Source organism: Prenolepis imparis, unplaced genomic scaffold (genome assembly GCF_030444845.1).
Source record: "Prenolepis imparis isolate NDT839.2.m4 unplaced genomic scaffold, iyPreImpa1.0 SCAF_5, whole genome shotgun sequence".
NCBI classification, from domain to species: Eukaryota; Metazoa; Arthropoda; class Insecta; order Hymenoptera; family Formicidae; genus Prenolepis; species Prenolepis imparis.
The window spans coordinates 18,971,300-19,043,388 of record NW_028141163.1 but is presented as its reverse complement, the minus strand read 5'-3'; the positions used below and the strand labels follow the sequence as shown (position 1 = coordinate 19,043,388).

General features: G+C 46.7%; 3 protein-coding genes across 3 annotated transcripts; 1 reads left to right on the top strand and 2 right to left on the bottom strand.

The window, feature by feature from the left end:
- Positions 1-36,707: 36,707 nt before the first annotated feature.
- Positions 36,708-37,109, bottom strand: LOC145936121 (uncharacterized). The gene has a single exon (XM_083038016.1). It carries the CDS (start codon positions 37,107-37,109, stop codon positions 36,708-36,710), a length of 402 nt encoding a protein of 133 aa, XP_082894142.1.
- A 687-nt stretch (positions 37,110-37,796) lies between these two features.
- Positions 37,797-38,528, bottom strand: LOC145936120 (uncharacterized). Its single transcript, XM_083038015.1, has one exon. It carries the CDS (start codon positions 38,526-38,528, stop codon positions 37,797-37,799), a length of 732 nt encoding a protein of 243 aa, XP_082894141.1.
- Positions 38,529-45,524: 6,996 nt separating this feature from the next.
- Positions 45,525-47,078, top strand: LOC145936118 (uncharacterized). Its single transcript, XM_083038012.1, has one exon. It carries the CDS (start codon positions 45,525-45,527, stop codon positions 47,076-47,078), a length of 1,554 nt encoding a protein of 517 aa, XP_082894138.1.
- The last annotated feature ends 25,011 nt before the right edge of the window (positions 47,079-72,089 follow it).

Sequence of the window (72,089 nt, the reverse complement as noted above, 5' to 3'; positions counted from 1 at the left end):
ACAATTACCCCCATCATTTTTGCCTCACTAACTACCAGTTTCCATTCGTCAATGACTGTTTGAATCGCTGTTTCACACGAATACTGTTTTCTAAAACCTGACTAATGTTCTGTTATAATACAGTTATCTTCTAAATAAGCCTCAATTTGCTTTTTAACTACTAATTCTAATACTTTCTCGAATATTGGTAACATATTAATAGGCCTAAATTCACTTGCTTTTCTGGCATTTTCTATTTTTGGAATCGGTATTATCGTAGACGTTTTCCAACCTTTTGGACAGCAACCCTCCCTCAAAGAGTTATTTATTATATCAATAAATTCCTCTTTTATTACATAAAATACTGCTTTAAGTATATCACTAGTTAATCCCTCCTCCGTACCTTTCTTTTTTGGTAGTTCCATAACAATTTTTTGTAAATGCTCTATTCTAATCATCTCAAAATTTTCCATTATTCCCTCGCTTTCAATAACAAAAATAATTCTTTTACCTGGACTTCCTAACTTATCTCTACTTATAGATTTTATTATGTTCTCAATACTCTGTATATAATATAAATTAAATTTATTAGCTATATTGCACCCTTCAGTATTATCTAATATTTCAAAATCTATATTCTCTATTTTTTTTGTACCCGTTGGTTCGCCCCTTATTATTTCTTTTAAGGTTTTCCACATAGATGTCGGATTTCCCTTGTTATGATCTATCATATTTTCATAGTATTCTTTTTTCTTTGTCCTGATTATAATAGTTTAACCACTGCATTTCTTTCGATTTTAAACTGTGACCAATTTTCATCCGTGTCATCATACAACGCTTTACTGTACGCCTCATCCCTTTTAGCTGCTGCTTCCCTTATTTCATCCGAAAACCACTTTTTCCCTTCCCATATTTTCGGAATTCTAAATTTTTTTCTAGGTGCTGTAGCATCCAACGCATCTACTATATTATCGACAAGTTTCTTCGCTCTCACACTGACATTCATATCTTGGCTTTTTCCTAATTTATTTTCCACTAATTTAATAAATTCATCTACATTAAACTCTTTAAAATTCCTAGCACTAAATTCTCTGTATTTATTATCAATTTTATTCGCATTAAGATCAACTTTTAACCACGCATGGTCCGTTATTTTAGGTTCATGAATTACTTGCACTTCTATTTTATTATTAGCGTAAATTAAATCTATAATTGTCTTACTATCTTTCGTAATTCTCATCGGTTTATTTACATATTGTTTCATGCCTAAGCTCAACATTGTCGTTTGTAACTTCTTTGTATAAAACGAGTCCAACATAATATCTATATTAAAGTCTCCTATTACTATACATTCTCCCCGTATTATTAATTCTTCTATTATATCCTCCAGAAATCTCACGAACTCACCATGCGATGAACTCGGTGAGTGATATATTACTGTTATCACTCCTTTATACAATTTATCTTTCACCTCAATCGCAGCACACCAACAATTCGCTTCTAACTTTTTTACTAATACTATCTCATATTTAATATCGTCCCTTACATATAAAAGAACCCCTCCTGTATTTCTGTTTTCAGCATCACATCTAATTATACTATACCCCGGTACGTTCACTTCACAGTCTTCAATTTCAGCAGTCACTCTGGTTTCTGATAACGCTATGAACGCAGGATTCATTTTCTTCATAATCTGATGCTGTATCTCGTCTTTATGCGCCATCAAACTTTGCGCATTTGTATATAGTATTAATTCCGTTTCTTTCTGTAATTGCTATTTATCTTCCTCCCATCCGGCCCTCCTCTTCTCCTCCTGTATCGCCCTCTTGAAAGTCGGACATTCCGGATCAAGTGAGCCATGCTCATCATTTATTTTCAAATTGTATGTTTGAATCTTAAACAATTTATACATCTTTTCTTTGTCGCTGTACATTCACTCACCTTGTGATTTGCTGCACATTTGTGACATGTTTCATTACGCGTACAATTCTTTGCAATATGATAATAACCCCAGCATTTAAAACATCTTTTAATGTTAATGTGATTGAATGCAGGACACTTTCTCCATCCTACATTCAGTTTCCCTTTTCTCAACATTACTTCATGAGTCTCTTCATCTGCTTCAATTATTACGATACCATCTTTTCCTCTACTTCCTCTACTGATCTTTCTCATTTATTTTCTCTTTAACTATTCTCTTCACTATTCGCATATGAATTCCTTCATTTTTCGCGTCAATTTTGTTCTGCTTCTTAATTGTACCTATTAAATCATCATCATTCAACTCCATTTCTTCCTCGCCAATATTGACAATTTTTATCTTAGGTTTCATCCGCGGTGACTCAGTAACGTTAAAATTCTCGCCCAGCTTGGCTTGTACTGTCGCCTTTAGCTTTTCCATTTCTTCTCCAGTCTCACAGCCAAGAATCACTGTTCCCTTACTTCCTTTTTTTAACTTCGTTATTCCCATAGCCATATTCTTGATATCTACCTTTTCTTTTATCAGTTTTTTAGTTGCTTCACTCTCCTGTTGCACCTTGGGTTTGACAATTATAATATTTTCTTTTCTCTTCTCTTTAACTGCTTCACTATAACATCTTTGAGCTCCTCCTGCCAGTCCACCCGTTCCTCCTTGTATAATTCTTCTCAAGTCTTCCAGTTCTTGTTTAATACTTCCAAATTCTTCTCGAACTATTTCCTTAACCATCATTTTAATTTCCTTCTTACATGCTGTTTCGTCTTTTATTTCTTTCACAGTTTTTACAAGCCAATCTATTTTTACGTCAATACTCGATGATCCACTCGCTCCTGATATTCTATTTCCACTGCTTGATGTCGTAAACGAACCCGTAGATCCTGTAGATCCTTGTCTTTCCCTGCTGCTCCCCGCTGCTGTCGGTGCCTTCTTCATATCTGCTTCACTTTCAATTGTAAATTTCTCAAATGGGCCAGGACACGACACCAGTTCGCGATTTCTATCATAAATTTTATGTTTACTTGCACATCCTGGATGTGCAAGTAAACATAAAATTTATGATAGAAATCGCGAACGATAAAACAGCTTAACACAAGACTTGCATGCAACAACCTGATTTTTTATTGCCTTCTTACATGCCGAGCATCGATACTCATCATATTCATCGTTCATATCGATAATTACCGGCCGAAGCTGTTAATACCAGCATAGGCGGTCAATTACCTTTGTCCAAATTCACACGTCAGCGCTTTGTGTCCACCTTTAATGTCTACCTGTCGCGTGAAATCTCGATGCCTCATACAAGAAATATAACTCTCACGCTCACAAATCAGCATATTCCTGTTAGATAACACTCATGTCTATTCCCGGTCTATGCAACTATTACTTCAATACTTTTTCGCCACTCTCCCTCACTATATAATCACTTAAAAGTTATCACTTTTGCAGAGCGATGTTTGACACGTCTTCTCTCAAAGAAAAAGAGAGGGGGGGAAGAGTGGGTGTGGGAGAGGAAGAGGGAGAAGGAGTGGGAGAGAGGGAGTAGGAGAGGGAGAGGGGAGGGAGTGGGAGAGTGTAAGGAAGAATGGGAGGGAGAGGGTGAAGGAGAGGGATGGTGGGAGGAGGGGGAGGGAGAGAGGGAGTGGGCGGGGGAGGGCGGGGGAGAGGGAGAGGGAGAGAGAGGGGGGAGAGGGAGAGGGGGAGAGAGAGGAAAGAAATCACGGATTGCTCCGCTATCGCGGGAAATCCAGAGTGATTTCAAAAGAGAGAGAGGGGATGGAAGAAATCACGGATTGCTCCGCTATCGCGGGAAATCCAGAGTGATTTCAAGAGAGAGGAGATGAAAGAAATCACGGATTGCTCCGCTATCGCGGGAAATCCAGAGTGATTTCAAAAGAGAGAGAGGGGATGGAAGAAATCACGGATTGCTCCGCTATCACGGGAAATCCAGAGTGATTTCAAGAGAGAGGAGATGAAAGAAATCACGGATTGCTCCGCTATCGCGGGAAATCCAGAGTGATTTCAAAAGAGAGAGAGGAGATAGAAGATATCACGGATTGCTCCGCTATCGCGGGAAATCCAGAGTGATTTCGAGAGAGTGATTCCAGAGTGATTCCAGAGTGCTTCTTTAGTAAAACTTTTCTCTCTTTTTCTTTACCATTTTCTTTTCTCCTTCCCCTTACATTAAAATAATTAGAAGAAAAATAATTATAGAAAAGTTTTACTAAAGAAGTTCACATACACACATACAAAGTCTGCCCTTTTTAGGACCACTTGATGTACAAATTTGATTGAACAACCTCCCCGCGGTGCACATCAGATAATGCGAGTGCCGATAATATGTCAACTTTGAAGCTTCGTATCTTGGGAACGGCTTGTGCAAAAAACCCACATAGGTAGTGTTTTGAAAACGCCTCGAAAAGGGCTACAAGAATATGTAATAGAAAATAGGGGGTTCCATTTAAGAAAACATCAATGACCTTCACCTGACCTTCAATAGGTCACTCAAGGTCAAGTACATATTTTCATCATCTGTCCCCCTTCAAGTCTTACAACTTTTGTCTGAAACATTTTTCCGTATCTTCCATATTTTTCGAGATGTTTGCTTGGGGAGATTAAAATGGGACACCCTGTATATATGTATACACGTTTATTCTAAAATAAATTTGAAGAATATTATTCGGAATAATTCTTAAATAAAAAAAGTAAACAAATTATTAATATGCATGTGGAGTATGCGAGTATGTAATATTTTTTAATATAAGAATATATAATTCGACTATTCTTCTTTATTTTAATTTTTACATTATTTCTATTTAATATCTCTAACACTTCGTGTGGTCCTGTATAATGATCTCCGAATTTTCCTGGTTTCGGGTCTTTTAAGAGAAATACGTGATCTCCTGGTTTAAAAACTTGTGGATTAATCTTCTTGTCGTAGTATTTTTTCGATCTATGTTTTGCTTCGATAACGTTTTCGCGAGCGTTCCCTTGAATTGCGTGAAGTTGCGTCACGAGGTTTATCAGATAATCGCTATAGTTCGCTAATTGATCGTTCTGAGGTAAAAGTTCGTTCGAAGGAATTCTGGCTATTTTTCCGAATACTAAGTCATACGGTGTATGTGTGGTTGCTTCATATACGCTGGTGTTGTAATTAAACATTGCGAGATTTATCCATCTATCCCATGTTTTTGTTCGTTCGCATATTGTTTTAAATACTCTCCTAATGCATGATGCGATCTTTCCAGAGAGCCGTTAGATTGTGGGAAGGCAGTTGTGCGAAATTTACGAATTTTAAATAATTTTGCGATTTTCTTCATTAAGTCGCTGATAAAGTTTCTTCCTTGATCTGTTAATATTGCTTTTGGTGCTCCGAATACACAGATAAAACGGTATACACAAATGCTTCGGCGATAGTTTCGGAAGTTTGATTTTGTAAGGGTATGCCCATGCAGAATTTAGTCAGCTGGTCTTGTAAGGTCAGAATGTATTCGTTGTCTCTTTCTGTCTTGGGTAAAGGCCCGACAATATCCATGGCCACTTTGTCGAAAGAAGATCCGGGCGTGTCTGTGATTATCAAAGGCTGATTTGTTTTGACTGGAACCAATTTTTCAGTTGACATTGCAAGCATTGTTGTATATATCTTTGAACGTCTAATTTTAAATTTTCTCAATAATAATTATGTTTTATTCTGTTGTATGTTTTCGTAACGCCGCGATGTCCTCCTGTCGTTGAACAGTGCATTTCACCGATTATAACGGACCGTAAATCTTTCGGTGGATATTTAATTTGTCCGTTGCAAATAATTACTTTAGTTGTGGATGCGATGAAAATTAGTTGCAATTGCGATTTAATATTATTCTGCGGAACATTATTAACAATTTCGGTTTTTGCGATACTTAGCGTTTCTAAATTCATGTTTTTGATCAAATCTCGCAATTCACGCAATACCGACGTAATGTGGTTGAGAGTCACCGTGGGCCCTTCCTTTTGTGTCTCACTAACAGGTAGTGCTATGTGGTAGTAGTTTTTGTGTTTTATTGCTTTGGGCTGGCCTAAAATTAAAGGTCCGAGGTTCGGCAGTTCGTTTCGTTCAAAGAGTTTTTTAGATCCAGAGTCTATCAGTTTTCCATGAATACCAACGAAATACGCTAAGTTATCTTTTCGCAAAAATAATAATTCGCGTGATTCTATAATGTTATTTTTAATTATTTTATTTTCAATGATAGTAGGTTTTATTTTTATTTTTCTCGATTTTAAATTTTTATTGATAATTTCTTCTTCGTCGTCTTCGCTTTCTTCCTCTTCCTTTCCATCTGTTTTCTTGTTATCCTGATCTTTGTCTGGCGGATCGTTTCTTTCTTCTATCTTTTCAGTACTGTTTTCGTTGTTTTTTTTTGTTTTTATTATTTTTCTTAATATTTCGTTTTGTTGCCTGACTTCTTGTTTGCATTCTGTTTTGTTTTGGAAGATCATGTATTAGCGCTTTTTAGATAATTTGCGACGCAGGAGGTTCGTTTAGTTCTTCGATGGTAAAAGGTATAGAATCGGCGTTATTATCAGGGGGGTCTCCTTTGGATATAGGCGCTTCGACTTCTTCGGTATCTGATAGATATAATTGAAAATCGTCGTCTTCTTCTTCGTCATCGGTTTCTTCTAACATTCTGGAAATTATTTCTGCATCTTCTGGATTATTTGGATTTAAAGTTTTTCGTTCTTTTATTATTTTGCAATCAATCTCTTCAAGGTCTACTGGGTTTCTTGATAATGCGTCCGCATTTACATTAGTTTTTTCTGCCTTATAAACAACATCGTAGTCGTATTCTGCTAATTAATCTCCAGTGAAGTATTCTCATATTTGCGTCTTGCGCGTTTTTAAACCACATTAAATGTTTATGATCCGTAACTAGGGTGAATTTTCTTCCATATAAGTATGGTCTGAAGTGTTTAACGCATTATATTATGGCTAGTGCTTCCTTTTCGTAAGTGTCATTTCGTTTCGTCGTCTGTGAGCGTTCTGGGAGCGTATGCGATAGGTCTGTCCTTGTTTATTTCCCCTTGTGAGAGTATTCCTCCTATGGCTATTCCTGACGCATCCGTAGTTAAAATAAATGGTCGCGAGAAGTCAGGATATTGCAATACTTCCGGTGGCATGGCACCGTTAGGGAAGGACTTGCACGGCGCTGCTGCGTCAGTCCGGCCACCATGCACCGAGGTGTTCCCCATTCCTGGGGACAAGTCTTTGGGGACTCAGATCCTGGGAGGTGTGTGCTGGCCGGGGTGCGGTCCTTGTGGGTTCATCTCGGCCGGTAAGTCATCTTTTCGGTTGGGTCCTCAGGGGCCTATTGGGGGGATGTGGGTGCCGGTCGCGCGTGTGTCTGGGGCCGGGGTGGCGGGAAGTCTCCCGTCACTCGCGGTCTGGCATATGCGCGAAGCGGCGTCCCACAGTGGGGATGATCCTTCCTGGCGGGGCGAGTGGTGGAGAGACGTGGTCTCTCCCACCGGCGCCTCCTCCCAGGGGGATGACGGACGGCGAGGTCATATGCCCAGAGATATCTGGGCATCCGGAAGTTTCCGGACTCGCCGCTCCGGGCCCTTCTTAAGCCACCCGGAAGTATTCCGGGCTCGGGTCGAGAGGGCGAGGATTTTTACGACCGGAGCGTATGGACCGAGGGAGTCTTCGGACTCCGGAGGTCCCTTTCTCCGGTCGGTCGCCGGGGCCGCTCGGACGTATTCCGAGGCAGGGTCCGGCAACGAGCCGACTGCCTCAAGTCGGGAGAGTTCCCTCCAGTCTGGGGTAATGCCAACTTGGTCCTTATCCCAAAAGGGGGCAGAATAGACGGAGCGCCTTCCGCGTATAGGCCCATCTGCCTGCTCGACGAGGTCGGCAAAATATTCGAACGAATCATAGCCGACCGACTCGTCAGGCAGATGAAGGAAGTGGGGCCGGACCTCCACGAGGACCGGTTCGGATTCCGCGAACACAGATCGACGACGGACGCAATTTTGCGCGTTCGTCGGTTCGCGGAATCCGAAGCTGAAGAGGGCAGGGTGGTTGCCGGCGTCCCCCCCCGTGGACCACCACCTTGGCGTGGTGGGGGGGCTCACCTTTCGCAAGGGGATAGCCTTGCGAGGGGTGCCACGAGTGGTCCGTACCCCGTGTCAAGAGGTACACACGTCCCTCCGTTTTCGGGGGACTCCTCTCGGACTGAGAGAGCCTCTCTCAGTCCGGGGGGACGGGGCCCACTTCCCCGTTAGAGCCTCGGCTCGTATGCGGTAAGGGATGGCGACCCGGAATACAAACGCCCGGTGGCATGGCATCGTTAGGAGAGGACATTGCACGGCGCTTCGGCGCTTGTCCTCCCGCCACGCAGTTTGCGGCTTCGGCCGCCGGGGTATTCTGTCTCCTGTCTCTGGGGGGGGGGTATTTTCGGGGTTTATTCCCGGGGGTGTTCCCCCAGGGTCTCGGAGTGGGGTTTTGTGCGGCGGGGGCCGCGGGGTGGGGTGACCTGCCGTGACTACCCGAGGGGCTTTGCCCGGAGGATTTACCCAAGGGGCATTGCCCGGAGGGTGCCACGCGGGTCTGCCGCTGGGGCCGCTCGGACGTTTCCGAGGCGGGGCCCGGCGGCGAGAGTTCGTACTCCTGGCCGGTCGGGACCGTTTCCCCTTCTGAACCAGCCGGTCAGGAGAGGCGTGGTCCCTTCCACCGGATGTGATTACCGGTGGAGGGACGGCTGGTCGCCACGGCGTGTAGGGCAGGGCCGGGGAGCGGCGACCCTGTCCGAAACGTCCGTGGGGCCCCCCGGGTGGCGCCACCCGCTGCGGTACCCACACAGTCGGAGGTGTGTGACCCCTGAAACCCAATGGGGGAGTCAAACCTCTCATGGGGAAGTAAGGGACTCGGGGCCTGGCCGGAGTGTGGTATCCCCCCGGCCTATGGCGTATGTCCCCTCCCCGGGGGAACTTGGGGCCCGGCCTTGGGGTGAGGTCGGTCATGTTTCGGGGCACCCTTTGGTCGGTGGGGGTATACCCTGGGGGACGGAGCCGCAGCGGGACAGTGGGATAAGCGAAGATGAAGACCATAAGAAATAACACAAAGACGAAGGTGGGAGGGAAGGCGCAGGGGCCCAAACCGGGTCCTCTGTCGAGCAAGCCCCGGATCACTGAGATCCGGGACGTTTCGATATACTTGAGGCGCAAGGACGCTGAAAGGAATGCAGGCCCTTCCGGAACACCGGAAGTGAACCTGGCACCACCGCCCAGGCATACAGCCAATCTTTACGACGACTACGTCTTGCCGAAGACGGCAGTGATGACGAGCCACGAGGAGACCGATGCTATGAACGTTCTCATTGAGCTAAATCGCAAAAAGAGGAAGCAAGGAAGCCCTGCCACAACGGACGACTATTACGTTCTCCAGGCAAGAAAAGCCGAGGAAGCGAAAAGGAGGGAGGACGAACAGGAAGCCGAGATACTCGACCTTGAAAGGCCTCTCCGCAGCACGTCTGCGGAGGCGAAGTTGGCGGAGATAACCGAGGAGAAAATGGAGCAATTGAGAGACGCTCCAACTCCCGACATCTCGGCCGTGGGAATGAAACAAGTTCTCGCGGTCAAGAAGGCGGCCCTGATGACTAGGAGTTTAAAGGGCACGGTACAGAAGCAATTGAAAGAGGCGGCCAGCTTCCTTGGGGCCGCCGCCACGACGCTAGCTGTTAGGGCGCAGCCCGTAGAACGAGATAGTGAAGAAGGGGAAGTGGAAACCCTCCGCAGAAAAGTTAAGGCCCTGCTGGCAGAGAATGCCAGGCTGTTTAAAGAGGCGGCCCATGCCAGGGCAAAACTGAAAGCAGGGGCTACTAAGGATTGTGGCTGTACAGGGCGGGGCAATGAGGCCCCAACCAGAGAGGAAGGCACGAACACCGGCAGGAGTGAGCCACAGCCCTCGAAGGGACCGACCCCCATGGAGGTCGATCTCTCTGACGCACTGGCCCAACCGCTCCCACAGCGACCCCCGATTAAGGGGTTCAAAAAGGTCCTGGGGAAGGAATATCCCCGGGGTGTCGAGAAGGACGAGGACAGGGATGCCTATGACGAAATGTCAGAAGGCATTCAGAACCTATTACAAATAAGGGAGGAGTTCGTCCAAGGGCTGAGGGCCAGGAACGGAGCTCCTCTCCCACAGGCAGGACAGACAAGGGCGGGCAACACCCCGAAAACCCCGAAAGGGGTAAAAGAGAAGAAGCCCGTCGCCGAACAACAGGGAAAGGAAGGGGGAGACAACAAGCGTGTCGCTCTACCCAGGGCGGCGAAAGTCGCCACAGGACAGGGTCCAAAAGGACCAAGCCCCGGCGCTAACGCCGCGCAAGGCAGGAGCGCGAAATCCTCCCAGAAACAGGGGGGGCCAGCAAGGGGAAGTCCCCGAGCAACCCCTCTCCATTCAGGAGGGACACCACACATGCCCCCAGACGCCCTCAGCCTGCGGACACAGTTGTCCACACCGGCTCCCCACCCCCACCTCAGGCCGCTGGCCGGGAGGAAGCCTGGACAGTGATGGTGGGAAGAAGGGAGAGGAAGGAGACGCAAAGGGCAGCCCGAACACCTGGCACCAAAGGCCCCCCGTAAGGCGGGGAAAAAAGCCGCCAAAGACTCCCCCCTCCAGCAATGCAGGGCAGATGGGGAGCGCCGATAAGGCGGCTAATAAAAAGAAGGGGAAGATGAGAGTGCAGAGGACGGCGGCCGTCGTCCTCACCTGCCCCGAGGGGCAGTCCCCCGATAAGGAAGTCGTGGATCTTGCGAGGTCCAAGATAAATGTTTCTGAGCTTGGGATCTCAGGAATGAGGGCCACCAGGGCGGTTACTGGTGGCCTGAAGTATGAGGTCGCAGGAGAGGGAAGGGTGGAGAAGGCTGACGAGTTCGCGCGCCGGCTGAGAGACGTCCTTTCCCAGGTCAAGGGTGTGAGCAGCCAGTGGCTGCTCCAGTAATGATGGAGGTGGAGGAGGACCCCAAGAACATAAACTAAGATGTCCTATGAGGTCCTCCAGGCAAACCTCAACCACGCTCGCGGGGCACAAGACTTATTTGTCCAAGCCCTTAGCGAGCGTGGTTGTGGTATGGGGATCGCGGCCGAGCCATATGCCTCGGGGATGCCCAGTGGCCACCCCTGCTGGGCGATCAATGTAACTGGCTCGGTCGCGATCCATTGGAGGTACGAGGAGGGCCGTCCCCCCTGCAGCAAGGCAGGAGAGGGCGACGGATACGTGGCGGCAGATTGGGGGCCTATCACTGTGGTGGAGGTGTACTTCCCCCCCAGCTGGGACCCTGCCAGGTACGAGGGAGCGCTGGACGAGTTGACAGATTACGTCCGCGAGAGGCTCCCTCGTCCAGTGATCCTGGCCGGGGACTTCAACGCGAAGTCAACGCGTTGGGGTTCCCGTGCCACGGATCGAAGAGGCAGGGTTCTAGAGATATGGGCCGCGGCACTCGACCTGTGTCTTTTTAACACAGGATCGAGGAGCACCTGTGTACGGCCGCAGGGGGAATCAATCGTGGACCTAACGTGGTCCACGCCCTCTGCGGCTGACAAAATAAAAAACTGGCGGGTGTCGGACCAAGAAACCTTGTCCGAACACCTCTACATCGAATTTGATGTAGAGGTAACCCGCCAGCGGATGCTCAGCCGCGGCAATGGGGGCGATAACTCCCGCCCTAAGAGATGGGTCCTAAAAAAGCTGGACCCAGACAGACTGATGGCGACTGTCTCCTCAGCCATCTGGCCTGGCATACAGGTACCAGAAGAAGAGGATGTGCCAGGGCAGGTTGGCTGGCTCCGGGGCATAATGGCGGATGCGTGTGACTTCGCCATGCCCCGGGCCAAACCGTTGTCGCGCCGTGCGGCGTATTGGTGGACGGAGGAGATAGCGGAACTCCGCAGGACCTCCGTCCATGCAAGGCGCCACTTTACGAGAGAAAGGAGGAGGCGGGACAACGAGGAGGAGACGGCAGACGCGCTGAAGGGATATCGAGAAGCAAGGAAATTATTCAGCGCGGCCATCAGAAGGTCTAAGGCCAAAGCGTGGGGCGAGCAGCTGCTCGCCCTTAACGCGGACCCCTGGGGGCGCCCATACATGCTTGTTATGAACAAGCTAAAACCATGGGCGCCCCCCGCTACGGAAGCCATGGATTCCCAGCTCCTGGAGGAAACAATAAATAAATTGTTCCCCGCGACCCGGGCTCCTCCAATTCCGGAGGAGTCCATCGGATGGGACCAGGAGCTGGAGATCACGCAGCGTGAGATGGCCGGAGTATTCAAAAGATTAAGGGCCAGGGGTAATAAAGCCCCTGGCCCCGATGGAATACCCGGCCGGATCTGGGGATTGGTCGAGGGTCCACTGTCTGGGTTCATGAGGCAGCTGTTCAACAGCTGCCTCAAGGAAGGAAAGTTTCCCGAAGAATGGGGATCAGCACAGTTGGTGCTGATCCCCAAGGGAGGAAGACCGGAGGGCTCCCCTCCTGCGTACAGGCCAATATGTCTACTAGACGAGGTGGGTAAACTATTTGAGAGGACTATAGTGGACCGCCTCGTCGGGCATCTGTCCCGGGACGGAATGGGCCTTCATGAGGAACAATATGGGTTCCGTGAGGGAAGATCCACCATCGACGCAATACGTCGGGTGAGGTCCCTCGCGGAGTCCGAGTTAAAAGAGGGCAGGGTGGTGGTCGCTATATCGTTAGATATTGTAAACGCGTTTAACACCCTGCCCTGGGACAAGATCGGGGACGCGATGGTCCATCACCGCGTCCCCGGATACCTCATGGGGGTCATCAGAAATTATTTCGCCAACAGGCAAATAATGTTCCGGGACAGGAACGGCACAACACGCAGGAGGGAAATGTTTTGCGGGGTCCCACAGGGGTCGGTACTTGGCCCCATGTTGTGGAACCTCGCATATGACAGAGTCCTCCGGTCGGCACTTCCCCCCGGCTGTAGTGTCGTCTGCTATGCAGACGACACACTAGTACTAGCCGGGGGGAAGGATTGAGACGAAGCGATCAGGATTGCAAACGTGGCAGTAGCTTGCGCCGTGCGCGCGATAAGCGATGGGCTTACGAGTAGCGCCTCAGAAAACGGAGGCGCTATTCATCCACGACGGCACTCGAAAAACAAAAAAAGGAGTCCCGCCAAGAGCCCATGTCGCAGTAAACGACGTCTCCGTCCAGGTAGGAAAGCATCTTAAGTATCTGGGTCTATACCTGGACAGCACCTGGAGATTCACCGGGCACTTCGACCGTCTGGCGAAAAAAGTAGAAGGGGTAGCAGGCGCACTGTGTCGCCTGCTGCCCAACCTGGGAGAGCCGGACGGTCAGGTGCGCCGCCTGTATGCGGGCATCGTAAACTCGGTGGCCCTGTACGGGGCCCCGGTTTGGGCGGATGGGGTGATGGCCACACAGAAAATCAGGGATTCGCTAAGACGAACCCAAAGGAAAGTGGCCATTCGCTGCATCCGCGGATATCGGACGGTGTCCCATGAGGCGGCGATTACCCTGGCTGGGATCCCTCCCATGGAGCTCACGGCGAAGATGCACGAGGAGTCGTACTCGCGAGGAAGGGAGCTCCGTGGGAGGGGAATCAGACTCTCGGCTGGGGTGAGAGACAAGGTGAAACTCTGGGCCCGGCGACGCATGATGGAGAGGTAAAAGAACTACCTCTCCAATGTGCCCCCAACGCACTCGGGGACACGCGTCGTCGGGGCCGTGGGCCCGTTCCTAGAAGAATGGGTGGAGAGGGCTCACGGCGAGACGTCGTTCAGATCTACACAGGTGCTCACGGGACATGGATGTTTCCAGGAGTACCTGTGTAGAATAGGAAGGGCGCGCACGGCGGGCTGCTACCATTGCGAAGAGGAGGAGGACACGGCGCAACACACCCTCGAACATTGTAGCGCGTTCGAGGGTGAGCGCCGTGTCCTAATTGAGGAGGTCGGCAGCGACTTGTCGCTCTTCAGCATCGTGAAAGCGATGCTGGAGAGCAAAGACAAGTGGGACTCCGTCACCTCCTTTTGCAACACTGTTATGTTGACAAAGGAGGTGGCGGAGAGGGAGAGAGAGAGGGAGGAAAGAATCCTGAGAGGAGATGGCGGAGGAGTGGGCGGACGCCCCCCAATACCAAACAGAAGAAGGAGGAGGCGTCCGCCCAGGTAAAGGCCCAATCCCCCCATAGAGAGGGGGGATGGACTCGGCGGGAAGATGGGTGGGGGCGCCTTGCCCCCCGCCATAATATAAGAAGAGGAGATGCCCGTACGGGAGAAAGAGATGGGCGAGGGGCGCGGTGCCCCCCTCGCCCATTGTTATGGAAGCCCGTAGGGGCGGAGTGCTATAGGAGGAGGGCGGGGTCGGGTGTCGCGGCGAAAGCCCTGCGACCGGGAGTCGGGCGGCATCCGCCCCCGCCCCTGCCGAGTTCCTCCCCTAGGGGAGGGACTCGGCGATCCCCCCGGACCGATGGTCGAATCCCGCCAAGGGAGGGAACCGTGGCTCGGGGGCACGGGGGGGTCACAGGGACTCAGTCACACGAGTCCCATTGCACGTGGCTCCCCCGGGAAGGGACGCGGCAGTGGCGGCCCTTTCACCGGTGCCCTAGGGCGCCAGTGGGAGGGCAACACTGCCTGCGGCGAGGGTTTCTCCCCCTTCTGGGGGGAGCCCTCGGGAGAAGAGCTCCCGGAGCGTCGGCCGAATCTCCTGTCCCTTTAGGGAGGGAGAGGGAGCCCCGTTCCGGGAGCGGGGGGTGGCGGCTCGAGCGGGAATACTTGAGCCGTGATCCGCTCCCCAAACTTTTTGGGAGGGCGCGGCGTGGGGGCGGTGCCCCCCTGCGCCGCAACCGGGATAGTCCGCAAAAACAATTCGCGGGGAAGAGTATCTTCCTTTCGGGGAAGATGCTCTCCCTAGAAGGTAGGGCCAGGGGATGGCAAGAGGTATTACTTCGGCAGTTCCTTGCCATCCCCATAAGCGCCAGCGAAGGTTTTAGTGCGGTAGGTCTTGGACCCCACCGCCAATCCATACGGACCAATGGATCGGCGATGGGGGACAAGGAGTCCCACATAACCCTCATCCCCTATCCGGGGGGTGAGTGGTACCATGAGGTTTTCACAGCGCAAAAAAAAGGGTCCGGCGACGAGAGGAGTACTTTCGGCCGCTCGGGACCGTATCCCCTTCCGAACCGGCCGGTCGGAAGAGGCGCCTGCCCATACGCTGGCCTTCGTACTCCAGCGATGGGCGTGCTGTTCGCCACGGCGGGCAAGACTGGGTCGGGGAGCGGCGGCCCAGTCCCAACCGTCCGTGGGGTCCCCCGGGTGGCGCCGCCTGGCAGGGTACCCACGTTGTCGGAGGCGTGGGACCCCTGAACAGGTCGCGGGGGCGTCAAAACCCCCGCACCGGAGTAAGGGGCTGGGACCCTGGAGGGGGGACTCTTGGTCCTCACTCCATGGGTGTATGCTGTCTCCCGGGAGTTACCCCGGGCCCCGACTGGGGATGTGGCCGGTCATGTTTCGGGGCATCCCTGGTCGGGTGGGAGATACGCCGGACAGCAGAGCCCTGCCAGGATAGCGGGATTAATTACAATGACGGACTTAAATAATCAAAACACGGCTATAACAAAAAACAAGGCTCCAAAAAGGAGCAACGGGAGCGGAGCGGAAGACGGCAGAATAACAAGGTCGTCAAGCAGAGCATTGGTAATCTCCGTTGCATCTACGGTAAACATGGACGATGCATGCTTGGAAAGATCGAGCACGCCCACTTATAAGGAGTGGCAAGCGGCCACTAGGAAATTCCCAGCCGTCAGACTGGAACGAGTCAGTCCAGCGGGAAGCCTCGCTTCGCTAAACGCGGAGGAATGCGAGAAGGGAGAGTCTCGCCCGGGAAGCGCCTATAGCACACGGCAAGCAAACAACGACTGCCAAGGAAGAGGCTCGACCAATAAGGCCTATAACAAAAATACGGCCTACATGAACCTAACGGCAGAAGGGGAAGGAAACGGAAAGGGGATCCCAGAGATCCCTATCAAGAGGAAACAGGAAAGACCCGAATCCACGGGCGAGTACCACAAGCTACTCGAGAGAAAGGAGAGGGCAGAGATAGAGGTGAGGGAGAGAAGGGAGAGAGACATCCTCGACCCGAATGTCAAGCCGGACCTGACCAAGTCCTACAGGGAGTTCCTGAAGGACATTAGGGACAGGGAAGCGGAGTATAGGAATCGGCCAATACCAGACCTGGAGGCATTGGCGGCTGAGCAGGCTACGGCCTTATACAAGATTGCCGTGAGATCCGGTCAAATGAAAGGGACGCTTTTAAAAGGGACGAAGGATGCTGTAGCCAGTATGTGCGCGGCGACCACCGCTCTGGCGATCCGGACGCAGAACCCATTGGACATCCCGGTTGATAGGCAACTGGAGGATGTCAGGCGTCTGGTGGACAAGCTCAGGCACGAGAACCAGAACCTAAGGATCCTCCTCGAGAAGATGAAGAAGAAACAGAAAGCTTCCATCACAGGACGGGGAGAAGAACAATGGGAGAACTCAGGAACCTCGCAACCATCCGTGGACGGGGAAACTCCTGAGCACAGGGACGACGAGACATCGTTTCTACAACGACCAAGGAAGGAGGGAACCCAAACTAGGAGGGCCAGGGGAAGATGCGAGGAAGCCCCTCTTCTATCTGTGGACAGGGAGGCTTCCCCACACCGAGAGGAACCAGGGATCTCGCTTCCGCACTTAAGCGGGGAGACCCCGGGCCCCTCATGGAGGGAAGAGAAGGATATAGTTATGGAGACGAAGGAGATTATCGAACCCTCCACTGAGGCGAACTTCCCGCTCGCGAACAATACGTTCCAGGCAACGAGCGGACCCGCAGAAGACGGAGGGGATAAACAGGAAAGAATCGTAACGATGCTGGAGGGGGTCATAGAACGTCTACTGGACAAGCGTCTAGGAACCCCGGCAACGAGCCACGATGCATGGAAGAGGGAGAAGTTGCGAGGAATCACCGTACCGCAACCTAACGCCAAGGATGTCCCCTTAACGAAGAGGAAGGGGGACAACAGTAAGGCGAAAGAAGGAGGCAAGGGCAAAGCGGCGACCACGCTAAACCCCCCGGCAAACCCGGGGAAAAGCGCGACCGCCAAGGCCCCTAAGAAGAAAGAGAAGGGGAAGGAAGTAACTGCAAACACAAAGCAGCAGCAACAGCAGACCCCCAAGGCGAAACAGCAGCCGCAGGCTGCAAAGGCAAAGCCGCAGGAGGACCAACAGGGATCGTGGGCCACCGTTGTAAGCAGGAAAACGACCAGGACGGAAAAGCAGGCAGCGCAAAACACCGCTCCGGCTGCCAAGAATGCGGGGAAGAGACAGGCTCCTCCAAAAGCTAGCACGGAGGCAAAAACCAGGAGGGAACCCAAAACGGCGGTAGTAACCGTTACGTGCCCTCCTGGTCACTACGAGGAGACAATGCGGGAGGCCCGCATGAAAGTAAACATCAGCGCCCTGGGTATTACCTCTGGGGTAAAGGTGAAGAGAGCCGTTACCGGGGCCCTCATATTTGAGGTCCCCGGCAAGGACAGTAGCACATTGGCGGACAAGCTGGCCGTCAACCTCAAGAGAGCCTTCGCTGGAAGGAAAGACGTGATGGTTGACAGGCCAACGAAGATGGCGGAGCTCCGCCTCAGAAGATTGGAGGAGTCGATCACCCCCCTGGAGATAGCCACTGCTGCGACACAAACCGGGGGGTGCGAAACTGAGGAGGTGAAAGTGGGGGACGTAAGAATGTCCCCCAATGGAGTCAGCACCGCATGGGTTAGGTGCCCTCTTTCTGCGGCGAACAAAATAGTCGCCGCAGAAAAAATACAAATAGGTTGGACTCTAGTCGGGGCACAACTGCTGGAAAACGGGCCCTTCCCCAGTGCTTCAAGTGCCTGGAGGGAGGCCACGTCCGGCAGAGGTGCCCGAACACGGTGGATAGGAGCCGACAATGCTATCGTTGCGGCTCCGACGGACACGAGGCGAAGAACTGCAGGGAGAAGGTTCAGTGCCCGGTCTGCCGGGACAAAAATCTCCCTGCAAACCACCGCTTCGGCGGGAAAGCCTGCACATCAGTGAAGGGGACGAGGGGGCTGGCCCTAAACCAATTAGGTAGGAGGATCCAGCCCACCCCCTAGAGACAGCGAGGGAAGAAGCGAAGAGACCAACCCCCTTGACCAGCAGATCCTCGACCCCTCTCCCCACAGAGAGGAGGAAGGCGAGTAGGGAGGACAACCCGTCAGCAGGCGGGAGCAAGAGACGCAGATTACAGGAATTCCGCCTCCGAAATGGAAGCGGAACGAGAGGCGGACAACGAAGTGGAAGAGGATGACCTGTAAAGTTATGCAGGTCAACCTTAACCACTCGGGAAGGGCACAGGATCTCCTGTTGCAGATGATGGCACAGGAGAACTGCGGACTGGGGATCCTCTCGGAGCCGTACAAAGCTCGAGAGGGCCCCAGATGGCCCGTTAGCTTGGACGGCCAGGCGGCCATCCATTGGAGGAACGCCACGAACTCCCCACCCATGGAACCACACTGTCTACCTTCCACCCAGCCTGCAGCGCGAAGAATACGTACTAGTCAGGAGGCTCTCTCCATGTCCAGCAATTGTCGCGGGTGATTTCAACGCCAAATCTGGCGTCTGTGGATCCCCGCGACAGGACTGGAGGGGAAGCATAGTCCTAGACTGGGCGGTAGACTTTGGACTCGGCATTGTAAATAGAGGGGCGCAGAATACATGCGTCAGGATGCGAGGAGGTTCCATAGTTGATCTAACTTGGGCAAACCCCCTCGCGGAAAGACTAATAAGGGTGTTTATTGGAGGGTAGCGGCGGAGAGGGAAAAGCTCTCGGACCACGAATACGTGGAATTCTTCGTCGCTGCCATCCCAAGGGAGACCAGAGTCCGCCGCAAGGAGAAGGAGCTGCAGCAGAAGCGATGGGCCCTCAGGAAATTGGACGGTGACGCCTATATGACGTCAATCCACTGTGCCCTCATGGTCAAGGAGGACACAGTGGAAACGGGATTGGAGGAGAAGCTAAACTGGATCCTGGGCACTATGGAGGATGCGTGCGACGCCTCCATGCCCAGGTCCAAATTCCGGCCACCAAGGAGAGCCTATTGGTGGTCGGAGGAAATAGCGGAGACAAGGAGAATGTTGGTCCGAGCAAAAAGGCGGGCCAACAGGAACCGAAATAGGGAAGGGCACGAGGAAAGGTGGGCAGAGTACAGGTCCCTAAGGGACGAACTCCGGAAGCTAATCCGTGCAGCCAAGGCGAGGTCATGGGGAGTGCTGCTCTCCTCTCTGGACAAGGATTCATGGGGACGCCCCTACGAGATGGTGCTTGGGAAGTTGAAGCAGGTGGCGTCTCCGATGACGGAGACAATGGATCCCCTCTTCGTCCAACAGGTGATAGACATCTTGTTTCCCTCGATGGAAGATGGGCTAAACAACCCCATTCCTGAGAGGGAGACAGACTGGGACGAAGAGGACATGCACGTCACGAGAGGGGAGCTGAGGGACGTCGTCAGAAAGATCAAAAGTGCCAAGGCACCGGGTCCTGACGGCGTCCCTGGAAGAACGTGGCGCCTCGCCCATAAGGAGCTGCACGAGGAACTAAGGGGCCTGTACAATACGTGCCTAAGTGAGGGAAAGTTCCCCCCAGTTTGGAAGAAGGCTAATATAGTCCTTCCAAAAGAGGGAAAGCCGCGGGACCAGCCGTACCGGCCGATATGCCTCCTGGACGAGGCGGGCAAAATGTTGGAGAGGATCGTGTGTGACCGCCTCGTCCGGCATTTGACCCGGGAGGGCCCGAATGACGATCAGTACGGGTTTCGGGTCGGGCGCTCCAGGATTGACGCGATCAAGAGGGTGCGCTCGATTTCGGAATCCGTCATAGAGGAGGGCGGGTTATTGGCTGCATCCTTGGATATATCTAATGCCTTTAACACCCTGCTCTGGCGACGGGTGGGAGTGGCGCTGGAGTATCACCAGGTGCCCTCTTACCTGATCGCCGTGATTCGGGATTACTTCCGGGACAGGAGGCTTATCTACTACGACCGGGACGCGGTAAGGACTGAAAGAGTAATGTCGGGTGATGTTCCACAGGGATCTGTATTAGGTCCGCTCCTGTGGAACATCATCTATGACGTGGTCTTGCGGACAGCCCTCCCCTCCGGCTGCCAAGTCATCTGTTACGCAGATGACACATTGATTCTGGCCGGAGGGAGAAACTGGGGGAGGCAATTGCGAGGGCGAATCTCGCGACGGCGAGAGTCATAAGTACGATAAGGGCGGTAGTGCTCAAGGTGGTGCCCCATAAGACGGAAGCCACGTTCTTCCACAACGGAAGACATGAGGCGCCACCGAAAGTCAGTATTAGGTTTAATACTTGTTGTGGAAGAACGTGGCAGGCACCCCGATCCAGGTGGGGACCCACCTCAAATACTTGGGTCTCCACCTCGACAGCCGCTGGACGTTCGGCGAGCATTTTAAGCAGATCTCTCCCAGAGTGGAGAGAGCGGCCATGGCTCTAGTCCGCCTTCTGCCAAACCTAGGAGGGGGCCTGTGGAGAGTGCTCGCCGACTATACGCCGGTACCGTCCACGCCATGTACGTACACGCTGCTGTACGGTGCCCCCATATGGGCGGAGAGGGTGGTGACTACTCGGCGCCTAAGGGACGCCCTAAGGTAACTACAGCGCCGAGTGGCCAACCGTATTTGTAGGGGTTACCGTACGGTAAGCTGGACGGCAGTGGAGGTTCTCTCCGGAGTACCTCCTATAGAACTCCTCGCCCACATGTACGCTGAGGTGTATAACCGGCTAAAAGAGCTGCAGCGGGCGAGGATTCTTCTAACGGACGGTATGCGGCGTACTGTGAGGGGGCAAGCTCGACGAGTCCTTATAGAAAGATGGAAGGGCTTGCTGGAAGACCCCAGCTTGCCCGGCCAAAGGACCGTCGAGGCGGTAAGAGCCCACTTGGACCAGTGGCTGGATCGAGCAAGGGGCGGGGAGACCTATCGGATGACCCAAATATTCACCGGCCATGGTTGCTTCGGTGAATACCTGGGTCGAATAGGGAAGAAGCGTACAACCCGGTGCCATCACTGCGGCCACGAGCGTGACACAGCGGAGCACACATTAATGGAGTGCCCCGCTTGGGTCGAGGAAAGGGTGGCTCTCGTGGCCGCAATAGGGATGGACATCTTCCTGCCAGCGGTTGTGGCAGCAGTAGTCGGTGGGGAGGCAGAAGAGAAATGGAGGACTTTATCCTCCTTCTGTGAGAGAGTCATCTCGCAGAAGAAGGCCGAGAGAGAGAGAGAGAGAGAGAGAGGGAGACTCGCCCTTTCCCCTGAATCCCGGGAGGAAAGGGACGACCCCTCCTGGCTGCCCGGACGAAGAAATCGCCGTGGCAGGGGCCGAGGGAGCTCCCCCGTGGAGCACGACCTTGTCGTGGTGGGGAAGCTCACCCAGTCCGCTGGAGGACTGGGTGAGCTTCCCCACCACGGCAAGGTGCTAACTGTGCTCCGTACCGATTAAATCGGTACAAACAACTTCTCCAGCCCGGTTGGTTGGCGATGAGCTCGGTGGGCCATGCCGGCGGGACTTGGTCCCGGTAGGGCCACCCTTGCCGGACGGGCCGTCGTGGGAGTCGACGTCCCGGGTCGGAGGAGTCCATGGGTTGGACGGGCCCTATAAGGACCTAGGTCCACCGTCCTAGGGGTAGAGCCCCCCGAAAGAAAAGCGGACATGGAGGACAACACAAGGAGGATAACCGTACTGGCCCAGGGGAGTTCGGATCCCTCAGGGCCCGGCGAGAGGGGTGGCGTCTCGGGCGCCCCCTTGTCGTCATGTGACGAGGCTGTTATGAAGACGGGGACGGGTCTTATAACAGGGCGAAGTATCGAACGTCAAGAAGCAAAGAAGCAGAGGAGGGATAGCTCTGGCAGTCGGAGCGTCCTCGAGCTTCCCTGTCAAGTCATGGACAACACAGCCATGGAAGTGGAGACAGAAAAGGAAAAGAAATGGATGTTCGGACAGCTTGAGACCTGGGACACAGGGGCACTAACAACTAAGCCCCTCCATTCGGTCTTCACAAAAGCCGAAAGGAATTTCGACGAGTGTTTCGAGCTGCTTAGAGTGATCATCCTCGGAAAAAGGGATAGGAAAGGAAAGGTTCATGTGCATCCAGAACGTGCAGTGGAATGTGAAAAAGGTGTTTTCGGCGTAATGGACGCTGTCGTGGAAATCACCCGGAGATACTTTAAGGTTTGCGGGAAGAAAAGCTCCAAAAAAGATGCAGGCACAAGCACGGAGAGGGCCCAATATGACAACAGGAGCGTGGAGACGGAGAAAACATTACTGGTGGACAGGGGGACTGATCCCCCCAAAACGAGTAATCGGAAGGACCAGAAGGACCTCCTTCTGAAAAAGCTGGTCTCCGGCATGAACGAGTTCGCGCTCAGGTTGGAGGCCAGCGATAGAAGGATCCTGAAACAGGAGAGCACGGAGGGGTATGATGCCTCGCAGAGAGAAGGAAGCTCCTAGGATTGGAAAGAGCAAGCGAAGGAGGGCCGGAGAGGAGGAGGCCGTGTCATCCTCGAGTGACCCCCCCCTTACCAACAACGAATCGAATTCCGGATCTGGACAAGAATCCGAGACGAAATGGACGGAAGTCATCGGGCGGAGGTCAACGAAGCGTCGCGGAACGAGGAAGACGCCAGTTACACCGAGGCCTAAGGAGGGGTTGAGCAACCTTAGACTTGGTCTTAGTGGAGGAATATCTGTGGTGCCTAGGGGGAAAGAGGAGAAAGGGGGAATAGGGCTGAGGTGTTACCGGTGCCTGTGTCTTGGACACACGTGGCGCCGGTGCACCTCGGCCGTGGACCGGAGCTCCCGCTGCTACCGCTGCGGGGCTCCGGGACACATGGCAAGGGGGTACTCTGCCGAACCGCGTTGTCCGCTTTGTGCGGATGTGGGGCGACCGGCGTGACACCCCCTCGGGGGTGAGGGGTGTGCGCGCACACTCCTCCCTGGGAAAAGGGAGCCGGGACGTGGGTTCGGCGGGATTCCCTCGGACAAGAGGCCGAGGTGGAGACCGCCGAACGGTCTGGACCGGACTCTCACCCCGGGGTCGTGGCAGGAGGTAGGGGGGAGTCGGCGTCGGGCCAAGGCCTGATGTCGACTCCCCCCAGTACCGGCGTAGTGGAAAGAAGCCACTGCACCGGATGAAGTCGACGGGGGGGAACTGGGGCGTTAAATAGTCCCAAACTCCTCCATCGGCGACCTCACAAGAGGGAGGCCCGTCCGACCGGTGTCGAATCCTAACTCCCTTTAGGGAGCGGAGAGAACTCGGTCGGGCGGACGGTCGAGGAGGAGAGGAGCGCAGAGGCTCGCCTCATTACACGCGTCTCCTCTCCTCGCCGACGCGGGACGGAGATGCGGCGGAATGTCCCACCAAGACATAGTGCGCCGGCTTATAGCGAACGGCCGTCGTAGGGAGGGCTCTTCCTCTTCAAGGGAGAGTCCTCCGGAGGAGACCCCCGTGCCCGAATGCCGAATTCCAACTCCCAAGGGAGTTCCTCTCCAAGGGCGCAAGGACGGGGGGCTGCGGCTCGAGCGGGTTTCTCGAGCCGCAACCCCGCCACCCGAACTCTTCGGGAGGGCGCGACGTGAAGGTGGTATCCCTCTTGCGTCGCAACCGCGGTTCCGCACGATGGCGGAGGAGAAAGTCATCCCTTCAGGGTGGCTCTCTCCCGGGAGGTGGCGCGGGGGGGCACGGAGTCGGCATGGGTGACCAGCATCCTTCGTGCCCCCTGAAAACGCACGCGATAAGATATCCGCTGAGATTTTAGTGAGGTATACTACTCCCCATCACGGGAAGGACTTCACATAACCCTCGCCTCCTTACCCGAGGAGCGAGGGTACCTATAAAAGGTTTCCTCAGCGTAACAAAAAAAAGGGGGGGCCGAGGGAGGGTCGGACCCCGTCCCACTCCAAACAATAATGGGATCGGATGAGGTCTCCGGGGGGGACACTGGACGCTCAGTCCGACATCCCTCCCCCGGAGACCTCGCGTGAGGGATAAGGGTGGTTCACGCCGACGCAAGTCGAGGTGAACTGTCCGAACCTCGAGGAGAGCCCCTCGGCCGCTGGTCGATTCCGCTTCCCCTTTGGGGAGCGGAGGGATACCACGGACGGGGGGCAGAGGGGCCTGGGCTTGAGCGGGAACACTCGAGCCCTGACCCCGCCCCCCGAAAAACACGGGAGGACGTGATGTGGAGTCGGTATCCACTCTGCATCACAACCGGGAAGGGCACAATGGCGGAAGGGGAGAGGTCTCCGCCACAAGGCTGAGGCAACCCCCCGGAGAAGGCAAGGCGGGGGGGCGTCCGGACGGCATGGAACACCAGCATCCCGGGCGCCCCCTACCAACGCCCGAGACGAACACTCGCTGGGGTTTTAGTGCGGTAGGCTCGGGCCCCCTAGCCGAGCCATTCGTGGCTCGGTTAAGGGGAACAAGCAATCCCACATAACCCATGGCCTCATCCCGGAGGCATGGGTACCTATAAAAGGTTTCCCCAGCGCATCAAAAAAAAAAAAAAAAGGATATTGCAATACTGGTTCTTCACATAATTTTTGTTTTAATATCTCATAGGATTCTTCTTGAATTGATGTCCATTCGAAACGAGTGTCGTCTTTTAATGAATTTGTTAATGGTTTTGCTAGTTTAGAGAAATTTGGAATAAAGCGCTGATAATATCCGGCAAGTCCCAAAAATTGTTTAATGTTCCTTGGGGTTTTCGGTCGGGGAAATTTATATACTGCTTCTAGTTTTTTCGGATCTGGTTTTACTCCATCTTTGCCAGTTACGTGTCTCAAATAAGTTACTTCTGTTTTTAAAAATTCACATTTATCAGGTTGTAATTTTAAATTAGCTTCACGAAGTCGTTCTATTAATGCGTTGTATTTTCGTTCGTGTTCTTCTAAGGAAGCAGCATAAATAACAATGTCGTCCATATAAACAAATAATTCTTCGCTCTGTAATCCTGTTAATACTAAATCCTTTAGGCGCTGAAATGTTGCAGGAGCGTTTTTTAATCCAAAAGGCATTCGATCGAATTCGTAGTGACCGAAGGGAGTAGTGAATGCAGTTTTATAACTGTCAGCAGGATCCATTTTTATCTGATGAAATCCAGATGCTAAATTGCACACAGAGAAATATTGCGCGCCCCCTAATTGCTCTAATATATCTACGATGTTAGGTAATGGATATGCGTCTTCGATGGTCTTGTCGTTTAAAGCCCGAAAGTCGAGGACCATTCTCCAGCGCTTGTTTTCTTTGGAGACCTCTTTGTTCGGCACGATCCATATGGGCGTATTGTATGGCGATTGTGAGGGTTTTACGATGCCTCCTTCTAACAGTTCCTCTACTTGCTTGTTTATTTCTTCTTTATGTAGTTGCGGGAATCTGTATTGACGAGTGTTAATTGGTGGATCGTCTGTAGTTGATATTTGATGTTGGAGTACATGAGTTGCAGTTAATTTTTCTGCGGGAATATGAAATTGGTTTTGGCTGTTTGTTATTAATTTCTTCACACTTTTTTGCTCTTCTTTGTTCAAATGTTCTAATCGTAATAATTCTGTAATTTGTATACAGCGGTCTTCCTCTTTTTCTTCGGAAACCACTAGGCAATTATGCAAATCATTGCTTATATCGTTAGTTTGTTGTTGTTTTCCTTTATATTTAGATTTTCGTTTTCGCATAAATTTATCTATAATTTCTTGCGATTTATTTAATAAAGACGTCGAAACCTTTAAAGACGGTTTAGTTTTGTTTTTCATACGTTTAGAATTCTTAATGTTTGGTTTTTCAATATTTAAATTATATTTTTGTGCCTTTTCAAGAAGGTCTTTTATAGTGACATGAGATGACTTTACTTTGTCATTGTTGTCTTCTGTGAATAATCCAACTTTCGGAAATTTGATGTCTAGAAAGGGTAAAGAATTTTTCTCTCTTAAATTAGAACAAGATTGTGTCGAATCGCGTAGTGAGGTTGTGATCGGACGATACACGGACGAGAACTACAGATTGAGATAATATTGATATCTCTTACCTTACATACACGGTCGCCAGATCATTTCACCTCTAATGATCAAGGATGCTTTGTTTATTCCGGACACTGCGCATCAATCCTTTGTCGGCTGTCGACGGTGTCCAAGATGGTCGCCGTAACTACGCAGTTCTTTTGTGTCGACCAACTGTTTCCAAGATGGCTGCCTCGACACGTCGTGACGCGTCGTAATGACGCAATACTTAATCCCAGCTAAGTATGCTATATGCGCGCTCACTTTTCCCTTATTACCTTTATTAAACGCCCTTTTCCTTTTGTTCCAGGTCTTCGCGGGATTCCAGGATCACCGCAGACGCAGGATTTCACGGACTTCCAGGATTTCACCAGGGTAAGTAACTTCACTTTTAGTTTAGTTTAAAATATAGAATAAAATATATTTAACAAATATATATCTATGTGTTCACAGGTTTTGTCTTTGGATTTAATTATCACAATATCAAACGCTGACGCACGTCGCACGCGTCATTCGGTCGTATCAGGATTACGCCCGGATTTATTCGCGATTGTGATTCGCCCGAACGTTTCTCCTATCACAGCGTACTTTCGCTCGCGAGAATTATCTATCCCCTTGTTATTCGAACAAAAGCCCTTCTACTGTACGCGCACGCTATTCGACTTCCGATCACGAGATGTTATTCTCATTGGTGTTCAACCGAAAGTCTCGTTCTCGACTTCCGATCACGAGATGTATACTCGATGTTACTCAACCGGAAAGCCTTGTTCCTCTCCTGGTTCTTCCTTATATACCTTTCCCCCACTAAGCTCGCTTCATCGGCGGCTCGACGCATGCGCACTCCTCGCCGCCGCCTCGCGCTTGCGCTCAGGGTAACCAGGTTGATTAAATAAAAGTTCTACGCTAATATCGGGTTTTTTTCCCTTGTCGCGTGTGAAATAAATAAAATAAATGGATACATTTCCAATGGTAACGAAATAAATCAATAATAACTAAATGTGTAGGAAAGTGCAAGTCCTACAAGTATAGAAAGTGCAGTGAAGCTACACTTTCTTGCACTTCTTGTGTTTTCGAGCTCTCTCGCTCACGCTTTCGCGATTAACCGTAAATTAAACATAATATACTAAATAAAAGAAAAGAAAGAATGCTCGCAGCATTCCATAGGCCTCTCGCCTTTAAGTGCACTTTTGTGCTACCTATAACTAAATATAACTAATACATAATTATTTATTTACAGGTGTTGCAGTAGGCTCCAGCCCGCTGTCCTCGTCCTGCTGGCATCGTCCCAGGATTGCCACCTTTGACTGGCTTCCGCTGTCGTCCACTTTCAGCTCGGTCCTCAGGATCTTAAGACGCTTTATCACCTTGGGTGTAGGTGGCAAGGATTTGTCGTCAGCTGTCGTGTCCTTGCTGCCTCCTCGCTCTGTGTCGCATTTTGGCGTTGCGGGTGTTTCTTCCTCCGGCTTCAAGGTTTGGTAACTTCCCTCCTCGCAATCGACGGAGCTAGAATTTTCTGTCGAGGTTTGGAAATTTCCCTCCGAAATTCTAGAAATATCCCCTCCAGGAGAGGTTTGGTAACTTCCCTCTCCAAGGAATTTTGAATCATTTAAATTTTCGAGAGAGATTTGATAACTTTTCCCCCTTTACTAGAATTATTCAATTTTTCAGAAGAGGTTTGGTAACTTCCCCCTCCGTTAATTGTTGGATTATATGAAATTTCAGGAGAGGTTTGGTAACTTCTCTCTCCAAGGATTTTTAAATTATTAAAATTTTCAGGAGAGGTTTGGTAACTTCCCTCTCCAAAGATTTTTGAATTATTAGAATTTACAGGAGAATTTTTATTCCTCTTGTCAACATTAATTTTGTTTGCCTTTCGAGTTATTCTTGTAAATAATTTTTCTTTGTCCTCGAAGTTTTCTTCTTCGTCTTCGATATCAATACAAGTTTCGTTGGTGTTCGTATGTTCTTCGTTTATAGATGAAACTTTATCGTAATTGCTGATCGTCGGACTGTCGGATTTATGGTCGTCAAATAGTTGATCCAACGGTTTTAAACGCAAAGTAGGTACGCGGACTTCCACTTCTTCGTCTAAGGTACTTATAACATTGAGATACGCCTTTCCGGAGATATTCTCTACGATAGTGTCTCCTAAATAAATTCCCTGTTCTATTTTTAATTTCGGTATATATCCACTTTTATTTCGGGGTTTTCTATCCTTACATAAAATAATGATTCGGATCTCGGAGACACTATTATAGATTCCGGTGAGAAAAACGGTATGTTAACTCCGGATACGGTCAGATATCCTTGAGCGTAATCTATTTTCGATGATGTTTGTTTAAAGAAATCATTTCCCAATATTTCGGATTGTGGGATCGGAAAGTCTAGGAAAGATATTAAGTGGAAAGATATCGGTATTCCAAGAAGATTTAAAACGACTTTTCCGAGCGTATACACGGGGTGATTATTTATACCATTTAATTTTAATATATTTGTATAGTTAATTTTTAGAGTCTTCGGTATAAAATTTTCTTTGATTATAATCGGTCCGGATCCTGTGTCTAATAGAAAGGTTATTTGCGAGAGTATTTCGTTAATTTTGACCTGAACAGTAGGCACGCGACTATGTTTATCGAGGTTTACTGTTACGGGTCGTATGTCGATGGTTTGACGGCCTACTTGGTTTCTTGAGATGTCGATGGGTGTGAAGTCTGTCCGGCCCCCCGTTGTGCACCCGACCCCGAGGAACCTGTGTAGTTTCCCTGGTTATTTTCTTTTCGACGATTATTACTTGCGATGCGTAACTGACAATTTTCAAGGAGATGGCCTTGTTCTTTACAATATCTGCAGAATGTATCGTTCTTCGTCGTCAGTTGTTGATTTATTTTAACACGACAATCCTTAGCGGCGTATCCGAATTTATCGCAAAGTTGACATGAAACTTTCGGTCTATTTTCCGAACTTCATTCCTCGTTCTGTTTTTTCCAACAATTACTAGCTGAATGGCCAGGCCTATCACACCATTGACAAGTAATCGACAATTTATTAGTTTGTTGTTGGAAAGTATTTTGTTGGCATGATTTGGCGTCGTGACCGGTTTTTGAACATAATTGACATATAGTAGTTTTTTCTTGGATTACATTAATGACTGACGAGCGCGAGGATCGCGTTGGCGACATTTATCCGCACTGTGGCCGCGTTTTTTGCATGTTTGGCAAATTAAAATCTCCGTTCCGTTATTCGTTTGAAAATCGTGCCCTTGTAAGGAAAATTGAACGAACTTCCTGCAGCTACTTGCGGCATGTCCTTCTTTGAAACAAATCTGACAGATTTCCCGCACTTGATCAGTGTACGGCAATTGGCCTGTTTTAACGCCTTGGCCCTGGCGTAAACCTGTCATCTCTCGAAGCTCTCTTTCTATCCTTAGGGCGTCGGCGACAGTTTCTTGTACGTCTAAGTCCCTAGCGATTCTCTGCTCTATTTCGGGCTTTAGCCCTCTAATGAAACACTTACACATGTCTTTTTCTACCGTTGTTTTTATATTTTGATTGGGTAAAATGTGACCGTAACTTCGATATGCTTCCAATATTCGTTTTCCAAGTAATTTAACTCTATTTGCGTAAGTGACGACATCCTCTTCATTCCTTTAATAAATAGATCCTAGTTCTCCTTGTAACTGATATACATTTTTAGTAGGTCCATAAATTTTCTTTAAATAAGTAGTTAATTGTGATACAGTATCAAAATCTTCATCCCGAATTGTTCGACGCGCTTCTCCCACTATTCTAGTTCTTATAATTTTAGTAAATTGAGCTTCTGCTTCCTTAGGAAGCAGAAGCATAGCTTTCGCTTCCTCGCAACCCTCGATAAAATAATTTAGCGGAATGTTACTACCGTCAAAAAAGGGGACGGCGTTTACCGCGTATTTTAAAGTAGCAAAAGGATTAGGTTGCGCCATGTTAAAAGATTGTAAGTTTTCGGGATCGCTTTCGATATTATCTATATCGATCTTCTCGATTTGATTTTGTACTGTTTCAACAGTTATATCGACGGAATCTGGCTCGGTTGATTCGCCTACTAAAGTGTTTTCAGTTAAATCGAATTCTGAAGAAGGATATTTCAATGAAAAATTAATTTTTCGAGATGTTGAAGTTGAAGGTACTAAAGGTGTGGATGTGTGAATTAATTCGGTATCAGATGGTTGAGGTTTAGATTTGTGTTCTATGTGCTGTTTTATAAAGTTCTTCTACTTGATCTTTATCAGTTTGACCTCTTGTTCCTTTACTCATTACCGCTACCAGAAATCGCACATTTCAATCCCAGCTGAGCCCCCAAATTTTACGTATGTTACGTCCAGACTCAAGGAAGGAAGAGTCGAAAGGAAGGACGTAACTACTTAAGTCAAACAACGTCAAGTAGTGCGCTTGTTCGAGCCGAACGAACGTGTTTAGGCCCCAAATAGGTCAACGACCGCGAGGGTCGCTCTTACGCTATTTAAAGGGCGTTCGCTCGGTGGTCCCTTTTCGGCAAGAGAATTTAATCTCTTTTGCGCGGGATGGGACCTTAGTGCGATCTCTGGACGGAGGAAATGAGAGCGGGTTAATCAATTAATTAAACGCGAGTTCATAATAAAATTAAGTTTTATTCATATTTTATTCATTTTTTTTATTATTACAATTCTGTATGGGTTTGCAACTTTTAGAGCAAATCAAGTTTCTTAATTATGTACATAATTTCTTACAGCACTTTTTATATTATTACTTTTATAGGATATATGTAAAAAATTAAAATAATGAATATTATATAAAAAATTAAAATAACTATTTTGGTTATAATAATACAAGTTTTTACTTTCTCTTGGAGCAATTTTTTAGATATCATTATTTTTGTACGATATATCTAGAAAATTAAAACAAATGTTTTATATAATTTTTTGGTTAAAATAATTTTTTGTTAATACGATTCTACGTGGGTTTGCAACTTTAATTTTTAACGGATGCGCGTGACTTGGCGCCTTTTTTTAAAAAAGGTTAAAAAAAAAGTATTCTTAACATGTAAAAATATATACTTAATGAGATGTTTTTTATCCGTGTATTATCGAAATTATTAATCGTTATAACAAAAAACAGTCTTACAAATGGACATTTGTTACTTATTACATGTATATTTAAATGTTACACATATAATTGAATATTTTTTATGTATTTGACATAGTTAAGTACACATTTTTGCTTATTATGTTACTATTTTTAATATTAATTGTAAACTTATAAATTTATTATAAATTTAAATAATTTTATTTTATTAATTTTTATCTTAAATTTATTATTAATTTATTATATTTATTTATTGCGGCGCTGAAGTTGCAAAAAAATTATAAATATATTCTCAATTTAAAAGATGGAAATTTATATATAACATTCTTATTCATTAAGAATATCTATTAAGAGGACTTATTAATGCATTTCAAGAAAACCATTTTTTCGGTGTAAGATTTACTAAGAAATGTGTATTTCTCATTTCTACATCTAAACATTAATGACTTAAAGTATGACGTTAAAAAATTTTACCATTCCGAATGCGCCGCTGCCAAGGAATTTCGTAAGTGTGATTTACTCACGTTTGATTTGAGTCAGCATAAATTTATTTGGATTATATTGCAACGCAGGACTGTATAGCGTATTGAGCTGAACGTTTCCGAAAGGTACCTCATGTAGAATCGTAAGCAAAACTTGCTCGTTACCTTCTTTGCGTTCTCGGTATACTATTATAAAGTTATAACATATTTAAATAATATTATGCATTGTAAATATTAAGTTGCTCTTTTAACAAGTAAGTTAACTTTTTTTTAGAAAGTCTCTCTACTTACTACATTAATCATCATTTGTAAGTAAAAAAATGTATATCAAATATACTTACAACAATAAATAAAGTAACAGGTGCAGATTACAATAACGATAGCAGCAAGGCTTAACATCAATGTTAGATTATATTGTGTAGCTCGAATTCTCGAATCATCACCTTTGTTACATAAAAATATAGTTTTAATTTTCTTGTCTTATTTGAATATTTCTACTTATAATTTTATCATTAGAAATATTTAATTCTTAAAATTCTGTAATACATTTATATGTATGTCAAATAAACAGATCATATTAAAATATCTACATATTATCATATTTGCTTACCAAGTGTTTGAAAAATAAATCTTTTATCAGATGGCCATGTAAAGTTCTCGTACTCAGGATATGTCAGTATCAAACGAAACTTGTATAAAGTTGCCGGTAGCAAGTTTTCTATATAATACATTACTGTCTCATTATTCGTCTCAAAATTATCTGCGATTTGCTACTTTGCATCGCATCATTTTTGTATTCCAGTATATAATGTATCGTCAGATTAACGCTAGGAATCCACGAAATATTCATATTGTTTATGCTAACTCCGCTCAAAGTTATATTGTTCGGTTCCGAGTACGTGTACACGGTTTTGCTCAGAATTTTTTTTTTTTTTTTTTGATGCGCTGGGGAAACCTTTGGGTGGACTTCCGAATACGACCCACGCCCGATTGCTATGAATTTTTGTAGAAACATTGTAAATGATGTCAAATGAATGTCCTTAAGTGGATTTTCACCGATACAAACATTTAATGCTAAAAATATTAAAATAATGTTCTGTATAAATTATTGTCTATTTACGATTTACGAATTACGAAAGACAATATGGCTGATCATTTGTGTGAGTTTCTGTGGAGGCGAGATGTAAAAAAACATAAATTAGATCCATTTAAAAAATTAATTGAAGACATTAAAGATGTATATTTTGGCTAAAAAAAGAATAATATAAATTGTTTCTTATTGACGTTTTCATTCTGATATTCTATTTTTGTATTTCTTAGGATTCTTTATATATGTATATTGTATATCTTAGGACGCTTTATATATATTTGGTATTAAATGTGTTATGTTATTTGAATATATATTTCTTGATTGTCTATTGGAATTCATTATGTTTAGGCATACCAGGTGTCCCATTTTAAAGGACCCACTCAAATATCTCATTGTCAGAAACACTGCGTTAAATCGAAAAATGTTTCCTACAAAAGTTGTAGGGTTTCGAGGGGGACATAACATAGTAATATTCATTTGATCTTGGGCGGCATCTCCAAGGTCAAGTGAAGGTGAGAATTTGAAGGTGAGAAGGAGAATTTTGAAAGTGAAGAAAATAAAAAAATGCTTCAGATAAAAGTTGTTCAAATTAATTAGTAGAAAAAGATGTTATAATAAAAAATATGGGTTTCCATTTAAAAAATTTATTCTTACCTTCACTTGACCTTGGAGACGCCGCCCAAGATCATATGAATATTACTATGTTATGTCTCCCTCGAAACCCTACAACTTTTGTAGGAAACATTTTTTGATTTAACGCAGTGTTTCTGAGATATTTGAGTGGGTCCTTTAAAATGGGACACCCGATATACTTTACAACGTGAAACGAGGTCCACCCTGGCTACCAACGGAGAGGGTGCAGGAGGGAGGCCGAAGGCCCCCTTGCACCCCCCCGTGTGCGTGTGTGTGTGTGTGTGTGTGTGTGTACCCATGTGAAAAGGCCCTATTCTATATAATTACCGACAATAATTTATATAGAAAGTTATTTTAATATTTTTAGCATTAAATGTTTGTATCGGTGAAAATCCGTTTAAGGACAATCATTTGACATCATTTACAGTGTTTCTTCAAAAATGTATGGCAATCGGGCGTGGGTTGTATTCGGAAGTTTATCCAAACCTTTTATAGATACCCATGCCTCCGGGATGAGGTCATGGGTTATGTGGGACTGCTTGTTCCCCTTAACCGAGCCACGAATGGCTCGGCTAGGGGGCCCAAGCCTACCGCACTAAAATCCCAGCGGGTGTCCTTCTCGGGCGTTGGTGGGGGGCGCAAGGGATGCTGGTATTCCATGTCGTCCTCGCGCCTCCCCACCGTGCATTCTCCGGGGGGTGCCTCGGCCTTGCGGTCGAGACCTCTCCCTGTCCGTCAACGTACGGATCCTTCGCGATCGTGATGCAGAGCGGACACCGGCTCCACATCACGCCCTTCCATTGAAGATGGGGGGCGAGGTCGGGGCTCGAGTGTTCCCGCTCGAGCCCCGGCCCCCCTGCTCCCCGGTTGTGGCACCTTCCGCCCCCCAAAGGGGCAGCGGATTCGGCCGTCAACCGAGGGGCCTTCCTCGAGGTTCGGGCGGCTTCCCGTGACCATAGTCACGGGGAACCGCCCTTATCCCTCCCGCGAGACCTCCGGGGGTAGAACACCGAACTTAAGCGTCCAGCGCTCCCCCCCGAAGGCCTCATCCCGCGTCTATATCTGACGCGGGGATGGCGGGGCCGGGCCCCCCCGACCCCCGCCCACGACGGGCGAACCCATCGGTGGCGGCGGAGACGGGGGCCCGGACTCACCATCAAAGACTCCGTCGAGTGGCTCCGGGGAGCCCCTCGCCCTTCTGTCGCTCCTCACCCTTTCTCGCTCGGCCTCCTCCTTCCGGAGCATGACTGCCTCACAGAAGGAGGAGACCGCCTTCCACCCCGCTTCCTCCTCCGCCATTTTCTCCACCACTTTTGGCAGGGACAAGTCCCTGCCAATCACTGTCCTCAGCTCCTCCCTCTCTCCCGCCCATGCGGGGCACTTTTCCAGGGTGTGCTGCGCCGAGTCACACTCGTACCTACAGTGCATGCACACCCTGGAGCTCTCCTTCCCGATGCGATACCCCAGGTATTCACCGAAACAGCCATGTCCGGTGAACACCTGGGTCATCCTGTATGTCACCCCTCCTTTTTCCCGATCCAGCCACTGGATTAGATGGGGTCTTACCGCCTCGACGGTCCTCTGGCCCGGCAGACTGGGATCCTCCAGTATGCCCTGCCATCTGTGGATGAGGACGCGTCGAGCTTGCCCCCTCACCGTACGCCGAATACCGTCCGTTATCAGTATCCCCGCCCGCTGTAACTCTCGTACCCGGTTGTACACCTCCGAGTACATGCGGGCGAGGAGTTCGATGGGAAGCACTCCAGAGAGTACCCCCCCTGCCACCCAGCTTACCGTACGGTACCCCCTACATATGCGGATTGCCACTCGGCGCTGTAATTGTCGCAACGCATCGCGCAAGCGCCGAGTGGCCACCACTTTCTCCGCCCAAACGGGAGCACCGTACAGCAACATGGCATGGACGGTACCGGCGTAAAGTCGGCGAACACTCTCCATCGGTCCCCGAAGGTTTGGAAGAAGGCGACCCAAAGCCATGGCCGCCCTCTCCACCCTAGGGGATATCTGTTCAAAGTGTTCGCCGAATGTCCAGCGACTGTCGAGGTGGAGCCAGATATTTGAGGTGGGTCCCCACCTCTATCGGGGTGCCTGCCACCCTGATTTTGGTTCTTGGTGGCACCCCACATCTTCTATTATGGAAGAATGTGGCTTCCGTTTTGTGGGGCGCCACCTTGAGCCCCGCCGCTTTTATGGTGCCACGCGTGCTGTCGCGAGGTTAACCCTCCTGATCGGATCCCCCCAGTCTCTGCCTCCGGCCAGCACTAAAGTGTCATCTGCATAGCAGATGATATGGCTGCCGGAGTGGCCCCAATACTGAGCCTTGTGGAACACCACCCGAAATGATTTTCTCTGTCCTTTCCGCGTCCCGGTCGTAGTATATTAATTTCCTGTCCCTAAAGTAGTCCCGGATCATGACGACGAGATAGGAGGGCACCCGATGGTGTTCCAACGCCGCTCCCACTCGCCGCTAGGGCAGGGTGTTGAAAGCGTTGGAAATGTCCAACGATACCGCCAACAACACCCCGCCCTCCTCCATAACGGACTCCGAGATCGAACGCACCCTCTTGATCGCATTGATGGTGGAGCGTCCGACCCGGAATCCGTATTGATCTTTATTAAGATCCGGGCCCTCCCGGGACAGATGCCGGACGAGGCGGTCACAAACAATCCTCTCCAGCATCTTGCCCGCCTCGTCCAGCAGGCATATCGGCCGGTACGCGGAAGGTTGGTCCCGCGATTTGCCCTCTTTCGGAAGAAGGACGATGTGTGCCTTCTTCCAGACTGAGGGGAACTTTCCTTCCCGGAGGCACCTGTTGTACAGGTCCCTCATTTCTTCTTGGAGTTCCGGGTGAGCGAGACGCCAGGTTCTTCCCGGGACGCTGTCAGGGCCAGGTGCCTTGGCACTCTTGATTCTCCTGATGACGTCCCTTAGCCCTCCTCTCGTCACGTGGTCCTCCTCCTCGTCCCAATCTATTTCCCTCTCCGGAATCGGGTTGTTTAGTCCGTCTTCGATTGAGGGTGTCAATCACCCTCTGGACGAAGAGGGGATCCAATGTTTCCGTCACTGGGGACGCCGCCTGCTTGAGCTTTCCCAGCACCATTTTGTAGGGGCGTCCCCATGGATCTTTATCCAAAGAGGAGAGTAACTCCCCCCATGACCTTTCCTTCGCCACCCGGATCATCCTCTGTAGTTCATCCCTGAGGGACCTGTACACCTCCCACCTTTCTTCATTCCCATCCCTATCGCGGCATTTGTTGGCCCGCCTTTTGGCGCGGACCAACTCTTTCTACTTCTTGGCTATTTCTTCCGACCACCAATATGCTCTTTTAGGTGGTCGGAATTTGGATCTTGGCATGGAGGCATCGCATGCTGCCTCCATGGTTCCCAAGATCCAGCCGAGCTTTCCCTCCAAATTCTCATCCAGTGCGTCCCCCTTATTCATGAGGGCGCACTGGATGGAATAGGTCTTAAAGGCGTCTTCGTCCAATTTTTTGAGGGCCCATCGCTTTTGTTGGAGTTCTTTCTCCGTGCGGCGGACTCTGGTCTCCCCAGAGATGGTGGCAACGGAGAATTCCACATATTCGTGATCCGAAAGTGTTTCTCTCTCCGCCGCCACCCTCCAATCCCTTATTAACCTTGATGCGGAGGGGTTTGTCCATGTCAGATCAATGTTGGAGCCCCCCCGCATCCTGACACACGTATTTTGTGCGCCAGTGTTTTCAATACCAAGACCAAAGTCCGCCGCCCATTTCAGGATCTTTCTTTTTTTTGGTTCGCTGGGGAAACCTTTTATAGGTACCCATGCCTCCGGGATGAGAACATGGGTTATGTGGGACTCATTCTGCTTATCCCAGGGGGAACCGAAGTTTTCCCCGTGATAAGCCACAGAATGTTACCGCACTAAAACCCCAGCGGGTGTCCTTCTCGGGCGTTGGTTGGGGGGCGCCCGGGGTGCTGGTATCCCATGCCGTCCGGACGCCCCCCGCCTAGCCTTCTCTGGGGAGATGCCTTAACCTTGCGGCCACGACACCTCCCCGTCCGCCATCGTGCGAATGCCTCCCGGTTGTGACGCGGAGCGGACACCGGCTCCACGTCACGCCTTCCCATTGGTGTTTTGGGGGGGGCGGGATCGGGGCTCCAGTATTCCCACTCGAGCCCCGGCGCCCCGCCCTCCGGCCGCGGCCCCTTCCGCTCCCCACTGGGGGCAGCGGATCCGACCGCCAACCGGAGGGCCCTCCTCAGGGTTCAGGCGGCTCCCCAGGGCTTACGCCGTGGGAATCCGCCCTTGTCCCTCCCTCGAGGTCTCCGGGGGCAGAGCGCCGGATTTAAGCGTCCAGCACTCCTCCCCGGTGACCTCATCCCACCCCAGTATCGTCTAGGGCGGGACGGGGCCTGGCCCTCCCCTGGCCCCCACCACAGCGACCTCTTCGCCTGGGCCGCCAGGAGGGGTCGTCCCTCTCCTCCCGGGACTCAAGGGAGAGGACAAGTCTCCCCTTTCTCCGCTCTTTTCCCTCTCCCTTTCCGTCTCCTCCTTCTGCGACATGACTTTTTCGCTGAAGGAGGAGACCGCCCTCCATTTCTGCTCGTCTCCCAACATTTTACCCACCAGGGTGGGTAGGGACAAGTCCCCGTCCACCACCGCCGCCAGTTCCGCCCTCTCCTCCGCCCATCCTGGGCACTCCTCCAGAGTGTGCTGGGCCGTATCGCAATCATAGTCGCAGAACCAGCACACTCTAGACTTCTCCTTGCCGATTCGGCACAGGTACTCACGGAAGCAACCATGTCCGGTGAGCACCTGCGCCATTCTGTACGACACACCTCCTTGAGATCTGTCCAGCCAGTGGACGAGATGAGGTCTTATGGCCTCGATGGTCCTCTGGCCGGGCAAGCTGGGATCCTCCAGCATGCCCCGCCATCTTTCTATGAGGACACGTCGGGCCTGCCCCCTCACTGTACGCCTGATACCGTCTGTGACGAGAACTCCCGCCCGCTGCAGCTCCTTTACCCTGGTATATACCTCAGAGTACTTGCGAGCTAGGAGTTCCGCCAGGGCACTCCTGAGAGCACCCCCACCGCCGTCCAGCTCACTGTCCGGTACCCCCTGCATATGCGGTTAGCCACCCGACGCTGTAGCTGTCTCAAGGCATCGCGCAGACGCCGAATGGCCACCACCTTTTCCGCCCATATGGGGGCACCGTACATAAGCATGGCGTGTACAGTACCAGCGTACAGTCGGCGAACTTTTTCCGCGGGTCCCCCAAGGTTAGGTAAGAGGCGGCTCAGTGCCATAGCCGCCCTCTCCACCCTGGGGGAGATTTGCCGGAAATGCTCGCCGAACGTCCACCGACTGTCCAGATGGAGGCCCAGGTACTTCAGATGGGCTTCCACCTCGACCGGGGTGTCGACAACTCGTATTCGGGCTCTTGGTGGCGCCCCATGTCTTCTGTTGTGGAAAAAGGTTGCCTCCGTTTTATGGGGCGCCACCTTAAGCCCTACCGTCCGAATGGTGTTTACCACCCTCCCAGTAGCCAAGTTGGCTTTGGCTATAGCTTCCCCCAGTTTCTCCCTCCGGCTAGGATCAAAGTGTCGTCTGCATAGCAGACGACATGACAGCCGGAAGGGAGGGCAGTCCGCAGGACCACGTCGTACGTGATGTTCCACAGGAGCGGTCCTAACACGGACCCCTGCGGAACTCCACACGACATTCTACGTTCCGTCCTTTCCGCGTCCCGGTCGTAGTAGGTCACCTTCCTGTCCCGGAAGTAGTCCCGAACCATCGCTATCAGGTAGGGGGCACCTGGTGGTATTCCAGCGCCGCCCCTACCCGACGCCAGGACAGGGTGTTGAAAGCATTAGATATATCTAATGATACTGCCAGCAACACCCCGCCTTCCTCCATGACGGATTCTGCGATCGAGCGCACTCTCTTGACTGCGTCAATTGTAGAGCGCCCGATCCGGAACCAGTACTAATCTTCATCGAGGTTCGGGCCCTTCCGGGCCAAATGCCGGACGATGCGGTCGCAAATAATCCTCTCTAGGATTTTGCCTGCCTCGTCCAGAAGGCATATCGGCCGGTACGCGGAGGGCTTGTCCCGCAGTTTGCCCTCTTTAGGAAGGAGGACTATATTTGCCTCCTTCCATACCGGGGGGAATTTCCCCTCCCTGAGACATGAGGTATACAGGTCCCTCATCTTATCCTGGAGATCCTTGTGAGCAAGGCGCCATGTCCGTCCCGGGACGCCGTCACGTCCCGGCGCTTTCGCGCTCTTGATTTTCCTGACGGCATCCCTCAGCTCTCCTCTCGAGACATGCATCAGCTCCTCGTCCCATTCCACTTCTCTTTCAGGAATCGGGTCATCGTACCCATCCTCCATTTCCGGAAACAGAGTATCGATGACATTCCGGACGAAGAGCGGATCCATTGCTTCTGTGATCGGGGACGCCGCCTGTTTCAGCTTGCCAAGCACAAGCTTGTAGGGGCGCCCCCATGGATCCCTATCTAGAGAGGAGAGCAATTCTCCCCATGACTTCGCCTTTGCCACTCGGATCTCCTTCCTGAGTTCGTCTCGGAGGGACCTATATTCCCCCCATGCCTCATCATGTCCTTCTCGGTTGCGGCATCGAATGGCCCGCCATTTTGCGCGGACCAATCTTTGCCGCAACTCCGCTATTTGTTCTGACCACCAGTAAGCCTTTTTTTGGTGGCTGGAATTTGGTCCTAGGCATGGAGGCTGCGCACGCAGTCTCCATAGTGCCCAGGACCCAATGGAGCTTGCCCTCCAGATCTTCCTCCAGAGCGCCCCCTCTAGTCATGAGGGCGCACTGGTGGACCCCATGAAGGCATCCCCATCAAGTTTCCTAAGGACCCATCGCTTGGATCGGGACTCCTTTTCCCTGCGACGGGCCACGGTCTCCCTGGGAATGGCAGCGACGGAGAATGTTATATACTCATGATCAGAGAATGTTTCCTTCTCCTTCGCTACCCTCCATCCCGTGGTGATTCTGGCTGCTAGGGGGTTCGCCCAAGTCAAATTAACTATTGAACCACACTGTCTTCTGACGCACGTGTTTTGTGCGCCAGAATTAATCACCCCGAGACCGCAGTCCGCCGCCCAATTTAAAACCATATCTCCCCTCCAGTCCCGCCGCGGGGACCCCCACACGCCTGACTTGGCGTTGAAGTCTCCCGCGACAATGACCGGCCGTGGAGAAAGTCTTCTGGTTAGTCTGCCCACCTTCCCCAGCATGCGCGCGTAGTCGTCGCGCTGTATGCTTGGTGAAAGGTAAACAGACACCACTGCGATGAGCCCCCAGGTCACTGCCACGAATCCCCTTCCCCTGGTGTGCTTCACTATGGAAGGGGGGGAGTTCGTGGTTCCTCTCCAGGTAATGGCCGCTAGGCCGTCTGTACTTACGGCCCACCTGGGACCCTCTCAGGCGCTTTGGTGCGGTTCCGAGAGGATCCCTAGGCCACAATCCTCCTGTGCCATCTGCTGGAGCAGGAGGTCTTGTGCCGGCTTCGAGCGGTTGAGGTTGGCCTGTATGATTCTACAGATCATCTCTCTCGAAGCCGGCGCCCTCCTCGCACTCTGCTTCCATTTCAGAAGCGGAGTCCCTCTTCCCCAAGTCTTCTCTCACCCTCCTCCTTTTTCCCACTCCAGTTCTGGGGGGGTGTTCTCCTCCTCCGCCTTTCTCCTTTCAGGGGCGGGCGTTGGAGCTCGAATGGAGGAAGAGGAGGAGGAGGCTAGTCTCCTTTCCTCGTTTCTTCTTTCCTGTATGGTGGGGTGGCTCTTCTTGCTCATAGTATTAAGAGTTAGCCCCTTGTTCCCTTCTTTATAGAGGGACACGCCTTGCCTCCAGAGCGATGGCCCGCCGGGAGATTCTTATCCCTGCATATAGGGCATTCTGCCTTCTCCACCAGTGGTGACACTACATTCTATACGGATAATATTCACGCTAATAATATTTGTAGGTAAATCCGAATCATGCCATTTGTGAGATTGCAATATACGATTCGACGAGAATCCCAACAGCGATCCTATGCTGTCTGGTTTACTAAAATTTATTCTATAGATGCATTTGATTTCGCTCTTTAGAGTGTTGTGATTGGCGCGAAGCGCTATTGCATCTTCATTCTGCTCTTTATTGGAAGGATATTGTAAAATTGCACGTCTCAGATACTCATCTATGGCTTGTATTTCGTATGATCCCTCGGGTATAGTAATTTTCTTGTCATCGTTATCAAAGTAAAATTTATTATTCTTAGAATTTACATTCGGTATCGTATGATAAGTTTCAAAATCTGTTAAACCGAGCTCATAATCACCATTCGATAAATCTATAGCTGGAAAGTAGCTTACAGCGAGAACGCTACTTTTGCCAGTCAACGTTAGTGTTAGCGACATGTTGTCAAACTGAATCGTGATGATGGATTGACAGGCTTTATATCAGTCGTTTGAAGAAATCGTAAACACAATTGTCCACAATTATTCTGATTATAATTTTGATAGGACGTGTGATTGTATTCTATTTTCGTAACATTTAAATATTGCACCAATTCTTTGGGTGGTTGAAGATTGCCAAAACTATCGAAATATAATATATTGCTCGATTTTCTCTCTTTACATACATATGCTACCCAATGGGTACCGGAACCATCAATGTCATCCAAATTTACAATACCGCTTTCATTTTGTCGTATACCGCTTATCGGTAAATTATTGCGCATGAAAACACCTCTAAAGAATGGTATACGCATACGTCTTGCCAGTTGTTGCAATTGTACATTAGTTGTTACACCTATAGGCATTTTTAGCATTTTTTTTACGTTTTTTTTTCTTAGTTGAGAATCCCTGTCCACGCTTGTATGGAGCGAGATAAACTCCACGACCTTCCATAGCGCGATTATGACGTCGCATTTCTTCAAGCTGACGTTGCGCAGTCTTGCTATCATTCACAGCCTTTGCGACTCCCGCTGCTCCACCGGCCAACGAACCGAGAACTCCCAACAATGGTAAAATTGGCAAGATATCACCACGCTTCGCCACAGGCAGTATTCGTTTCTTCTTCTTTTTCGAAGATTTTTTCGTCTTCATCCCCATACCGAATTTTGTCTTTGCTTTCATAGCTGCCCAAATAGTCGTAGCGGCTGCTCTTTCACCAAGAGTCGACTCTCTCACAGTAATACGTTTTCACGCTTTCGCAGCGAGTATATTATCAGCAACGTGTCGTTCTCTGAGGGCGTTGCTTTGAGAATATGCAATATCGTGCTCGCGACACGCGGCATCCAATGGATTAATACCTCTAGCCAATCGCTTTTCCAAATGAGTTCCCGGACCGCAAAACTGATAGCCGGGGATATGGAATTCGATCGGAAGTGCGTTTATCGCGCGATTAAAGAGACCACTACCTATTTTCGTTGACATTCGCTGCAATCCTTTATCATCGGCGCTGGACCGTCGATGTGCGTTTGCTGCCACGATCGATTGTAATGGTTGAAACAGCGGCGACAGGTCTGAATCTCTGGATCCGCCTTTATGTGTTCCGGAAGCTTGTCCCACACGTAGTGGATGTGATTTTCACATTGCAATAAAAATGCTTTTGGCACAAATTGCAGCTGTTCGGCGCTTAAACCGTGAATATCGGAAGCACTTGTTAGCAGAACAAACATTTTTTCGGTACTGAGCGATTCATGGTTCCGCGCAGCTATAAATAGGCTCTCCATGACTCATTCATTCATTCGAGAGAAAACATGCGGTTCGTTCAGCAATCGACGATAATCAAAGTTACAAATTTCGACGATAAAACATGGTTAATGTTGGATAAAGAAATACGCAGACATGGAAACATGCTACGAAATACTATACGCGGTATCACATGCGGCCCCTCGAATTGCGGTAAAACTAACACGTTGATTAGTTTGATAGAAAGCCCGTACGGTGTTCGCTTCGAGAACATGTACGTTTACTCGAAATCGCTTCAACAACCGAAATATCAATGTTTGGAAAATTTGCTATCACCGATAGAAGAAATTGGTTATTTTACATTCTCTAATAATAGCGATGTCATTCCACCGAGTGAGGCGCTTCCGAATTCCATTTTTATCTTTGATGACGTGGCATGCGACAAGCAAGATATGATAAGAGAGTACTTTGCAATGGGACGACACTCGAGCGTCGACTGTTTCTATCTTTGTCAAACGTATGCCAAGATACCCAAGCATCTTATACGTGACAATGTAAACTTATTAATTTTATTTAAACAAGATGGGACAAACTTGAAACATGTGTACAACGATCACGTAAATACAGATATGTCTTACGATAATTTTCGCGCTTTTTGCCAGAAATGTTGGCAACATAAATATGGATTCGCGGCGATTGACAAGGACAGTCCGCTGACTAATGGACGATATAGAAAAGGATTTAATGAATTTGCCGCAAAGCAATTAGTCGCTTTCGACACATTGATCGAGCAACGTCTAAATTGCAACATGATGAATAACGATCGTGAAAAGATTGTGAGAGAGATGCGAAAACGAGCGATTCAATCCGTAAAAAATATCGTTTCTTGAAAACTGGTAAAATGGAGGAGGACGATGCATTGGAGAGGCATTTTAAACCAATCTCTGAACCTCTGAAACAGCTTGTTGAAAATACAGTCGGTGTTGAGTCTGGTGAAGAAAAGATTGAACCATCGAGTATGCTCGGAGAGAAAAAAGAGTTTAAAACAAAGCGATCAAATATATCATTGAGCGGTATAAATTCCACTCCAAAGCGAATCAAAAGCAGGCGAATGCAACAATTATTGGATGCAACTACTTCTACTCCGATGCAAGATGTACAACCAAGACAATTATTACATGATAAGACATCTATCGAGGAAATTTTCGAGACTTCACCTGAATCGCTTGTGACATCGATTCAACATTCATTACAAACATCTGAGGGTCAAAATTCATTGCGAAATCACCTGGGTCCACTTGCTCAAAAATATGTGGCAGCTATATTGAGTCAAGAAAAAATTCCAAGATGGATTACGTATACGGTGTTAAATTTATCGACAAAGGAATGACGCTCGGTAATAAAAATTTCGATGTGGATAAAAATGGTAATATAATTATCGATGGATCAAAATATGTTGGAACAGTAGGTCTTTACGAGTTGGTTTTCAAGAGGATTCCCGACGATGAAATATATACTGCAAATGACTTGCAGAACTACAAAAGTATATTAATAAGAACAAATGCGCACGGACGAAATGGTAATGTCAATCAGCCAGTATTAGGTAACAAGGGATACAAATATAAATATATAATCGCACCATTATTCTCTGATAAAAAATCTGGAAAAGGTATACCGCGTGCTATGACCTTAAACAATAATAAGATTGATTACGTGCATTGGAATGATCCCAACGAGTTGGTAGATCGTCTGCGATTGCTCGAAGCTTCACGTCAAGCCGGCAACAACGCCCACGGCAATGAAATATTATCGATTATCGAGGAACTTTACGAAGCTGGCATTATTATAAAATAAGTTATACATCCAGGATACGAGTCAGTCTGTCAATATTAGTGGTATCGAAATGTCGATTAATAAATTTGGATTATCACTTGGAACGTCGAATAATAATTCATATTATCAATGGAATGGATTACTAAGAAATTACGTGCGCGATAACACTCTGTGTCTAACAGCCTCCGGCTATGACGCAAGGTCGCGCAAGATACGACGTGTAGCGCAACCGGAAGATGATAATGATGCAGCCAACAAACGATATGTCGAAGCGAGTGTCAAGCTTTTGAGAGATCAACAGAAAGAAATTGAGAAAAAATAATGAGGCTTGAAAAGAATATGCAGGCGCTATTATTAACGGTGGATAAAATGGCTGTAACGCAGACTACATCAAAAGATACATAAAGAACTGTACGTGAAAATTATATCACATTATTACAAATATGCCTCGATCAAACACCTCTGAAAAGCAGCTACTCGTGGAGGAATTGCACGCTCCAGCGAGAAGAAATTTTCCGCGTAGACGCGTCATAGTACGTGGATACGACGACTTGTGGCAAGCTGACGTGGTCGAGATGCGTCCTTATGCAAGAGTCAACAAAGGATCCAATTACATACTCACGACGCGCCTTCGCGGCTACGGAGGAACCACCGGACCCGGGGAACGAGCTCCTCAACAGGTTTTCATCCCTTTCCAGGCTGATACGAGTCTCGGCATACTGCCTCAGGCTTCTCCGCAGAGGACCGGACCACAGAACCCCGCACCTCTCGGTCGCCGAGCTGGAAAGCTGCCAACTCCGATGGCTACGGATTGCTCAGCGGCAGGATTACGCGAGCGAGCTTGAGGCCCTCACCCAAGGAGAACCCCTGCCGCGTCGGTCTCCCCTCCAGGCGCTGAGACCCTTACTGGGACCTGAAGGTCTGATTCGGGTCGAAGGTCGTTTGGAGCACTCGCCACTGGCCTACGAAGAAAAACACCCGATCGTCCTGGCGAAGACGAGTCACCTCGCGCTGTTGCTGGCCCGCGACGCTCACCATAGGACCCTTCATGGCGGCCCACAGTTGACCCGCAGCGTGCTAACCCGGCGATACTGGATCGTCCATGCCAACACCCTGATCCGGGCCGTGACTCATGGCTGCGTAAGATGCGCCCGCTTCAGGGCCACTCCTGCCCAGCAGCAGATGGGGCAGCTGCCTGCAGACCGCGTCCGAGAGGCACGACCATTTTGGTCCTCAGGGGTGGACTATGCCGGGCCAATCCAACTTCGGGCCTCGAAGGGGCGGGGAGTCAAGACCACCAAGGGTTACATCTGCCTCTTCGTATGTATGGCGACAAGAGCGATGCACTTGAAGGCGGTCTCGGACCTCTCGACAGCCTCCTTCCTCGCAGCCTTCCGGCGCTTTGTGGCGAGACGTGGTTGCTGCGCCCGACTCGCCAGCGACAACGGCACCAACTTCCGAGGTGCCAAACGGGAGCTCCGAGAGATGTTCGACTCGGCAGCGAATTTTTACAGAGACTGCCGGGCGCAGCTCGCATCAGACGGAACGGACCTTCATCCCCCCTTCGGCACCACACTTCGGCGGACTTTGGAGGCCGGGGTCAAGGCAACGAAACACCACCTCCGGCGGGTCCTAGGAGGCCACCTCTTGACCTACGAGGAGATCTCGACCCTGCTGTGCCAGGTGGAGGCGTGCCTAAACTCAAGGCCCCTCTACCCGATGAGTGCCGACCCGACGGACCTTACCGCGCTCACCCCAGGACACCTTCTACTGGGGGAGGCGCCGATCAACGTGCCGGAGCCACCAGTTGACACGGACGGTGTCGGTCACCCCAGGCTTCGATGGCGGCTGATTGCCTCCATGCGAGACCACTTCTGGACCCGGTGGTCAAAGGAGTACCATCAACATCTGCAGCAACTGGGCAAATGGAGAGATCGCGCGGCCAACCTGGACATTGGAACCCTCGTCCTCGTCAAGGACGAGCTACAGCCACCATCGAAATGGGCGCTCGGTAGGATACGTGAGGTGCACCCTGGAAGCGACGGATTGGTTCGCGTCGTGACGGTGGAGACAGCCTCCTCCCGTCTCACGCGGCCCGTGATTAAGATCTGTCCACTTCCAGGGTTGCGGGCGCCTTAGATCCACAGCCCCATCACTGGATAACAGGGCGGCGTACGGCGGGCGCCGCGGTTCACTTCCTTGTTTCGTCCCCTGGACGAGGCGGGCGGGATGTTGGGCTGCGGACCGGGTCCGTAATCGTCGCGTTTACGTCCCTGAGTGTCTAGGCTCTCGGATTTGAAACAACAATTTTTTTGGGTAAATTCCTCGGATCTCCCCTTGCAACGGGGCGATCGATTCCTGGAGCAAGGAGCGAGGTTCGCCGAATTTCTACACGATTCAGTAGTATCGATAGCGACTTTCCGAGAACAAGCGTTATTGCGAAGACAGCGTTTTCGAGGTGCCTAAGATATACAAGCGCGAGATAGAGGAAGAAAAGGAGAAACGGCCTTCTCGCGATTACGGAATCACCGCGCCCCATCAGACATTTAACATTAATTCCGAGCCTCCACCCGACGGTAATTAGCAATTCGGAGAGGCGAGAACATTTTTGGTCATCGATGTGTTGAGCAAGTATGCATGGGCCGTGCCGCTTAAGAATAAAAGCGGACGCGAAACAGCTGACGCTATCGCCGAGATAATTCGAGATAGCAAGAGATGTCCGAGAAACATACAAACTGATAGAGGAAAAGAATTTTACAATGCAAATGTGCAGAAACTCGTAAAAAAACACATCATCAATATGTTACGTCCTGTGGACTCCACGATTCTTTTCTTTCAAAGAACGCAAGGCGATGATTGAAAAATCACAGGCGTGGGAATAAGACTATGATCTGGCAGGCGAAGCAGCTGACCGGAGACGGTTAATCGTAAAAATAAAAAAAAAAAAGGAGAGATACATACCAGATGTAACTCGCGGTGTCCGAAATTCTCGCTTTGACTAGTTGACAACTCGCGCTTAAAAAGCAATAAAAATCTTTCTTTTAAAGTAAAATTTTACTTAAAAAGTAATAAAAACTTTTTAGAAGGAAATCTCCACTTGAAAATCAATAAAAACTTTTTAGAAGGAAATCTCCACTTGAAAATCAATAAAAATTTAGAAGAAAACTTCCACTTGAAAACGAATAAAATTTTACCAGACTAACAACGATAACCGAATCCAAACAAATGCCGCCTGACAGATCACCGAGATAATCTCGAGAGGATAATAAAAATATCAACCTCACTTGACTACAACAAATTCTCCATTGGTCGAAACCTAGAGCTCTAAACAAAAGCCCTAACCAATCGTAGTAATTGTAAAATTAAAAGAGACGCCTCCGGGACCTAAAGGGCGTCATTGAAAAATTTCCTATTCGTCAGGAAATGTTAATAAACCAATGGAGAGCAGGAGCAAGAAGGTTTATATACTCGCGATATCCCTCGAAAGAGTAGATTTTTTAATCCGAACTTTCGAGCGCAGTTTTGCCGTGTACAAGCTATCCGAGCTCGTATCTAGACTCTTTGGACTTTTATATACTTTCAATTTCGAAATCCGCTTTCAACTCAAATTCCGACGTTCGTTAGAGTGCAAGTGAAAAAAACATAGTGGAAGTCCGGAAGACCACACAACCAGATTAGAACCCTGCAGCCATTATTAACAACGCACTCTACTAACAGTAAGTCAAGACACATATATATGTATATAAAAAGGGAAAAACATAAAGTACAATTTTCACCCCGTATCAAAATAATTCTTGGATTTAAGATAAAGCCATCTTCTTTATCTCCTTTTGCGCAAGTCCTATCATATCCAACCCTAAACCTTCTTCTCCCTCTCTCTTCCGCCCCGAAAATCACTCAGGATTTCCCGTAATAACGGCGAGATCCGTGATTTCATCCATCTCCAAAAATCACTCAGGATTTCCCGTGATAACGGTGAGATCCGTGATTTCATCCATCCCGAGAAATCACTCAGGATTTCCCGTGATAACGGCGAGATCCGTGATTTCATCCATCTCCAAAAATCACTCAGGATTTCCCGTGATAACGGTGAGATCCGTGATTTCATCCATCCCGAGAAATCACTCAGGATTTCCCGTGATAACGGCGAGATCCGTGATTTCACCCGTTCCAAAAATCACTCAGGATTTCCCGTGATAACGGCGAGATCTGTGATTTCATCCATCCCGAAAAATCACTCAGGATTTCCCGTGATAACGGAGAGATTCGTGATACCGTTTCCCATACCTTTCCCCTACTCAACATTATCCAGTCTCTCTCTCTCTCTCTCTCTCTCTCTCTCTCTCTCTCTCTCTCTCTCTCCCTCTCTCTCTAGAATCCTACAAGCGCAAGAAATAAGAAATAGAATTAATAACGACAGAATGGAAAGAGAATAGTATTCCAAGAATTATTTCGAAATTGCACTCCATCGCCTCGATCGATTTTTCTTATCATTCGTCATTTTTAGTGAACGACTTAAGAAAGCGGACTTCGAGAGCTGGAGCAAAGCATGCGCGAAATCGTCGGAATCGACGCCTGAGGCAAGAAGTGGCTCGGGCTACGGCCGATTCATTCCCGAACGATAGTCCAACCCAGGAATTATTAGAGCGCTTAATTACAGAACACATTCATATAATAAATAAACACAGCAGAAATAGGAACCCTGACACTTCCCTTGACCCTCTGATTTCCTCTCCAGAGCCATCGCACATTCTATCTTCTGCACCTCAGAACCACCCTCCCTCTCCTTGTCTCAATCATTCTCCCTCCCCCCTCGCCACTTAATACAGAGTGTGACGAAGGTTGCACTTGTCAAGGGGTAGTAGAAATCCCCTTCATTTATAACGAGGCCTACTCCTTTTTAAGGAGACACATCGGGCAAATTCCATTCCAACACGAAGACGAATGTTATAGATGGCTCCTCTCTAATTTCCCTATACTAGAGCTCCCACTCCCAGAAGGTGTTTACACCTGCGGGCCAGACGATCCCGATGAAGAGCAGCTCATGAGAATTGTAGCGGGAAGTCTCCCCGGCGCCCTCATCCCTATGTTTACCCCTATCCATCCCAACCCTATCGGATTCCCCGTCGATATCCTCCGCGCCTTCCTTTTCCCTTCCATCGTCGAAATTACCGAACTCTCATAAACTAGCATTCTCTCTCACACGCACACACATGGACACTATTTTTATATATCTGTTATCGTTTAAATTATTGTAACCACCAATCGGGACCCTAAAATTTAAACAATAACTCTTTCCCCTTTCTGCCCTGATTGAAGACCTCCGTATCTATGTATCACCCGCGATTTATACACAATCACTCACTCATACACACGAGCATCAAATTTCTTTTTCTTTCCTCGACTAAGAGAAGTACACAAAATTAGAATAAATAATAATAAGAATAATAATGTGTAAGTATAATATGATTCTTATGAATTTAATTCTTCTTTTCTCGTTCTTTAAGAGTAAAATAAATTAATTGTTTTAATATGAGGCCTAATACTCTTTAATTTATAACCCGTTCCCACTCATTCCCGTAAACCAAGATCGCACAAGGTCCCATCCTGCGCAAAAGAGATTAAATTCTCTTGCCGAAAAGGGACCACCGAGCGAACGGCCCTTTAAATAGAGTAAGAGCGACCCTTGCGGTCGTTGACCTATTTGGGCCCAGACGTTCGTTCAGGTCGGACATACGGATAGTCTGCCGTCGTTCGAATATAAATTTAGTTACGTCCTTGCTGCAGGTTGCGGTAGTGTATGACATAACGCTTCTTATCATATAACGTTGCGAGAAGCTTATCTTCCCGCTTGCCGGGCGGTTTGTCATGTGTCGGGCAAAACGGTAGGTCAGTGTGCGTGTCGTGAAGATGTTGTGGATACTCTAAATCTACTTCGAGGATATAGCCTGTATGCGAATCGAGCGCTATTGACGAGATGTTGAAATTATATACGTCGTGGATCCATTGAAAATCTGCATATGGCAATGGTTGGCACATTGCCCATCCGTATAAATTATTTACATCAAAATACATGAGATATGATGATGGTTTCGATGGATCGTACGACTGCATATACTTATTATTAGCATGAGCGTATCTGTTGGAACATTGACTTAGACCGCCGCGTATACCACGTTCGATAAACATAACCATGTCGATATCGGTAAGCAATTCGAACGTAATATTTGTATGTTTTAACATGGCGTCCCATGTATACCCGGGAAGAGTATAATAATACGCGAGGTCGAGTCCATAGCTTTTGATACAACTATCGCGAAAATTTTCAAAAATATCTGCTAATAATAAGACATCAATTTTTAAATACAGATTGCTATATTCGCCTAGCGTTCGAATGGAGAACCGCTCCCATACGTTTTCAGCGTGCGCGTAATCGCTCTCGGATACTGTGTCACCGGTCAAGGAACTGTAGAATGATTCGCGGGGCGGTAAACACGTATCTTGCAACTTGTCGACACAGTCTATATATTCGTACGGAAAGACGCCTTTCCCTGTTAATAGATTGAAATTTTCAATCGGTAAATTTTGAAATTTCGAATGTAAAATTTTGAGTTTCTCTTTATCCAAAAAAGATGCCAATTTATCGAGACTTATCGTGAGAAATTTATATGAATCGATGAATCGTAATTTTATGCAAGCTTTCCAATCTTTGTCATCGTTGGTACTATTGACAGTTTTTGTGAATGATATATATTTTTCTTTAGTTATCGGAAGTAATTCAATGCTCCCTTCAAACGCTGTAACTATATCCTCGATAATGAAATGTGCGTCATAACCTGATAAATTGTGATAAACTATCGGAATACAAAAAGATTCTTTATAATTTAGATTGCAATTTGAGTGCGCGCGACCTCTGTATCGTCCGGTCAGATGGCAATGATCGCGTACGCGTGTATCATCTTGCGCAAACGATTTTTCGCAAATGTGACAATGCGTTGCGCTGTGAAACTTTTCCCACTCGTCAGATGTTAAATTTACCATAGGAACATTTGTGGTTAAAATAGTCTTTACGCGTTGCGCCAAATTTTGTAGTTGTTCGGCAAACCATGAAACGCAATCGGTGCTGCGACGAGAATTGTACGCGGATAACGAATTGTTGTACGAGCAGTGTACATAGTATCCGATACTAAATACTTGATGATGTTGAAAGTTTTTTTCTTCTTCCGTCTTTGCCAAAACGCATTCCAAGTCGGCGTACACCACAAATGGAAGCCGCTCTTTCCTGGTGTAGTTGGTGAAGCTGAGCCACTTGTCCTTATCGCTCGGTAACCGGATAGCGTAGTCGTTCATCTCTCCGCAATCTACCGTATGTGAATGCAGTTTGTCTTCAGATCCGAAATAATGCATACATCTGTAAAAGATAATAGCAATTATAAACACTTTATAATTATTTTATGATTATTTAATATATAATTTTATTGCAATAAATATACGTACCGATCGCAGATATGTTTCTTGTGACCATCTTTGCTTAATTGTGTGTTCACGAGGCGGGATAAATTCTTGATCCATGCGAAATGTCCAATGCTGTTGCTATCATGCACGTACAGCAGGTTGATGTGTCTGTCTTTCTTCTGCTCACTGAGACGTATCGAGACAATGTTCTTTAATTCGATGCTGTACACATTTATCGAAATGTTATTATGAACTTCAAACTTTTTAATTTGATTCACAGTCACTGGAAACTCAATGTCTTGGAGATTCAGCACTGTTATGTAATGCGGATATGATGATTCCCGTTCCACATTTCTTTCGGCGGGGTACAGAGCAGCGACCACCGCCCACGCAAAACATGCATTGTCTTTTGATTGCACATTAACCACTGCTCTCTTCATCATTATTTCTCGCGGTAATTTAATGTGACATCTCGCGCGCATTGGATTATACTTGTTTATATTTACAATTAAATTGATTATTCGCGACAACGCCCAACCACTATCGTTCTTGAAATTCTTCTAGTGATGCTAGCGTGGACTCGATAATGCGGCGCTCGTACCATTCACGCAAATCGGAGGTGCGAAAGATTTCAAAGTTTTTCGTATTGATACTTTTATTGGCACGCTTATCGCCCGACACGAACTCGCCATTAAACATAGTGTTCACTTTCACACTAGGGTATTTTTGCAATACTTTTTGCACGTGTCTGATCATAATGTCTTTGGCATCCTCTAGAAATTGACGAGGTTCGATGTGATTACTGTTTATCACCGCACCAGTCAAGATGCGGTTCTCGAACGCCGTATCAATCTCTCGCCATATGAGTCCGATGTCTCGCGAACTGCTTCCGGCACCTGCGTGTACAAAACGTCTGCGTACCGAATTCTTCAACCCTTCAAGACGCGCGATTTGGGAGACAAGCGATTGTCGAACTCCGATCGGTAATCGTGAACGTTTTATTCGACTTTGTTCTTCCAGTGATTCGATGTATTCGTCACATTGCTGCTCCCACATAATATATTCTTCCACCGAATTCACTCTTGGGGCTTGCTCCAACAAACTTGCTTCCAATTGTTCCATATTTCTTTACTCGAGATACACTTCTTGAACCTCTGACAAAGATACTGACAGAGTATGCCTCCTTATCAGCATTTTTATTTGATCACTGACACTTGAAAAACTCGAGTATGTTGTGATTTTGTCACGTGCGGCTCATCGGCCTTGAAATTGATACATTTTGCGTCTAATATTTCATTAAGGATGATGTCATAGCGACCATGCAGCTATGTTTGAAAATTGCGATTTTGCACATTTTGCAAATTTTGTAATCAACTAATTGTGAACACCTGGGGGATGACAGCAGTCAGTGCATTGGTGCTCGTGATACATTTAGCACATTTCGCAAGATTCATCTCAAGGTGATAGCAGCCGTGCATCGGCGCTTGAAAATTTTGAATATGTTGCATTTTTGGACATTTTGACCTTGACAATAATTCTAACATTTCATTTGAGGATGATGTCATAGCAGCCGCGCATCGGCGCTTGAAAATTTTGAACATGTTGCATTTTGCACATTTTGACCTTGACAATAATTCTGACATTTCATTTGAGGATGATGTCATAGCAGCAGCCGTGCATCGGTGCTTTGATTGGTTGAAAATAATATTGGCAGCAATAATCCCCACCCCATCACAATGGATATTATGGATAAAATTTAAAAATAATTTAGTATCACATTGATCACTCGATTGAAAAGGTTCTTTTAAAATGTACTCCGCCAGCATGAATTATTACATTCCAGTACAAGAGAGCAATGTTTTGTGCAAGAAGAAATGTGACAAGTAAGTTTCAATATTATCTGTTAAATGAATTTTTCAATAAAAAACTTTTTTTTTGTTAAATAATTATTTTCAATAAAATTTTTGTAGCGCTTCATCTCATTGTGCGGCTCGTATACTTGGAAGAAGATACGTCTTAACCCCAACATCATACAAATATTTGGAAATAGGAATCAGCGTCGGAATAATATCCTATGTGGAATTGGCTCTCGGTGATAATCGAGGTAATCAAATAATATTGCTCATTGAAACATGGAAATCTCTAATGCGGAAACGAGCAGACATTGAGCAGCTAACTGAAACTCCGCTATGGATTAGTGATCTGACAGTCGAAGCGGTTAACATGTATACTTCAAAAATTATAAAAATTACATCATCTGATAATTCTTTGTACATGAAACCATCAACGTTACTACATTTATTCGATTTCGAAAAATGTATTGATCATATGTATTCCTGGTGAAAATACTCATAGTGTTAATGAAAAATTTAAGCAATTTGTAAATATTTTACAATGTGATAATATCCGCGATGTGAGCAATGCCGCAAAGGCGATACGTGATAGTAATATGTTTAATAGCGAATCACTTATAGATTGTGAATTGATAACTTGTGCTATAAATGAAATTATTTATAATGCTTGCAACAAATAAATTATTTTACTGTTAAACTGTGTTTAATTATTTCTTCCCTGTCTGATATACATAGTCGACAAAACTCTCTGGAGATGTAGAAAAATGATGAGCTAGATGATACTCCAGTTATAATAGAACAGAGAGCTGAAGAGATGAAGAGAGATGTAGAATTAAAATCAAGAGGGGAGCAACATTATAATATATGTGTCGTGTCATAGAGTAGCAGACTTATACTCGCATGCTCATGCTGTGCGGTTGTATGAAACTGTAAGATATACTCTAATTGAAGGGATAACGTGTTGCAACTGTAGATGCTCCCTAAATCAAATTTTATCGTGCAGTGTGTGTCCTATTTGCACACATTAAACTGTTTAAAAATTAAAACACTTAAAGTGCTGTGAAAATGGCGAGTGATGTGAAGATGTTAACTCTGGAGGAATACATTGCATCACTGGAAAAAGATGTGTTAGAAATTGCTGCTGCGTTGGAAAAAGAAAATTTTGCAGTGCGTCCGACTGAAAGTGATAAAGTGAGTTATAATAAATGGGAGTTGGAGTGCGATGGATGTATCGATTTGCTGAAAGGACAATACCCACAACCATGGAGATTTTTTTGGAAATTTTATGAAATAAAAATAAATCCAAAATTATTGATCGGAGATTTGCAGTCACGGACCGCTCGAATCGCGCGACTTGAAGAAATAAGAAGATTGCTACGCAGACGTTACTTAAGCGTAGATACCAATGTTCCAGCACTATCGACAAACACTCCAGTAAATTCAATCGTGCAGGCAATACACGGGCGCGAAATAGGTTTCAAAAAACGTCACACGAAAAATCTGTATGATTGCATCTTTATGCATAATTTGTATCATTCTCCACTCGACTTTTTTGAATGGCGAGTTCAAAATTTCCATGTAACAGAACTCAATCCTGGTTGTATTGCAAACGAGTTTTCTTGGTAATCTGTGTAAGTCTCTTTATTTTTATAATAATAAATAAATTAAAATATTTAAAAATTATTAAATTAATTAATAAAAAACTGTTTTCTGTTATGCAGGAGCCTTTCACGGCCGCAGCACCATCGTGCCGCGCCGACGTCCGCCGACACCCATCACCTCATCATCACCATCACCATCGCTCAACACCGCCCCACATCCCCTATTTATATTTTACATTGTATATTAATTTATATTTTATATTTTATATATTGTATATTTTATATTTTAAATACACACACACAGTTATATAATAAACATTATTTTAAATATTAAAAAATATATAATTTATTTTAGAATAGGTCCTCTCTCCCCTTCCTCATCCTAAAAATATTAATTTAAAAAATATTAAAAAGAAAAAAATATTAATTAAAAAAATTCTCTCTTGCGATATCTCGCTCGCGTGCACCTCGCGCTCTCCTTCGCGTCATCTCGCTACCTCTCCATCTCGCACTATCTCTCTCGCTCTTGCATATACGCCTCGCTTGCGTCATCTCTCTCACGTGTGCCTCGCGCTTTCCTTCGCGTTCCTCTCTCCCCGCGGACCCCTCACCCAAAAAGCTTCATGCGATCTTTCGCTTCCCCTTCCCCGCGGCCCCCTCGCGGACCCTAACCTCGCGGACGCCGACCCCTCCCCGCGGCCCCCTCGCGGTACATCGCGGACGCTTCCCCCTCCCCGCGGACCCCTCGCGGTGCATCGCGGACGCTTCCCCCTCCCCGCGGACCCCTCGCGGTGCATCGCGGACGCTTCCCCCTCCCCGCGGACCCCTCGCGGACCAGGCACCAAAATCGCGGACGCTCCCCCCTCCCCGCGGACTCCTCGCGGACCCGGCACCAAAATCGTGGACCCCTCGCGGTACATCGCGGACGTTTCCCCCTCCCCGCGTGACGTCATTCCCCCTCCCTGCATGACGTCATTCCCCCGCACCACAGGTTCCCCCCCTCACCCCCCCCCCTCCTCCCTCATTGCCCATGAGTTAGAATTGGTATAGTATATCTACTGTCACTGACTTATCGAACTGCCTTCGTACATATACTAACAAGTAAAGGTACCCAACTGTCACTCACGGATTTTAATGAAACTTTGCACACTTGTAAAACTATGCAAAATAATAGACACGTATTTTTTTTATGTGCGGAGAAGCGATTTTAAGGGCAGAAACAACCCCTTGTATATATGAGGTGATTTTCACGTTATAAATACATTCTTGACAATTTTTTTGAAAACTGAGATATTATGGGGTTTGCGGGGTCGCAGAATTCGAATCTGTCATTATAATTTAAAAATACAAAATGGCTGATTAAATATAACGCCCATACTTTGTGAGTACTTTGTGGTGAAAATCATATTTTTTCTTATTTGTAGTATTATTGGTCGACAATTTTTAAAGGTACATGAAGTGTCTTGTTAAACAAGTTATTTGGAATTAATTTTTATTAAATTTAACAGTGCATACAATAATAGTTTCTTCAATAACAATTAGTATATTGAATTTAATTCATTAATTGTTTTTTTTGTTTTATCCCTACTACTTGTGGTATAGTCTGCCCTTAAAATCGCTTCTCCGCACATAAAAAAAAATACGTGTCTATTATTTTGCATAGTTTTACAAGTGTGCAAAGTTTCATTAAAATCCGTGAGTGACAGTTGGGTACCTTTCCTTGTAAGTATTTCTGTTCTGGCAGCAACGATAGTGTAAAAAATTTGTTGTCTACTTTATTATTAATAAATGGTTCTTCTATCGGTTGCGTGCTGTTCACCGAGTTAATTGATTCCCAATATACTCTATAAGTTACTGTCGCAGAATTCAGTTTCGTGGGTGGAATCTAATAAACTGCCGCTATAGTGGGCGTCAGAAACTGAACGGTCACATTTTCTGGTGCATTGAGTTTGCTTTCGTTAGTTCTTAGTATGACTTCCGATCGGAATTGCAGGTCCATCGATAATTGATCAGAGTAAAAATTGCTCACACCTAGCTTCAGCTTGTATTTTGTAAACGGTGTTAAATTCTGAATTTCATAATGCCGCTCGTATGTCTGCATATAGAATTCATCGAACTTGTTATTAAGGTTATTATTCAAATAGCTTACATAGATGATATATTTAGGAGTTGGTATGTTGTTTTCGCATTTGTGCTTGCGAGTTGGTTCTGTAAAGTTCAAAACAATACTGTTCGCTATTATTTTTACTATTGTAATATTATATTTTTTTTCATCAGGCGTAAGGCATTCCGTCCGAGGATATGGTTGTAAGGAGGATGATTTACCAAACAATATCGTGTAAAGAAATCCGTGCCTTTTATTATTTGCTCGTATTTAGATGTGTTTTTTTCACTGTCGACAAGTGCATACGTCTTTTTTAAAGTATAAAGATGAGTACTTGATGTATTTACATTACGTCTATTTACATAAATATTTGTTTTATCAATTATAAAATATGGCGCAAACTTCGTGCCAATTTCAGCAATTGAAATTTAATTACATTTATTTATTTTAATGTTCGCCACAAATAATTCATGTTTATCTAGCCAGTATATTAGCAGCTCCTCTGTATTTGTGATGTCAAGATTCATATGATAATAAAATTTAAAAAATTATACATTGTATGGACAAAAGGTCATATCGGTTTTTAAAAAGATTGCATATTTTTTCCGTCAAAATCCAATTTCATTATTACATACTGTATATATGACTCTGCATGTAACGTTTCCGTCCAGTATAAAAATCTGCAAAATATATATATTATTCTATATGTGTATTAAAAAAACATAATTTTAATCATAAAGTTAAAAAAATAACACTAAGAATTTAAACGCTCTCTATACTAATGTTACGTCCTGTGGACTGCACGATTCTTTTCTCCTCCCCGATTTACGCAGATTCGTGTTCCGCGAACATATTAATTATAAGACCGAAATTAGTTATAAGAATTAAATGGAGAAAGACAGTGATTGTGAAACAACTCGATCGGTGAGATACGAAACCTACACTTTGATCAATAAGTCATAGGTAATGTTGAAATATCACGATCGACACACGCTATCAGTAGACCAAAGATCGGAATTAGGAAAGAACTCTTCATACAAGGAAGCAATACGTTGCGCAAAGGGGATTAAACACCGAACGTATGACTATGAGTCACAAGAAAAGAAGATGCCCTTTGCCCTATAGGAAGGGCAGACGAATAGTATAAAAGCAGCGAATCTTCCAAGAACGCTCTCTATTAATTCCGCCTACGTCGTGGCAGTTACACACTTCTGGATCCTCGCATTAAATATATATTGTGACCATCGGGGCTCAACAACCAGCTACCAGTCAACCTACACCTTCCCCCACACCACTCGAAGGAACCATCGATCCTGAGGATCAACCTATAGCTGCCAACCCGCTCACCAAATAATATACAGCCAACAGTGAGTACTTTCATTCTTCTACGATCACGGAAGTGAATAAATCCCCGGAATCGCGACTAAACTTAATAAGTAGTGGAAATCGCTGCCCGTCGAGCATTGAAACGCGCTCTCCGATTGAAACGGGACGATCAAAAACCAACGCGAATCCTCAACCGCCTCATAGCACATCAACGTTACACACACACACACACACACATATATAATTGTTTATACATGTCCACAAATTCAAATGTCTAATTCTCCGAATATTATTAAGATTTTATTTTTTTTGAATAAATGATAATTATTTACATTACGCGAATTTAAAGTCTTATTTAAACCCCTGCGTTCCTTCATATATCCCCCGAGATCGCACAAGGTCCTATCCCGCGTAAAAGGGATTTAATTCCCTTACCGAAAAGGACCGACGAACGGACTCCTGAGATAAGCCAGGTAAAAGCGACTATCCAGTCGTTGACCTGCAAAAGGGCCAGACAGTCCGTTCGACCCGAAATCACTCCGATTTCGGGAAAACGCTGTTACGACCTTCGAACGGCCTTTCCTTCGTGCAGGCCAGGACGTAACACTAAATATATTAAAAAATAATATAAAATTTAACAAATTATATACTTAAGTTCTTACAATTTTATGATAATTAATGATTTTATGATTCTTTATCTTTATTACAAAATCATAGTAAATTACTGCAAAATTAAAAAATAATATAAATTCTTAACTGGAAGATACAAAAGTGTTCATTTTTTTCAAGTGAATAAAAGTTAACGTACCCTATAGACGGCTGTATAGTTAAATAAACAAGATTTTCTCTGCTCAAAATTTTATCATATTTGATTATGCCATTTTGCCATATTGTTAAGTCCAGCTTTATAATGTAACCGATTGACTCATCATATTCTAACCAATATAGATTTCTTCCTATCCAATCAATGCAGAGATTTTGTGCATTTATTTTAAGGCTAGTTATGTTTGTAATATTATTTTTATTCATATCCCATATCATTAGCTGACGTATATTTTTATCCCCAATAAACTAAATTCAATAAATTTTATGTTCTGCTGCAGAATAAGCGATATCTATTGCATCATATAAGAAATCAAACATATTAAAGAGATTAAAGTAGGTTCTTGAATCCAGGTCCCATATTTTGATACTTTTCCCTGATCTGATCAATAATTGAGGTATCGGATTTTCATGCATAGTTGATACTTTCATTAAATCCGTATAAGGCCCAACACCAGTTTCAGTATACGCTCGTACTAGAAAATAGTACGTCGTGTTAGGTTTTTGATTATGCTCTGTGCACTCCATTGTAGTTAAGATAGTTTTGTCGTCACAGATTTGAATCGCTTTTAGATTCTCGATGAACCAACATTGCACTGTATATCCTTGTATCGTTTCGTTTGCAAATTCAGGTTGGTTCCATCTGTAAGATAAATTTTAGTCTTTTCATATCTAATGAATTTTTAATTTTAACAGAATTAATATTTTTATATGTATATGTTAAATTTTAGAGAAAAAAAGAATTTAGACTAAAAACTTAGATTCTTCACCTGAAAGTCACAGAAATGTTGATTTTTTCATTTAGAAATCCATTGAACTCTACAAATGCTCTTGGCTTGCTCGGAATTTTTCCTAGAGATTTTAACATGGTACATATAATTTAACGTGAAAATAAAGAAAAAAGAGAAAAAATAAATGTGGGTGTTTCTGCGACATACACATCAGTATGTCGGGTTGCCTATCTGCTTACCGACAGGGGCATGCTTTACTGGGCTCGCAGAATAAAATCAGAATGCAAGTCCGACGGGAAGTGAGGAAAGAGAAATCGGTTTTTATGACTCTAGGATAGTGAACAGTAGTGAAATTTAATAATATAAATAAAATATATATTAAATAATATATATAACATCACATAAATAAAATTTAATAAACAAATTTGAACAAAAATATTTTTTATTTTTAAATATAATAAATTATAATAAATGTTCGATGTATCCCACCATCTTTTTCTAAACATAGAGCAATTCTGCGCACGAAATTTTCTTTTACTCATTTTAATATGAGAGGAGTAATCTCTGCACATGCGTTTTGTATTCTATTTTTTTTAATTTCCGTATTTTCCGGCAGGGTTTCATATATCTTTATTTTTTAAGAAGCCTCACACGAAAAAATCTATTAGCATGAGATCCGGAAGCATGGTGGCCATTCCTGAAGACCATGAAGTCCAATTCATGTCTCGGGAAGTTTTTGATTTAAATGATTCTCGCTAAAAGAGATATGTGGGCGAGATGTCTATCCTGTTAAACATTATTTCCATTCTATTAGCCATTGGCTTATCCTCGAGAAGTTCGTGGAGCCGATGGAGTAAAAAATTTGCATAATAATGTGCATTTACATTGCCCTGAATAAATTCGAGACCGATGATATGATCCTCTATTATTCCTATTCACACATTCACAGTCCATCTTGTTTGTTTCACACAATGTGGATTATGCTTTGCATAGTGATACTCATTATATCTGTTTATGGATCCATCACTTCCAAAAACTGCTTCGTCAGACCGGAAAATATTTTTCAATAATATATCGTGTTACGTCCTGTGGACTCCACGATTCTTTTCTTTCGGAGAATGCAAGGCGATATTTGAAATATTGCAGCTGCACTAATAAACTGTGATCTGATAAGCGAGAAAAACATACACAGAGATAATTTAATAATAATAGTAAAAAATCGTTACGCCCTGTGGACTCCACGATTCTTTTCTTTCGGACAACGCAAGGCGATATTTTAAATATCGCAGACGCACAGATAAACCGACAATCTGACAGGCGAGACAAACATCACAGGTGGGCCCTACGCAAGACGAACCAGGACGCGTTCCTGTCCACGGTTGAGGCTGTCCTCATGGCCGATGGCGAGGACATGAAGGGGGACCTGGACGGACATCGGGCATGGCTGCAAGACACGATTGAAAAAGCGTGCAACGCAGCCATGCCCAAGGTGACGGCCAGGTCCCCACGGAAGGCATATTGGTGGTCGGAGGAAATCGCCGAGGCTCGGCGATCCTCCGACCACGCAAGAAGACACCTTCGGCGAAGGAAGCGGTTCGCGCAGACAGACCCCGAGAGCTACGAGGACGCGTGGGACGCGTACCGCCATAGACGGGACGCCCTACGCGTCCTCATAAGGAAGTCAAAAGCCCAGGCATGGAAGGAGTTGCTCTCCTCCCTAGATGAGGACCCTTGGGGGCGCCCATACCGAATAGTCTTGAACAAACTACGGGGCGGGGCGCCTCCGATGACGGAATCTCTCGACCCCCAGTTCGTTAGCCGAGTCGTCGACACCCTATTTCCGCGCAGACAGGAAGATGTTGACCCGATTCCGGCGCGGGAGTGGGAGTGGGACGATGAGACTATGAGGGTCACGGGAGGAGAGCTCAAAGACGCCGTTAGGAAAATAAAAAAGGGGAAAGCCCCCGGTCCTGACGGCGTCCACGGAAAGGCCTGGGCTTTAGCCCATCGGGGTCTCGCCAAGCCCATGCGGCATCTATACAATGAGTGCTTTCGCATGGGCCGATTCTCACGAGAGTGGAAGGAGGCTAATATCGTCCTCCTTCCCAAGCAGGGCAAGCCGGGGGATTCTCCATCGGCTTATAGGCCAATCTGCCTTTTGGATGAGGCGGGAAAAATCCTTGAAAGGATTATTGCCGATCGCCTCGTCCATCATTTGTCCCGGGAGGGTCCCAATCTTAACAACGATCAATACGGCTTCCGCGCCGGGCGGTCGACCATTGACGCGATCTTGCGCGTCCGCTCAATCGCGGAGGCCGTAACGAGAGAGGGCGGGGTGTTATTGGCGGTATCGTTGGATATCTCCAACGCGTTTAACACCCTGCCCTGGAGCCGGGTCGGGGGGGCCCTAACATACCATAGGGTGCCCCCGTACCTGGTCACAATCCTCGGGGACTACTTCCGGGATAGGCAGCTGGCTTACACGGACGGTAACGCCGAGGAGCGACACATAAGAATGACATGCGGGGTTCCACAAGGGTCAGTGCTAGGACCCCTAATGTGGAACCTCGCATACGACGTCGTTCTTCGGACGGCCCTGCCCCCCGGCTGTCGCGCAGTCTGCTACGCAGACGACACAATCGTGATGGCCGGGGGATCCTCGTGGGAAGAGGCGACTGCGCGGGCCAACCTTGCGGTGGCTCGTGTCGTGTGGCGCATAAGTCAGATTGGGCTCAGGGTGGCGCCCCAAAAAACGGAGGCCGTTTTTATGCATAACGGCCGCCGTGGGGCGCCGCCAAGGGCCCAAATCTACGTGGAGGACGCCCCTGTGGAGGTCAGGACTCAAATTAAATACTTGGGTCTCCACCTCGATGGCAAGTGGAGCTTCGGCGAGCATTTCCGTCGCATAGCCCCGAGAGTAGAGCGGGCGGCGGTGGCACTCAGCCGATTGCTGCCCAATCTCGGAGGCCCGGACGGGAATGTTCGCCGTCTGTACGCCGGCACCGTCCACTCGATGCTTCTGTACGGTGCCCCAGTGTGGGCGGAGAGACTGGACGCCACCCGCAGAGCCAAAGAGAACGCCTTCCATCCATCATCATTGTCTGTTACTGCCCGTATTACTGCGGGCAGTGACACATCCGTCCCAATTGCGGCCACGAGCTCGGATCTTTCGTCCGCCCAGGCAGAACATTCCGCTAGTGTGTGCTGGGCGGAATCCAGCCCGTGATGGCAATGGTGGCATCGTGCCGTGCGCTCCTTCTGTATGCGATCCAGGTACTCACCAAAACAGCCGTGGCCTGTGAGCACCTGGGTCATATGATATGAGACACCCCCGCGTGCCCTGTCTAGCCATTCTTCTAGACAGGGCAAGATGGCCTCGACGGTGCGCTGACCCGGTAATCGTGGGTCGAGTAATCTTTCGCCCCACTCCCGGATCAGCGCGCGCCGAGTATAGACCCGTAGGGCCTGCCGGACACCGTCCGTGATTGGAATGCCCGCCCGCTGATACTCCAGTGTACGCCGATAGACATCGGCGTACATACGGGCGAGCAATTCCACGGGGGGTACTCCGGAGAGCACCCCCACAACCGTCCAGCTTACCGTACGGTACCCCCGGCAGATCCTGTTCGCCACCCGCTTTTGCAGCTGATGCTTTGCAGCTGATGCTTTGCAACGTCATGCTGCAGAAGGAGGAGGCGGAGAGAGAGCGAGAGAGGACGAGTAAGAGACAGAGAGAGATGGAGGGGCGAGAGAGCAGCGAAGATGAGGAGTGGAGTTTGAGGAAGAAGAGGAGGAGGGTGACGAGGAGGAGACAGTCGAGGGCGTTCCCCCCTCTGCGCCCTTGGCCGTGGGCTCACCTGCGGTCGGGATGCGGCGGGGGGGGGCGTCCCCTTAACACCCACATCCAGTCAGGATGCGGGATGAGGTCATCGGGGGGGGAGACGGAGACGCTTAAGTCCCCAAATTCCCCCCCGGTGACCTCTCGGGAAATCGGGGATTGGGCTGGGGTGGCCGCGCTTTAGGGCGCGGTCTCCTCTCTCCGGCCACCGAATGGGCAACCCCCTCGGTTGTCGCCGAGGCCTAACCCCTAGGGGGCGGTGGGAGCGCCAACCGGTGGGGCCGGGGGGGGGGGGGCGCGCGCGCGCCCGAGGGTCGGGGCTTCGGGCCCAGCACCCGGGTGGGCGCGCGCCTCCCCTCACGGACGAAATGCAGCGAAGGGAGCCCTCGTACCGGGAGCCTAGTGCACCGGTGCGAGGGCTCTCCCGTTGTAGAGATGACCTCTTTCCTTCTGAGGGGAGTCATCTGGAGCGGGCCTCCAGGGCTGACCGTCGAATCCGCGTCCCCTTCGGGGAGCGGAGAGAGCGACAACCCTGGAGGCGGAGGGCCGCGGCCCGAGCGGGAATACTCGAGCCGCGACCCCGCCCCCAAACTTTCTGGGAGGGCGCAGCGTGGGGTTGGTGTCGCCCTGCGTTGCAACCGCGGAGTCCGCACGATGGCGGAGGGAAGGCTGCTCCTGCGGTCTTCCCCCGAGACGGAAAGGCGGGGGGGGGCGTGGAGTCGGCATGGGCAACCAGCATCCTCCGCGCTCCCTACCTAAACGCCCGGGAAGGACACCCGCTGTGGTTTTAGTGCGGTCCCTTTCTGTGCCTCGCCACAGGGAGAACTTCGGTTCTCCCTGGGGCGAGGAGAAGGAATCCCACATAACCCCTGCTCCCTACCCGGGGGGCAAGGGTACCTTCTGAAGGTTTCCACAGCGAGAAAAAAAAAAAGGCGAGACAAACATATTCCGAGACAGTTCCATCGTAAAAGTAAAGAGTAAATACAGAACTTGAGAAGCAAACAGATCAACTCAAATTCAAACTATAACTCATTATATTCTAAGAAGTTAAACTATAGTCGACAGTTCTCTAAACGAAACCAACACTCGGAAACTAATAAAAATTTAGAAGAAAGACTAACAACGATAACCGAACCTAAACAATTCTCGCCTGACAGATCGTCGTTACGCGATATCTGCCTGAGATAAATTCGAGAGGGTAATAAAAATATCAACCTCACTTGACTACAACAAATTCTCCATTGGTCGAAACCTAGAGCTCTAAACAAAAGCCCTAACCAATCGTAGTAATTGTAAAATTAAAAGAGACGCCTCCGGGACCTAAAGGGCGTCATTGAAAAATTTCCTATTCGTCAGGAAATGTTAATAAACCAATGGAAAGGAGGAGCAAGAAGGTCTATATACTCGCGATATCCCTCGAGAGAGTAGATTTTTTAATCCGAACTTTCGAGCGCAGTTTTGCCGTGTACAAGCTATCCGAGCTCGTATCTAGACTCTTTGGACTTTTATATACTTTCAATTTCGAAATCCGCTTTCAACTCAAATTCCGACGTTCGTTAGAGTGCAAGTGAAAAAAACATAGTGGAAGTCCGGAAGACCACACAACCAGACTAGAACCCTGCAGCCATTATTAACAACGCACTCTACTAACAGTAAGTCAAGACACACATATATGTATATAAAAAGGGAGAAACATAAAGTACAATTTTCACCCCGTATCAAAATAATTCTTGGATTTAAGATAAAGCCATCTTCTTTATCTCCTTTTGCGCAAGTCCTATCATATCCAACCCTAAACCTTCTTCTCCCTCTCTCTTCCGCCCCGAAAATCACTCAGGATTTCCCGTAATAACGGCGAGATCCGTGATTTCATCCATCTCCAAAAATCACTCAGGATTTCCCGTGATAACGGTGAGATCCGTGATTTCACCCGTTCGAAAAATCACTCAGGGTTTCCCATGATAACGGTGAGATCCGTGATTTCACCCGTTCGAAAAATCACTCAGGATTTCTCGTGATAACGGCGAGATCCGTGATTTCACCCGTTCAAAAAATCACTCAGGATTTTCCATGATAACGGCGAGATCCGTGATTTCATCCATCTCCAAAAATCACTCAGGATTTCTCGTGATAATGGCGAGATCCGTGATTTCATCCATCTCCAAAAATCACTCAGGATTTCCTGTGATAACAGCGAGATCCGTGATTTCATCCATCCCGAAAAATCACTCAGGATCTCCCGTGATAACGGAGAGATTCGTGATACCGTTTCCCATAACTTTCCCCTACTACATTATCCAGTCTCTCTCTCTCTCTCTCTCTCTCTCTCTCTCTCCCTCTCTCTCTAGAATCCTACAAGCGCAAGGAATAAGAAATAGAATTAATAACGACAGAATGGAAAGAGAATAGTATTCCAAGAATTATTTCGAAATTGCACTCCATCGCCTCGATCGATTTTTCTTATCGTTCGTCATTCTTAGTGGACGACTTAAGAAAGCGGACTTCGAGAGCTGGAGCAAAGCATGCGCGAAATCGTCGGAATCGACGCCTGAGGCAAGAAGTGGCTCGGGCTACGGCCGATTCATTCCCGGACGATAGTCCAACCCAGGAATTATTAGAGCGCTTAAGAACACATTCATATAATAAATAAACACAGCAGAAATAGGAACCCTGACACTCCCCTTGACCCTCTGACTTCCTCTCCAGAGCCATCGCACATTCCATCTTCTGCACCTCAGAACCACCCTCCCTCTCCTTGTCTCAATCATTCTCCCTCCCCCTCACCACTTAATATAGAGTGTGACGAAGGTTGTACTTGTCAAGAGGTTGTAGAAATCCCCTTCATTTATAACGAGGCCTACTCCTTTTTAAAGAGACACATCGGGCAAATTCCATTCCAACACGAAGACGAATGTTATAGATGACTCCTTTCTAATTTCCCTATACTAGAGCTCCCACTCCCAGAAGGTGTTTACACCTGCGGGCCAGACGATCCCGATGAAGAGCAGTTCATGAGAATTGTAGCGGGAAGTCTCCCCGGCGCCCTCATCCCTATGTTTACCCCTATCCATCCCAACCCTATCGGATTTCCCGTCGATATCCTCCGCGCCTTCCTTTTCCCTTCCACCGTCGAAATTACCGAACTCTCATAAACTAGCATTCTCTCTCACACGCACACACATGGACACTATATTTATATATCTATTATCGTTTAAATTATTGTAACCACCAATCGGGACCCTAAAATTTAAACAATAACTCTTTCCCCTTTCTGCCCCGATTGAAGACCTCCGTATCTATGTATCACCCGCGATTTATACACAATCACTCACTCATACACACGAGCATCTATTTCTTTTTTTTTCTCGACTAAGAGAAGTACACAATTAGAATAAATAGAATAAATAATAATAATAATAATAATGTATAAGTATAATATGATTCTTATGAATTTAATTCTTCTTTTCTCGTTCTTTAAGAGTAAAATAAATTAATTGTTTTAATATGAGGCCTAATACTCTTTAATTTATAACCCGTTCCCACTCATTCCCGTAAACCAAGATCGCACAAGGTGCCATCCTGCGCAAAAGAGATTAAATTCTCTTGCCGAAAAGGGATCACCGAGCGAACGGCCCTTTAAATAGAGTAAGAGCGACCCTTGCGGTCGTTGACTTATTTGGGCCTAGACGTTCGTTCAGGTCGAACAGACGGATAGTCTGCCGTCGTTCGAGATAAATTTAGTTACGTCCTTTGTTTCGACTCTTCCTTCCTTGAGTCTGGACGTAACAATCGTTTCCGGCATCATTGAAATTTACCTGTATAAACTGAATAAGTTAGTATGACGACACAATTAACAAGTAAACGACAACAACGTCTGGTATGTTGTAATAAAAAAATAAAAATATATTTTTAAATAAACTTTTGTGTTCAATAAGCCATTTATAAGAATTTAAACGTCGTGGCATATTACCAGGTATGAGTCTTTGTGTTATTAACTGTTTAAATGGATGCCAATCTAGAGAATGTTTAATCATTTTATGAACGGATCTCATGTTCAAATTTGTGGCAATTTCTCTTGTGCTTGTATGAATATTTTCCATATGAGCCTCATCAACAACATCAATTATCTCCTGTTTCCTTTGCGAAATGTGGATGGATCTAATGGATTTATAAAATTGTCTATTTCTTTTCATCTTTTGCAAAGATGATGAAAAAAGAATAAAAACAGAAGACTGTTAGAGTATCTGGAATGCGCTTCTGTTCTATAGTTTCCCGATCTTTTGTTTAACAAAAGTTAATGGCGTGAAAGTCATATTGAGTGATTACGATGGAACATGAAAAAAATCATTATTCGTTTGAAGAATTAACAGATATGATTCTTATTTATGGCGAGTGTCAAAAGAATCAAAGGCAAGCGGCTGCACTTTACGCTCAAAGATTTCCGGATAGACGACATGTGGATCATGGTTTCTTTCACCGTCTTTCCGAAAGATTAAAAAGAAATGGACAGTTTTATAAATCCATCAGACCCATCCATGTTCCGCAAAGAAGACAAGAGGAAATTGATGCTGTTCAAGAAGCTCTTATGGAAAATTCTCATACAAGCACCAAGAGCAATTGCCACAGATTTAAACATGAACCATGTTACCGTGCATAGAATTATTAAACATTCTTTGGGTTGGCATCCATTTAAACGGCATACAACACAAAGGCTGATACTTGGTGATATGCCACGGCGTTTAAATTTTTGTGAATGGCTTATTGAACACGTAAGTTTATTTAAAAATTTATTTCTATTCTTTAACAACATACCAGACGTTGTTGTCATTAATTTGTTAATTGTGGTCATACTAATTTATGCAGGTGAATTTCAATGATGCCGGAAACGACATATTTTAAAATAATATTCTTTGGTCTGATGAAGCAGTTTTTGGAAGCGATGGATCCATAAACAGGCATAACGAGCATCATTATGCGGAGCACAATCTACATTGCATTGAAACAAACAAATGTTCAAGGCAGATGGACTGTGAACGTGTGGATAGGAGTAATAGAGTCGCCCGGCAAGCGAAAGACACGGGTTCAATTCCCGCTTCAGCGACTTTTCGGACCAATATTTTTCTCGCCTATTTTCCCGTTGTAAGTTCGAGGATTGTTAATTGAAGGTGCTTTGTAATCTCAAACCAAGAGATACAGTTCCTAAAAATTAGAATTAATTTTCGTGCTTGGCTCTATTGGCCGGATTTGTAAAAATCACATTTATCTATTTATTAAATACTGAGAGACGTTAAAAATAAAAATATTCTTAATGTAAAAATATTTTTGTTCAAATTTGTATATTATTTATGTTATGTCAACTATATTATTAAATACACTTACTAACAAAAGTTAAGAAACAAAAAGTAATCATTTGGTAACTATTTTATATTCTTTATTTTTTTAGATACATAGTTTGAGAAAAACTACTATAAAGAGATAACATATCCTACATCAATAAATTACAAACTTTTTCGATTATATTAACAAAGTCAATAAATAAAATTGAGTCGAAAAAATCGAACAAAATTTTCGTAACAAAAGTTAAGAAACATAGTTTATTTGAATTAATATAATCACTTTTAATAAAAATAACGATTTGTAAGCGTTTTTAATTTTCATAATAATTTAGTAAGATGTTGGATAACCCTTGAATTTGATGACTGCATAACATTTGCGTGGCATTAATTTGATTAATCGAGTACAAAACTCAGCTTGTATTTCAAACTATATTTTCGTGATCTTTTGCATTAATTCCATTTTATTAGTAAAAAATAAATGACTTCCCAATTGACGTCCAACGTAAACCAACATTTTACTAAATTATTATGAAAATTAAAGATGCTTACAAACCGTTAGTTTTGTAAAAAGTGATAATATAATTAAAATAAATTATGTTTCTTAATGTCACGAAACTTTTTTTCGATTTTTTCGATTCAATTTTATTTGTTGACTTTGTGTTAATATAATCAAAAAAACTTGTATGTGATGTATGATATGTTATCTCTTTATAGAGTATTTTTGCTCTCAACATATGTATCTCAGAAAATAAAGATATAAAATAGTTACCACAACTAATTACTTTGTTTTTTTAACTTTTGTTAGTAAGTGTATGTATTTTATCTATATTATTAAATTTTAATTGTATACTATATGCTAGAGTCATAAAAACCGAATTCTGTTTTCTCACTCTCCGTCGGACTTGCAATCTGATTTTATTCTGCGAGCCCAGTAAAGCATGCCCCTGTCGGTAAGCAGATAGGCAACCCGACATACTGATGTGTATGTCGCAGAAACACCCTGTACATATATATTACAAAATTAACATAGCAAGTTTTTAAAATAATGAAATAACATAAAACTCTTGTGTGTATGTGTATTCTTTTCAAAACTTATGTTAAAAAAGTAATTGCTAAGTTACAATCAAAAAAGCTTCCAATAAAGTGCCAAACATTTTTTTAAATTTTATATTGATTGACAAGTCAGAAATATATTATTTGCGACTGACTTAAAACAAACAAGAAAATAATGAAATTGATGGTGTCATCTAAATTTTGCTTTATTTTACATACACTGTATACATTTTTTCTCTCTTTTCGACAGAATGAATTTTATATTGTCCTTGTTATTAGAAAATGGTTTGATATTTTTTTATTTCTAATTTTTACTTTCTCTTGAATTTACATTATACTTACAACTCTTTTTGTAAATTTTTGTTAATTTTTTTATTAACGTTCTATGTATTCATTGCATCTTACCAATAGATTCTGGGTTCATGGACATATTTGCAAATGTAACTTCCTCGACTTCATTGACTTCATTTCTTATAGTCACTCTATCAGAATAATTGTGATCCGACTGGAGATTTTGTAAAATGAGATGATTGTTGTTTTCGGGCACTGGAATATCCTTAATAAAATATAACATATAAAAAAATAAGTAAGGCAGCTAGGCCAGAAATTGGCCTAGCTGCCTTACTTATTTTTTTATATGTTATATTTTATTAAGGATATTCCAGAGAAAGGCTGTAAGACTTAGGGAAAGACCACGAGGTTAGCTCGTGAGAATCCAACAGGTCGGTCGGTCAGGATAGAAGGAAAACGTGTTAAATGCTTACAGGTACGAGAAGCGTAATAATCACACACCGTTTAACAAAACAAGATAGAATTATATTACGGGAAATTCTACGGTATCTTTAACGATAAATAAAATAGTATACATATATAGAAATATATATAAATAAGATTACCATAAAAAAATTATATATATGTCGAAATAAATAAAATGAACATAAAATTTCTTGTTTTGTAAAAATATTAGCTTGATATTTTTATTTATAATTCCATTCCTAATTTATAATGTGTTAAATACTATGTAATTTCAT

Coding starts and splice junctions, on each gene's coding strand:
- LOC145936118 (XM_083038012.1), top strand. CDS start 45,525: ATGCAAGAGTCAACAAAGGATCCAATTACATACTCACGACGCGCCTTC.
- LOC145936121 (XM_083038016.1), bottom strand. CDS start 37,109: ATGCGGGGGGGCTCCAACATTGATCTGACATGGACAAACCCCTCCGCA.
- LOC145936120 (XM_083038015.1), bottom strand. CDS start 38,528: ATGCAGGGGGTACCGGACAGTGAGCTGGACGGCGGTGGGGGTGCTCTC.